This window comes from Cavia porcellus, unplaced genomic scaffold (genome assembly GCF_034190915.1).
Source record: "Cavia porcellus strain 051 isolate PalLab524CR breed Dunkin Hartley unplaced genomic scaffold, mCavPor4.1 scaffold_17, whole genome shotgun sequence".
NCBI lineage: Eukaryota > Metazoa > Chordata > Mammalia > Rodentia > Caviidae > Cavia > Cavia porcellus.
This window is the reverse complement of record NW_026947500.1, coordinates 42,486,419-42,555,333: the sequence shown is the minus strand read 5'-3', so window position 1 is coordinate 42,555,333 and position 68,915 is coordinate 42,486,419. Positions and strand designations below refer to the sequence as shown.

Sequence of the window (68,915 nt, the reverse complement as noted above, 5' to 3'; positions counted from 1 at the left end):
AGCTTTCAGGCTGACTGCTCTCCCAGCTCGGGGATCACTCCTACGATGCCCCTTGCTACGGCCCTCACCATGAGCCCCATCACCAGAAGGAAACCCCGTCCTTCCCAAAGATTCCAAACTCCTTCCGAACCCTCAAAGCCCTGTTCCCTCCCCTGACTGCTCTTGCTCATTTCTTCCCCTGCCAGCCCCTTCACTCCTTGCATCCCTTCCCAAGACTGCAGACCAAGCCAGCCAGACTCAGCGCCCCCGTGCCCCATCTCGGCGCGCAGGATAGTGGGACCCTCACCGCAGCCCCCACCCCGCCCTCAGCCAGGACCCCGCCCCCCGCCCGGGTCCGAGTTCCTGCCCCGGCCCCAGCGCACCTGAGACCGCGGAACCTGCGGGAAGAGGTTGAGCGTGGTGGGCCGCTTGGGCCGGTATGTGTCGCCGCTGCCGGGGCCCTGGCTCTGGATGCGGGGGGCGGGCTCCTGGCCGGACTCGGCCTCTGGCGGTCCCGCTCCCTGCCGCCGCGCCGCGCGCTCCTCGTCGTTGTCATCCTCGTCCTCCTCGGCGCCGGGAGTGTCCCCCGCAGCGTCGATCAGGTCCATCTGCAGCATCTCGGCCTGCAGCCGGCTCCCCGCGCTGCCGCCGCCGCCACCCGCAGACAGCAGCCCAGCGCGCGGGGGCTGCGCGGCGCGGACGGAGCGGCGTCAGGGGGCTGGGCCGCGTCGAGGGGGCGGGGCCAAGGCCTCCAAGCACCGCCCACAAGCGGGCGAGTCCATTCTCATCCAGCGCGAGGTGGGATGAGAGGGACCGAAGGGCGCCTCGGGGAGAGAACAGACTCTCTGCCCACACACAGCGAGGAAGCTGAAACCGCCCCTTCCCCAGGCCAGTAGGCGCCTTGGACAGCCCACAATACTCCTGTCTCCACCCCTGGGCCCCCCTCCGGACTCTTTGCACTCTCTCGTTCCCTTGACTACGGCCAGTGACCTCACCCGGGATGTAAGCCGAGCCCAGAGTGAAATCACTGCTGTTGCCATGGGGACGTAGGGGTCGCCAAGGCGTTCGAGCCCCACAAGGGATGGGGGTGGGGTTACAATTTGTGTTTGAAGGAGAACGTGAGGAAAATAGGGAAAACTGGGTTTCAGCCAAGCGAGGAAGACAGTGGGAGGGACGTAATGGGGACGCGAGAGTTGACAGCGACCAGAAGAAGGACGCGGAGGGACGGGCACTTGGCACCTAGGCCTTGGCATCCTCACCCTTCCCTATGTGCTCGCCTCAGCTCACAGAGATCCTTCCCTCAGCTAACCCAGCCCGTGCTGGTTCCAGCTCTGCCACTAAGTCCCTGGCACCTTGGACAGATCCTCGAACCCTGCCCTCCCCCACCGCTGCTTTTTGATTGGGTACACTGCTGCTTCCCACATTCTCAGAGGTGAGGATACTGCCCTGGCACTGTGATTGTCCCCTGGGCTTGCTTGAGGCGCCATAGAGGCGCATCCCTAGCTAGCACTACCTCAGGGCCTTTCTTGGGGCCTTGCTTGTGCATACCGGGGACAGAAGGTAGCAGAGTTTAGAATAGGTATATGACCTCGAAGAAGCCATGCCAGAGTCCTGAGACCTGAATAAGTGGCCTCGACCTCCATCTCTCCCTGGTCTGGCCAGAGGGTAGATGATTAGGATACTGGAACATTACTGTCAATCTTTGGTTTCTGCTTGCCAGGCAGAGCTTCCAGGAGCTCTGTGTGTAGCAGAAAGTCAACACAGAGCCAGTCCACACCCAACTGTGACCACAGCTCTCCCAACACCACATCTTGCTACCCACCCACTTCCCACTAAACCCTTGCCTCTCCTGGCTGGCTGACTCCTGCTTTTTGCTATGAAGATGCAGTGAGAATCCCCATCTGACCTAGACTCCCCAGCTGCTGAAGACCTCCCATGACAGCATTGTTATCTTCAGAGAAGGGAGGAAGCAAAGCAAAGGGGCCCAAAGCAGCAGCAGTCCTGGGCCAAGCATTCTCCGGGCTCAGAGAGGGCCAGGGCCAGGGAGGCTGCATGGGGTGGGTGGAGTGGCGCAGTGGTGCTGGCAGTGTGGGAGTAATCCAGCAGCGCTTAGCTTTCCTCTTGCCCAGACGGTGCCCTGCACTGCACATTCCAGGGGACCCCACCCTGAGCTGCCTCCAGCCCTCAGCCAGGGCTGCTCTGCCCTTAACTCTGGCACTCCTTGCCACTGTCCTAGACTTCAAGACCTCTGGCACTGTCTGTTTGTGGCTGGCTGACAGAGCTGCCTTCTGCCTTAGCCCCTGGTAAAGAACACAGTTTAAAAGTAAATTCTGATGAAGCACCCAAGAGGCGCCAAGCATTGCACTGGATGTTACCTCCTGTCACTTCACTTCCTGAGGGTGCTGAAAGCTAATTTAATGATGAGACGCCCTTCCTTCTATCCCTGCCCATCCTGCCATCCTACTCAGGCACTCTTGAGAGCTCGCACTTACCCGCAGGGACAGGGTGTCTTTGCACTGCAGGCTGATGCCACACTCATCCGTGATCTCTGAGAGGTCTTCATCCTCGAACTCCTCCAGGCTGATGTCATGGGTGAGCCTGATGGGGACAGAAACCCAGAGCTATAACCCAGGGCCACTGCTAAGTCCACTGGCACCTCCCTATCACCTCTCCCAAGGTGCAGCCTCAGGAAGAGGGGTCGAAAGACCCAAAGAACAGGGTTCTGTTCATTTGCACTGAAAGCGGGCAAAGTATTTGGGGCTCCTGCCAAAGGAGCCCCAGGTCCTCCAGCTCCTCCCAGCTTGGAGCTGTCCCATCCTGCTGCCAACCTGGAGGCAGTGCCTGGAAGGCCCAGCAGTCAGAGCCTCGGGAAATGCCTCCTGCCAAGGCCAGCTTGTCCATGAAGGATGCAGAGCTGAGACCAAAGCATGCCTAAAATTAGGGGGCTCAGTGCAGTTACAGTAACAAAACCCAAAGTGCTGGCATAGGACACAGCAGCCTGGGGAGGGGTGGCTGCCCCATGCGCCCCACCCCACCCGTGAACCCTGGGACTGAGTGAAGGGACATCTGCTGTCACTGTGGGGATGTCCGGCCCATTCCAGGAGAATCCTGTCTCCTGTCATGTTCTTGGTTGCAACCACAAAGTCCTCTTGCCCAGTGACAGGACGGGGAGCAGGACACTGCACAGATGGGGTCAGGAAGGCCCCAGGCTGGGGCTGGAGGAGTCCTAACTGGCCCCAAGAGACCCCAGACCAGGTCTGTGTCCCGACTCAGAGAGAAGGGCCAGGCTGGCCACCAAGGTGCCTGTTGTCCCTGCACCATTCCCCCTAACCCTGACCTCCTTTTCCTGGCCTGATATGAGTGGGACACCAATGAAGTTGGGGAGAACATCAGAGCCTTTTCCCTAAGAACAGGGGACCGAGAGGGGGTAAAGGAAACCCATCGTCCAAGGTCACCCAGGAGAGGCAGTGCCTCTGCTCCCGGGAGGGCCACACCCATCTCTCACCTCAGTCCCCCAAAAAGGGACCGGAGCTCACAGGAGGGCCCCTATCCCTCCCACAGCCCCCAGCCAGCCCCAGCCCCTACCAGTGCTCCCACCGGTCTTCCAACCAGCTGTCATTGTCTGGGCTCGAATCCATCTTCAGCACCACCTGCATGGAGAGCCCAGCCCGGCCTGGGGGCTTCGGGGCCCCAGGGCTGCCCTCTCATGCCCACCAGGGTGGGGGGCCAGGGCTCCAGCGAGGCAGGGCTGTGGCCTCCGGCCTCCACCGCCTGGGCCTGCCTGTCTGCGTCCTGCCTGCTGCAGAAGCCTGGGGAGCTCATTAAAAATGGATGGGCCGGGGAGAGGAGGCAGCAGCTGCCCACCGCCCGGCCCCCAGCGCGGCTGCCCAGCCCTCAGCTGCAGGGCGCTTCCTCCTGCCGCTGCTGCGCTGCCGATTGCTGCCGTCACCTCCCCCGCGGGATCAAGTTACTGCAATCAATGCCACTGGCTCCACCTGCCCTTCCAATGCCCCTGCTGGGGGCTGCAGTGACCCCCCCCCCCAGCCCAGGCTTGCAAGCAGATGGCAGAAATCTGGGCTGTTTCCCCCCAAAGCCAACCCCTGATCAGCTTTAAAGGGCCAGCATCACACTCGAGGTGGCAGACTGAAGAAAAGGGGTGGGCTTGCACAATTCAAGAATGGTACCCTGTTCACACAGCCACACTCAGGCTCAGCCCTCGGCACCACAGCATCAGGGAGACTTCTGTGGGCTCAGGGCAAGAGGAGATGGTGCTGGCTGACAGGGTTGGGTCCAGGTAGCCGCCCTCCCCAGGCAGGGCTCCATCCGTCCTGCATGGCTCAGGAAGGAAGGGCCAATGGATGCAGGAGGCACCAGGGCCAAGGACAAGCCAGGGCTTGGACTCCTCTGAGCAAGACAGGAAGTGCACTGAGTGGTAATACACTTCTTGTCATGTGAAGTGGTTTTCCCAGAGAGTCCCAGCAAGGGAAGGGGCTCCTTAGGCCTCCTCCCACCTGCAGCCAAGGGCCAGGATCTCCCAAAGGTGACAGGAGGGTGTGGTCACCAAAGTGTGGGAATAGCCTCTTTGGTGTGGCCAGAAAAGGTGGCCTCTCAGCTCTGGGACAAGAACTCAGGGCCAGCACTAAGCATGGCATAGACAGGAGGCCAGTGGCACGGGCAGGACCCCTGGGCATCTGACCTAGAGGTGTCCTCAGATGCCCCCTGCTCTGCCCGTGACCCCAGCACACGTGTGTGTCCTCACCACAGAGGCCTGCTGCAGACCTCCCCACTGGCCTGCCCCTGCCTTAGTCTCTCAGGCTGCACCACCCCACCCTACCTCCCTGCAATCAGGGAGAGTGATCACAACCCCATCATCCCTTCTGCCCCCACTCGAAATCCTCCAGAGTTCTCAGCTGAGGGTGGAAGGTTCTTTCTTGTGGTTGGCATTCAAGGCCCCAGCTCCATGTATATATAATCACCTATTTTCTGATCTGTGTCCTCAAGCGTGTCCTGTGTCCTGGGTGCCATGTGTCCCCAGGACCTAACCCAGGGCATGAAGGCAGCATAATGAAACCCAGTCCTCCAGGAAGCCTTCCTCACCCATCCATGTGCCTGGCAACAGAGACCACCTGCCCCCAGCTGCGAAGCAGCATGGTGGAGCCTCCTCCCACTCTGGCCTGACTCCAGGCTAGACTGGATGTGCGGGGCAGAGCTGGGAGGGCACCCCAAGGGCACCAGGTGTTCAGCACGCACCCACCAGATGCAGGCAAAAGGACATTCTCAGCGCCCACCTCCTCTCAATCTGGTTTGGATTGAGGCCCTCAAGGCCTAGCCTGGACCTGGATGGAGGTGTCTCCGCTGTACCAACCTTGGCATTGCTCCTGTGCGGGGACAACAGGAGGATCCCTGTCATCAGGCTGGGAAGAGGAGACCGGGGAGCGAATCCTGAGTCACTTACAAGCCACTGCCCTGCCCTGGCCACTAAACTTGTCACCACATGTCCTCACCAGACCTGGGCAGTTTCCTGTTCCACAGACAAGGAGCACGAGCCGCCTTAGGCCTCAGTTTCCCATTATAAAGAGGGCTGACGGTTCCTGCCCCACCCTCAGGAGGCTGTGGACGGTGACCTGGGGAGAGTGTGGTGCTAAGGACCGCAGGGAACAATGGGTCCAGAAGTCCCCTTGCAAGTCACCCCTGGCCTGAGACCCTGCCCTTTCAGGAGGAGGAAGGCAGAGACGAGGCTAAGAGGAAGGGGCAGCGGGAGGGTCCCTCCTGACCTTGCCTAGTCGCCTTCTTCCCGGAAACCTGAGCCATGCGCAGCCTCCACGGGCTGCGTCTCTCCTGGGGCCCAGACACCTGGCAGCCTCCTTCAGAGCAGCCACTGCCGATCGATCCATCGGCCCTATGGGCTGCTCTGGCCGGACAACCGCCCCTGTTAACATTTGGTGGTTTTGTGCCCGAGTGTGGTCTCTGGAGCCCTCCCCGACCTTTGGAGTCCATCAATACAGCCGGGGCCCCTGCTCCGGCATTAACCTCACCCCCGAGGGTGTAGGGGCTTTGCCACCATCCTGGCCACACCATGGCCCCTGCCTGAATCTCTCAAGCTGGCTCTCCTCAAAAGCAGGACTGAGGACTGGGGATTTAGCTCAACAGTGTAAGTGCACGCCTGACAAGCGCGAGGTCATGTGTTCAATCCCTGGTACAAAAACCAACAAAGCAAACAAAAATCGGGGCTGAGCAGTGACACAAGGCCACCTCAGTGCCAGGGGCTGGGATGCAGGAGCTGAAGGCCAGCGCAGGGCTCTTGGTCCCTGGTGTGGAACTCCATGCACGTCTCTCATGACACAGGGCTCCTGTGGTCCAGGGGTCTCGTCTGTTGCTCTGACACCTATGGTTGGCCCTCTGCTCCCCCACAGGTGGCTGTCCACCAGGTGACAGGACCTGAACCAATGCCTGATGTGTGATTCTGGTCTGTTCCCTCTCCCCAGCTCAGCCCAGCAATGGCTGGCCTGGTCCTCAGATAAAGGGGCAGACGTTCTCCCTGTGGGCCACAGGCTCTCCGGGCCTTGGGTGCCCACTCTGTATCGATCCCCTCACTCCTTAGCCCACTCTCCAGCCTCCTGTCCCCCTGGCCACAGAGGCTCCTTGACCCCTCGGATGGGCTGATCCGCTCCGGGCTCTCTGGGGCCCTCCTGCCAGCTGTGAGATAACTAAGTTTTCAGATGGGTCACATGACCAGTGCCAGTGTCCCTGAGGGGCAGGGAGGCCATCATGGCAGGGTCAAGTCTTTGAGATGGCTGTAAGCGCTCTGCACACAAGTGTGTCTGGCTTTTCCAGTCCTTGGCCATAGAAATCTCACAGTCAGCCCACCTGGCTCAGCTCCAAGTGTGGGACTGGACGTCTGGACCTCCGGGAAGGTGGCACTGGGTAAAAGGTGGGGTGCAGTGAGCCAGGATGGGGTGCTGTCATCCCCAAGCCCTCTGAGTGGACGCTGGGCCAGGCTGGCTTTGTTCCTGAGGTGTGGAATTCCCTTCCCGACCAAGTCCATGTTAGTGGCCTCTCCAGTGAAAACAGTCAAACCCAAGAATCACTGCCCACCTTACCTCCTCTGTAAGTTTCCTGAGGGCAGCAGCTGGTAACAGCACCCAGAGATGTTAAAATTTTTATTACTGTTTTATAATAGCGTGGATGGAACTCAGGGCCTTCCCACTGAGCTACATCCCCAGCCCTCATATTTTGTTTGAAGACTGAGTCTCATTTAAGTCACTAAATTGCCCAGGCTGGGCTCAAATTTGCAATCGTCCTGCCTCAGCCTCCCAGCGTGCTGGCATTACAGGTGTGCAGCTCCACTCCTGGCTTCCTATAGATTTTTGAATGGAGCAGGGCCAGGGTACAAGATGGCATTCTAGGATGGGCGAGACCCCTGAGTAGGTGTGGCAGTAGTGACCCAATTTGCGGACAGTTTTGGGCCCCCAGCTAGAGCTTGCAGCCTGTTCCCAGGAATCTAGAGACCAACCTGAGGGCCTGATGCCAAGCGGAGCTGCCGCCGCCCCGCTGCCCCCCTGGGCTCATCAGAGCCAGGCCAGGGCCACCGCAGCTGTTCTGCTTCTCCAATGCCACCAGAGCATGGGGAGGTGGCTGAACACTGGAAGCTGGTGTTCCTCAGCCAGCCCACCTCCTCTCGCTCTGTCCAGGCTCCCTGGGTGATGAGCTCCCTCTGAGGTGTCAGGGGCCATTTCTCTCCAGCCTAATCCTCCCTCTAAAGCTCCTGACCCCAGCCAACCGCCTGCTTGATTCCTCCAACTGGGTCCCCTGTGGCCATCAATCTGCCATTCAGCAGGTAACCACCCTGCCCGCTGGCCCTCTGCCCCAGTGGACACCTGGGCCCAGGGGCCCTGCCATCTTGGAGTGCTCCGCACCGTCTCAGGCCAGATCCCACCCTAGGGACCACTCCGCCCTTAGATCACCCTCACTTCCCATCCACCCACCTGTCCCTCCCACTCCCACCGGCAGCCTGGCCAGTGACCCTCGTGGAGAACCCATCTGGGCTGTCCCTACCTGCCTGACCCCCTCCTGGCCGCAAGTGCTTGTTGGTGAAGAGGCCACGGCCACTGTGTGATGGTGTGGCTACAAGATCCTGTGCAAGTTTCTCTCCACCTCTGCCACACAAGGGCGTCAGGCACCCTGCCCTCCCTCCTGGTCTCCAGCCTGGTCCTGCTTCTCCTCCTGGTGATTTCTGCTCACCCATAGTCCCGAGCTGAGATGTCTCCTCGTCTGGTGGCGCTGGACCTGCATGACATCATGCTCAGCCTGTCTGATGAGACCCGATCCATCTGTCTTTTCTCTGTGGACAGACTCACAACCTGGCCGCTGGGCAAAGTGTGCAACAGCCAGAGTAGAGATGAGTGACCCCCACAGAGCTTCGCCAGCAGCGCGGGGTGTGGCGACTCAGCTACCCTCGTGACAGCCCGCGCATGCTTTTTTTTTTTTTTAATTTCTTTAAAAATTTTTTCCTTTTATTATTTCTTTCTGTTTTGCAAGACTGGGAGGGAACCCAGGGCCTCACAACACAGGGCTCCAGCACAGAGCTGCACCCCAGCCCTGCTGCACTGACCTTTAAAGTCTCCCTTGGCACTTCTTCACCCCCCAGGGCAGGGTGCTTACTTTATTTCCTATAAACATCCCTTTGTCCTGCTGGGCCTCCCACAGGGGCCACGTGCCCTGTCCCTTCTTCACCCCAAGCATCCAGTGCCAAAGCAGCCATTGTGTACATTTCTTTTTCTTTATTTTCTAAAAATGTTATTTGCTTATTTATTTGAGAGGTCTTGCTATGCAGCTCAGGCTGGCCTTGAACTCACTGCGTACCCCAGCCTGCCCTGGAACTCCTGGCAATCCTCCTGTCTCAGCCTCCTGAGTGCTGGGATTACAAGCATGTGCTACCATGCCTGGCTATCACTGAATACAACTCTCAATTCTCTTTTCTAGTGCTTTCTTTATCATGAACATGTATCCTTCCAAGTTTAAATTTCTTTTTATTTTTTTGTAAGTTACATATACATGCTCATTATAAAAATAAGTCAAAGAATACACGAATACGTAAAAAAATAAGTACAGATCCCTTGACCCAGTCCATACTCTGAGGTAACCACTGGTTGGAACATTTTTACAATCAGAAAAAAATGTGAGTATGTAAACCAATTACCAAAAACCAGACATTCCCACCCTCCGGGGGCCACACTGCGCTGGCCCCTCCACAAAGCTTCCTGCATTTTCCAAGGTGTCTGTCTGTCTGTCTGTCTCTCTCTCTCTTGGAAATCAGACTGTCCAAATCCCAGTTCTGCCACCTACCTAACCTCTCTATACCTCGGTTTCTTCATCTGGAAAGTGTGGACAATAATAATGTTTTGTGGGGCTGGGGATTTAGCTCAGCAGCATAAGTGCCTGCCTTGCAAGCAAGCAGTCCTCCTGAGTTCGATCCCTGGTACCGATAAAAACGAAAAAGACAAAAAGAATAATGTTTTGTTTAGATAATACGAATGATAAACTTTTAAAATTAAAAAAAATTTTAGTTTTATTTTGTTTGTGGTAACGGGGATTGAACCCTGGGTCTTCAACCGAGCTACATACGCAGCTTTTAAAATATATTTTAAATTTTGAGACAGGGTTTTGTTAAGTGGTTAAATTGCCCGGGCTTGACTCAAAATTGTAATCCTCCTGCCTCAGCTTCCTAACACTGTGATTACACGGGATGTCCACATGAGCTGACAAAACTTTTCTTTCTTTTTCTTTTTTTTTTTTTTTTTTGAGACAGGGTTTCACATGCCGTTCAGGCTGGCCTTGAATTCACTTATGTAGACTCAAACTTGAGGCAATTCTCCTGCCTCAGCCCCGTGAGGGCTGGGGTTACAGGTGTCCATCACCATGCCCGGTGACTTTTAGAATTTAGCATCACTGCTGTTACTGTACTGTCTGGGAAAGTAACATTTTGTCCTTAATGACACAGTAAGCCAGTGTGCTGAGAAGCGGGGCTGTTGGTCACCTCCCTGGAGGCCGGTGCAATCCCAGGTTGGGAGCCCACGAGCCCCCTGAGACACTCAGTACGCGTCGTCTGCTGAGTGTTGGGACCACCTTGAGCAGGGGTCAAAGCTGGCTTCTTGAAGAACAAAGGCTCAGAGGGGTTAGGTGACCAGTCTAGGGGCACCCAGCTAAGATGGATCACAGGACAGGACCAAAAGCCAGGCCAGCGGGTGGCCCCACCAAACAGTCACAAAGCATCGTGGCCACGTAGGCTGCAGTGGAGCTGGGCCAGGGGCCTGGAGAGGTGCGTGGGAGAAAGGGCAGCGGGGCTGGGTGCGGCCGGGCTCAGGCCTCACAACTGAGCCCCATTCTTCCCACACACTGCCCTGCTCTCCACAGTGGGTCACAGTGTCCCAGAGGGCCGCCCACGCCCAGCCTTTGGCCTCCTGCCCCCCTCCCCCATGTCCCACCTGCCCAGGGCTGGCAAACACACTTCAGGGCCACAGGCTGCCACCATACTTCCCAGGGAAATGTGTGCCAACCCCTGCTGGGCACAAGGAGCAGCAGGGGGTCACAGGGGACTGAGTACACATAGCCCCAGGCTTGGTCTATCTCAGGGTCCTCAGGCAGCCCCCCACTTCCTTAGCTGTGGGGTGGAACCAGCTCTCACAGTGGGGGCAGGGTGGCTGGCACTTGTTGCATAGTGACCGTCTCCTTTCCAGACAGGAGTCGATATTAATTAGCCCACTTAACAGATGGGACCCAGACAGGACAAAACCCGGTCTGGAGCCTGCAGTGAGGAAGTGGCCAAGCTGGGATGTGAACCCAGATCGTTCCCAGCCAGCCCCTTGTTCTTCCACCGCATAGGCCTCCGGGGTGGGCAGGCAGGCGCACACTCCTGGGGAGCCGGGCTGTCACAAGGCTGCCACCCTGGGCCCCTTCCCTCTGTTGCTCCCCACGGGGCTGAAGGATTCTGCAGAGGTCTCTGGGCCTGACAATGCCATTAGACATTCCCCGGGGTCTCTGCCCACCTGAGTGCCTGGAGCCAGAGACGCCCTGGCCAGAGGAGGGGCTGATGCTGGAACACAGCTGGGGGCTGGCTGGGGCAGAGGTCCCTGGGGAAGGGAAGGTGCCAGCTCCTCAGATGGGAAACAATGGGGCTTGTCACCGTGTCCTCCTCCTGGGCTGAGATGTAACACCCTCCTCCCCAAGGGGAGGAGGGGGGAGTTAGGGGAGGGAGCAGCCATCTCCCCTTCCCCCAACATCGCCCCTCACGTGGCCGAAATCCGTGGCCTTCACAGCCTACTCCTAGCAGATTCCCCTTCCCTGTCCGTCCAGCATCCCCTGGTAGGCTGATCCTTCCACACCTGCCCTGCACACCTGGCCAGGTGGGCAGTGCCCGAGTCCACAGAGGATCCTGCCGGTGCCAGCCTCGCTGTTCGGCCCACCTGCAGAGGGCCCACGACTTCCCGACTGCAGCACAGGGTGTCTGTGACCCCGAGAATCTGGGCCATCTCTAGTCCGGAGCACTGCAGGTGGCAGTCCGGACCTAGCCTTGCCGCAGCGCCGGGAGGGGGCGGCCCGCGAACCCAGTCCCGCTCGAGCCCCCAGAACGTGCAATGGCGGAGCAGAGGCTGGGGTGCCAGGGGGCGCCCCGTCCTGGAGGGACCGGCCGCACGCCGCTGCCCGAGAGGGCAGCCCGGGCCGGCCCAGGGCGGGGCGCGCGGCCGGGACGCTCACCTGAAATTGGGCGGCGACGCGATGTGCAGCCCCAGCAGCGGGGAGGCGGCGGGCGGGGACGCGGCCCCCCCGCCCGGGCCGCCGCTCTCTCGCTCCGCCATTCCCGGGCGCAGCCCTGGCCATCCGGGCGGAGCGGCGAGCGCGGCAGCGCGGCGGCGGCGAGGGAGGCGGGGGCGCGGCGAGGAGGCCGCCGCCGCTGCCGCCGCCGCCGCGGGCTCGGGCTGGGCACCTGCGCAGGCGGGCGCGGCTCGGGGTGGCGCGTGGCTGGGCCCGCGCGAGCGCCCCGCCCGCCCCGCCCGCCCCGCCCGCGCCGCTCTCCGAGGTGCTGAAGGCCCGCCGCGCCGCCCTAGCTCCACCGGGCCGCCCACTTGTGACCCGGATTCCCCCCGCATAGCCCGCACAGCCCCCGGCGCTGCTGTGGCTTGTCCCCGGGTGGACACGCCTGGGATCAGGCAGCTAATGACAAGGCCCTGGCCCCCAAGCCCATCTTTGGCCCCTCACAGCAGACAACATGGGTAGGAAACGAGGGTCACGGAGAAAGGCAGAAAAAGAATGGAGGATGCTGACAGGTTTGGAAGGGGTGTATGACTTCCAAGTGCACAAGCAGTTGGGCCCTGCATTAGTGACGTCACTGCTTCAGGGTCGGTTTTCTCATCTGTGAAATGGGCACAGTGATCCCTCTCGTGGTTGTGGCGAGCAGACATAGAAATGGCGAGGTGAGAGATAGGTGACCCCAGCTCCCATGGACAATGTAGGCCTCACCCCATTCCTGTCTTTTTCCTTGATGATGATCCTCTAAAGGACACTCCCTAATGTGTCCTCAATAAAGATGGCTCGAGACTCCTTTCAGTCCAAGCAGCTGCTAATGCTGAACTGAGTCTTCCTTTCAGCTCTTTAAAACCCCCCCCCCCACCTCCTTCATGGCAGGACTTTCCCAGCATCCTCCTCTTCTCACCTAGCACCTCAACTGCATTTCCTACAGTGCCCTTCATTTGCACCCAGATTCCCCACATCTGGCTTCTCCTTGTTAGGACCTGGGACCTCTTCCCTTGAGCCTGCTAACTTCTTGGAAATCTTTCAATTGTTTTTGTTCCCTCTACAGCTTGGGTTTGACTGTGGTTTTCTCCTGGCCTTTTCTCTCCTGGTTTAGTCTGGCCCTTAGGGCACTGTGTTCCTGGATTAGGTCCTCTCAGGAAAAATGGACTGCCAAGGCCAGCGCTCAGGCTTTGATGGGTCACAGAGCCCCCACCAAATCTGCTTCCTGGCCACCTGAGAGAATGGCAGAGACCCTGCCCTGCATGGGGCAGAAGGGACAGAGTGCATTCCACAGCCTGTGGAGTCCTGTTTGCAAACCCCAACTGCCCACTGGTCACACTGGCCCTTGTCCTATGACGCAGTGCCCAGCAGGAGCTGCAGGCACCTTCACTACAGTAAACAGCACCCCTGCACCAGCCCTGAGACCATACCTAAGCCAAAGGCCTGGGCTGCCTCTGCTTCCTGCCACTGGCACCCGGAGAGGTGGTCGCTCTACCTTTTCTGCTATTTTGGCTCAAGCCCCTTGCATGAGGTGCTCACACTAACCATCTGCGACTGTGGCGCCTGCCTTTTCCTCCCTGGAAGGTACCTTGCTGGTTATCGTGGCTGAGAAACGGAATATTGGCAGGAAAGCAGGTGTGTGTGCGTGCCCAGGACAACCCTTTTTCAGAACCTTTTGCTCCAGAGCAAAGGTATCTTGGCACACAGGGCCATGCCAAAGCTGCACAGAAGCTGGGGGGGAGGCCGGGGGAGGGAGTCCAGGTCTTGCCGGGGAAGCCAGCAGGGGCTTTGGGGCAGAGCCAAGAAAGGAGATGACTTGAGTCCAGCTCCCTTCCCCCACTGTGCAGGGCAGGCTGGTTTTCTTTGGCTGTGCCGGAGTCCCTTCCCCACAGAAAGGCCATGCACACGGCCCTCCAGCCAGATGGCATGAGACACAGCCAACAGTCAGGCCCCTTGTGTGACCGCAACAATCCCAGCCATGTCATCAGAGCCTGAGGCCCACATGCCCTCCTCAGCTTAAGCGCTGCACTGATGTAAAGAATAGGCCGCGGTCTGAGCCCAGGCTTTGGAGGTTTAAGTGCACTGCGAGGCTGGGTCACTGCAGGGTGGCACTCAGGGACCACGTCTGGGGCTAGAGTGCTCTCTCCAGCAGGACCGCATGTGGGCACCTCCTCGCTCCAGGGAGGAGTAAGAGGCTCCTGGCTGCAGCACAACCAAGATCGTTTGACCCAAAGCTTCGTGCAGGCTGAGCCTTACCACGTTATGGTCCCCAGACCTCCCACAGGATAGAAGACAGCACAGCTTTGCACAGACAAGATCAGACATTTATAAAACAAGTGAATATTCACAAACAAACTGTGGGAGAAACACAGCTTCCCAGCAATAGAACATCTCTATAAAGTGCATTTTGCCTGCAACCATCTCTTCCCCATGCTGGTCCTTGGATCAGGGTCTGGGGCACTGCTCTGGGGAAGCCCCCAGGGCCACCTGGGCCAGGAGGGAGGACTGAGTCATCACAGAGCTCCAGGCCACCATGTCCCTTCCTACAGCTCCAGGAACGGACTGCCCCTCTGCACCGGAAGCTTTCCTGGGAATGGGCCAGCCTGCTGGGAATAGCAGAGGGCAGGAGGTCGTGCCAACCTGTACATTAGGGAAGAGAGTCATTGGATAGGCAGGAGGAGGGAATTACCTCACTAGCTGAAGGTGCTGCTAAATAAATACTGAACCGGGCCCTCAGCCTGTGACCTTGCAGGTTCGCCCTGCTCTCCCTCCTCTTTGCGGGGGCCGAGGGAGGGAAAGCCCCACCCAGCTCTCTGGAAACACCACCGCCTATGACATTTCCCCACAGTTACAGGACATTTCTGATGTGGGTGACACACATGACAGTGGGACTGTAGAGGCAGCTCTCGGGCTGAGAAAACCACAGGCCATCTCAGGAAGAAGCCTGTCAGTGTGCTAGACACTGAGGAGACGAGAGCCTGCCCAGGGTTCAGGTCTGAGGACAGAGGACAGTGAGGGTGGGCCGTGGGAGTTCAGAGCTCCACGGCTGGAGAGGTCACAGGGGAGGTAGCGGAAGAGGCCCGGAGGCCAGCTTATTGTTACACGTGAGAATCATAATCCAACAGGAATTCGCCTTTCAGCTTTGCACGTGCACACACACATGCATGCATACACACACGCACACACATTTTGTGGCTCAAGTGCAGGCCATGGGATGGAAGACTTGCTCTAGTCAGCCACACAGTCCTTCTTAGTGCCCCTCTCGCTTCGGGCCTGTGACAGCCTTGGAATGCAGGCCTGGCTGCTTTGGTGCAGGCCCCTGTCTACTGCTTCTGGAAGGGACGATGTGCTGGTTGTGGACACCACGCAGACTTCTGCCAACTCCCTTGGCAGTGCCCATGCCAGTCCCTCTGTCTGAGCTCCCGGGGCCCAGCTACTGGGACAGCTGACATGGCAGCTTGGATGCAGACCAGCCCTGGCAGGCCCTGGAAGCCTACAGAACAATGAGGAGCTGGCTTCCCTGGCTGGCTGTCAGCTGTCCTCACTGAGCACCGTGGGGTGTTGGAGTGTGGCTGCCTGGCCTAGTCTCCCGGTGGAGGGCCCAGCTGGGACCCCATAGCTCCTGTGTAGGCTCTGGTGCTGGTGTTCAGCTTCTGGGAGGGGAACAGTGACAGCCGGGGCTCTGTTCCTCACTTGGGGTCCTGGCCTGAAAGGGCAGACGTGTTGCTTAGGCGATAGCCCCAGTCAGGCATCTGGGTACACTTCGAGCTGAGAGTACAGATTCTTCAGGTCAGTTGCAGCCTCCTCCTCAGCCCCAGATGCTCAAGGAAGCGTCTGGAGGGTCAGTGGCAGAGGAGTCTAAGATAAGGGGCCGGGGATTTAGCTCAGTGGCACAGTGCCTGCTGACAAGTGTGAGGTCATGAGTTCAACTCCCGGTACCCCCACCACCATTAAGAAAAGAAGACAGGGGGCTGGGGATTTAGCTCAGTGGCATAAGTACCTGCCTTGCAAGCAGGCAGTCGTGAGTTCAATCCCTGGTACCGGTAAAAATGAAATGAAAATGAAAAAAGACAGGCCAGGTGACTATATCAAGATGGTGCTCATCAGGATGGAGGAACAGAGCCCTCCATTCCAGCCTGCCCAGCCTCCTGCATTGGATAGTGGGCACTTAGCTGGATTCTGCTGCCTCTAGAATTCTATGCTTCAGACAAGGGCCAGAAATGTGGCCCTTTTGCTCCTCGGTTTAATGAGAAGACAGGGGGTGCCCAGCAGGGTCCTAACACTACATCCTACTCAGACAAAGCCGAGGTCACGGCCATGCCCAATAGCCTTGGTGGGCGGCTCCAGGCACTCCCCCAGCCCAGGCAGCACTCAGGATCATGAAAGTGTAAACATGCATGCACACACACACACACACACACACACACACACACACACGCTTGCTCTGTCTCGGTCGGCCATCAGCTTCTCTGCACGTTGCACTCTGGCCACGCTGGCTGCTTGGACACCCAGGTTTTGCTCATGGAGCGGTGATTCTGCAGCTGGAAGAGAAAAACAAGAGCAAAGGAACATTTAGGAGGCTGCTTGGTTGCTCAGAGACATGAGCTCCTCTGGCTGCTTCCTTGGGGACCTTGAAACTGGAACTGGGAAGCAGTGGCTACAGAGGCCCTGGGGACAGGGCTGGCTGAACACCGCCCCTGCAAAGTGCCAGTGCAGGACAAGCTCTCCCCTGACATCTCCACCCACAGTCAAGGGCAGCAGAGGACACTCTGGCTGCACAACACTCACTTGAAGCCTTGGGTGACACTTCTCAGATATGATAAGAGGGAGCAGCTGCTGGTAAAGATGGAGAATCAGAAAAACAGAGCAGTAACTGAGAAGAGTGAGGCAGGGACTGAGTTTAGAACCAGCAGGCGGGCAGGTTTCCTCATACAGATAAAAGAACCCTGACACAGTGCTGGAGGAACAGGAGAGCGACATGCGATGCCTCACTGGAAAGGTTTCCGACTGCCTGAATCTGGGCAGCGGGAAGACACAGCCTCGTCCTGGACCACAGAGGACAGCGGAGCCCGGCAGTCCTGGGCTGCTGGGTTAAACAGGCCCAGGGTGTCCTAGAGGCCGCAGGGCAGCAGTGTTCCTTGAAGGCCTGCAGACTCGCACGTAACAGTGCTGTGCAGTGTACTGAGCCCGCTGCAGCAGGCGCCACTTGTCTCAACTATCCTCCCTCATGTCTCTGCCCCTGGAGTCCAAGTCCTAACCCCAGTACCCTGGCATGCAACTGCATTTGGAGATAGGGACCTTTTTTTTGATGGTGGTGCTGGGGATTGAATCTAGGGCATTGTGCACTCCAGACAAGTGCTCCAGCACGGAGCTGTTCCCCAGCTATTTTTGTTTTTTATTTTTATTTCATTTATTTATTTTTTTATCGGTACCAGGGATCAAACTCACGACTGTGTGCTTGCAAGGCAGGCACTTATGCCACTGAGCTAAATCCCCAGCAGCTCCCCAGCTATTTTTAAGAAATGATTTTTGAGACAGGGCTGGCTCAGACTTGCAGTCCTCTGGCCTCACCTGCAGCCTCCTGATTATAAGTGAGTGTGAGAGCCTTTAAAGAAGCAATTATGGAAAAATAAGGAGACAAGGTAACCCCTAATCCAATGTGGCTGGTGAGCTTACAGAAGAGGAAATTCAGGCCTAGGAGGATGGAGGGAAAACCACATGTGGTTACAGAGAGAACTTCTCGCCTGGGACTGAGAGAGGGCGTCTTTCGCGGGCCCAGGGGTACCTGGGAAAGGCAGCCCACATAGGCTAGTGCAACTTGCAACCCCATTAACCCTGAAGATGTGGGCCCCGTTTCCACAGGTGAGAAGACTGGACCCAGAGAAGACAAATGACTTGTGTAAGAAGAAAGTGCTCATAAGTGCTACAGCCCCAACAAGCAGCCCAGGGTTTCTAAACCTTGATTTTTAAAGATTCTGTATATAATCTCTATGTTATGATGGCTCTCATTAAGACTTAAGAGGTGTAAAAAGAAAAAATCCAGCTGCATGACAGCACGAAGACTAACAGCTGAGCAACATTAATGGGAGCCAAGATGTTACAGGAAAGGAGAAAATGCTCTTAGTAGTCAAAGACCTCCACAGCCCCCAAATCGGCCTGTCACATGCCACCCTTTAAGGTCACGTGCAAATCTAAAGCAGACCTGTTCTCTGCAAGCTGGGAAACCGATGCAGAAGTAGGAGTGCAAGCTGGGTATAGTGAGGCACGCGCAGGAGCTGAGGCAGCAGGAGCACCCCAACCTGAGGCCAGCCTGGGCTACACAGTGAGACTGTCTCAAAGGGCACACAAAACAAAACAGCAGAAGTGTGCACCTGAACAAGGCAATAGCAAGTGACTTATTCTTTTCTAAATTTCTGTTTTCAAGAGAAACAAAATTTCAAAATAAGATAATAGGAGGGTAACAATGGTTAACACGCTGTGTATTGCTGTCTTTAAATTAGTTTCTCATAGTACAAGATAGAGGCATTTAACTGTCCAAACAGTATTAGCACAACCCTTTCTTTTCAATGAACCGCGAGAGGAAGGGAAAGACAAAAACATATATATATATGTTTCCTTCTTTTCTCTTTTCCCCATCCCAGTTTCTCTTCCCTTCAGAACAGTTTCCTCCCATTTATGTATGGCACATTTTGGATCTTATGTACTCTCTCAGCTTCTCATACGAGGAATGCCTTGTTCTTTAACACAGGTATTATTTTCAACAGTTTTTCTCTCTAGACTTGTGCTGTACCAGCCCAGTCACACTTTTCTCACTATAAACGTAAGTGATAAATGCATCTGTTACCAAGGTGACCGTGTATCTACTGAAACTAGGAGCCTGAGCAGGGAGTCGCAGGTCTCCCTCCCGCCCTGTGCTAAGCCGAAGCGGGGAGAAGCAGTTAGAATCTTCCCGTGCAGGACACCCTCATTCCAGGGCTGGAGGCCAGACCACAGTGCCGGGGCCTGCAGCCAGCACCTCCTTTTTTTGGGTGTTTTCGCTACCTCAGGGCTTAGGGTGGAAGAGAGGTACATGAAGAATCCCTAGGCCAGGGGCTTGTGCTCTAGGGTCTCTGGATACTTTGGGAGCCCTAGCACAGGTGGAGGGGCAATCCATGAAGATACTTTAAGATTCAATTTTTCTGATACATAGACAACACATACTTATGGGCACCATGCAATGCTCCCAGCAGCTCAAACATAGATTTCTTTAAACATAATTTTTTCTTTTTTTTTTGTCTTTTTGAGACAGGGTCTCACTATGAAGTTCAGGCTGGCCTTGAGCTCACTTTGTAGCCCCAGGCTGGTCTCGAACTCCCAAGGATCCCCTGTCTCAGCCTTCCGAGTGCTGGATTACAGTCGTGAGCCACCACGCCCGGCTCTTTAAACATAATTAATTTATTCGTTCATTGATTCACTCATGGCAGGGCTGAGGAGGAAGTGGGGGCCTGCAGCATGGGCAGGGAGTGCTCCACCCTGAGCCCCACCCTGCCGCTCAGCATCGCCTACTTTCTGAGCCAGTACTCCGCTGCTACCTCTGGCACTGGCCGCACAGCAGTGCATGGGAGCAGCTCTGCGTTGCCATCCTCTACCCGCCAGCCAGCCCCTCTCTGTGTCACCCTCTTCTCCAGCTTCCCAGCCTCTGCTCACCACTGCTCTGCTTGCCAGTTCATGCAATCAAGTTTTTCTAAAACACTCCAGCCTGTCACGGTGGCGCATGTCTGTAAACTCAGCACTCAGAAGGCTGAGGCAGGAGGACTGCTGTAAGACTGGGGCCAGCTGGGTTATATAGTGAGTTCAAGCCCAGTCTGAACTATAGTGAGACCTTGTTCTCCAAACAGAACAAAAAAATACACATGAGTGAGACCATTTGGTACTGTCTTTCTGGGCCTGGCTCAGTTCACTGAATATAACGATCTCCAGTTGCATCATCCCTGCTCCAAGTGATAGGATTTCACTCTTTTTTTGGCTAAGTAGCATTCCACTGTGCATAGGGATCATGGGCACAGTTTTTGATGCACACGGGGAGAGGCTGCCTCCAAGGGTGAAGGAGCCTCCACTTGGAAGAGAAATGCAATGATAACAGAGACCCATGCTCACTGAGGGGTGAGTCAGTTTTGGGCAGGCTCAGATAACTTCCGGTCACCCAAGCCCCTTGATGATGAGCTCAAAGCTACCACTCAGAACGCCAGCACATAGGAGAACCAGCTTGTCCTGGCTGGGGAGCAAGCGCAGTGAGCTACTCCAGCTGCACGGTCAGCAGATAACTGCGCTCCCTTCTCCGGCTCAGGCGCATGTCTGCAGAGGAGGGGCCTGGCGAACCAAAGGAGGCCTCGCAGGAAAATGATAACGCGGCACGACAGGAAAGGGAACAACAGGCAGGGGAGAAGCACTGAGGGGAAAATCAACTCGGAGAGCAAGCGCTGCAAAATCACTCACTTGGTTTGTCCACCTTGTTTACTGTCATGTGTATCAGGGACATGGAAGCAGCTGGAACAGAAAGGATGCTAATGACGTCCCCCTCCGGCCTCCTAGGGACCCATGCCCTCCTGGCCTTATCGATTAGATGCTGCCAGGAAACCCCAATCTGTCAGATCCTCTTGCCCGTGATCCCATTCCTGAGGGACAGGTGCATATGTAGGCCCGAGAGAGGGCAGGGATGTCAGAGTCAAGCTGCGCCTACGGGGGCACTTTCCCTGTCCAGCATGCCCTGAGCCTTCCTGCACCCCAGCCTCATGTATGAAGTGGAGGGGCCCCAGCCAGGGAGCGGCCACTTATTAAGTGCAGGGAATGTGAGACACTGGTGTGAATGCCAGGCTGCCTCCACGTCCATTTTACAGACGCCCATGCCTGCCCCATGAGGAGAGAGCACACAACTGAACAGGTGTCAAGCGACAGTGAAGACAGTCCCTGAGCCAGCTTTCACTCCACAAAGCCCCAGGCTTAAGCTGGGAGCCAAGGATCACGTTTTGTCTGCAGCAGTCGAGCTCAGGAGCTCTCGGGGCACCTGTGTGGGGCGGGGGGGGAGGGGGCAGTGCGGGGCGCGCCACTCCCCGGTGCCGAGATAACTGTACCAGCGAGAGCCTGTGCACAGCGCCAGCCTAATGGCATCCTGAGCAGTCAGCAGCTCGGGGATTACAGGAAGAGCCGAAATGAGAGCTACCTATTTGGAAGTTGGCTTGTTTTTGCAGTTTAGTGAACACTGCAAAATAAAACTAGAGGCAGAACGTTCAGCTGGTGGAGGTGAGCATAAACCGACTGATACCAGACATGCTTTCCACAGCAGCAGCTGAAACTGTAAATGACAGCCCATCTGTGCACCGCCACAGCGGGAGGCATGGCAGCTACCAGAGCACCGGAGCTAAAGCCCGTGAACGGCCCTGGGGGAGCCCTCGGGCAGGGTAGGGGACGATCACACGCACCTCACACCTACGGCATCTCACCAAGGCCACCTGTCCAGCCCGACCCGCGGGGCTAAGCATGACCAGAGGGTGAGGGGACAGTCTCCCCCTCAATGCAACTCTGTGCCAACCTGGGCCCAGCAGCTTCCACTCTGGTCAGACAGCAGCGACAGTCAAAGGCACTGAGAGGCCTGTGCAAGTGACACCTGCCCCGTCTGTGCAGTGCATTACGCAGGCTCTGCACATGTGGTCTGGGTGGTCTCCCTTTAACATGGACATGCGGCGAGCAGGGCAGGGGACAGCGGCTGGCAGTCAGTGACATTCTGTTCCTGCCCTGCGCTCTGACCTCCCAGCCCTGCTCTCGTCCTAGGCAGCCTCCCCTGAGCCACTGATTAGGGACACAGGAAAGTGACTAGCAGTCCCTAAGGTCCCAGCAGGCTAACACACAGTCTCCTGGACTACCAGGCAAGAGACCAGCATGCCCACTGCACCCCAAGTGGTCACTTGGTATCACCATCTCACCTCTCAACCGGCTCACTTGCCCGCCCATCCTTCTGTGAGGCCCAGCCGGCGCTCAGCTTCCTGATGCCAGTCTCACCAGCTCTGTCCCGCATGGCTTCTCTGTGCCCAGCGAGTTCCCCATGGGCCCAACCGCCTGATCACTCCCTCCGGGCCTCTGGTTAGGTGAGAAAGATACACACCTACTGGTGTTACTCAAATGGCTGCTTTTGTGTTACAGGCTGAGTATTCCCTTGTCTGAAATACTAGGGACCAAAATTGTTTTAGATGTTGGAATTTTATGAATTTTGGGATATTTGCATAAATATTATTGGTCAAGCATCCCACATCGGAAAATCCAAAATATCTTTTTTTCTTTGTGGTACTGGAGACTAAACCTAGGAACTCTGTTCAGAGCTACATTCCCAGCCTTTTTCTATTGTTTCTGTTTTGAGACAGGTCTTGCTCAGGCTGGGCTTGAACCTGTGATACTTCTGCCTCGGCTTCCCAAAGTACTGGAATTAGAGGCATGAACCACACACTGAGCTCAAAGAATTTTGGATTTCAGAGCACATCGGGGCTTTGGCTTAGGGACGGTCCACTTGCACTAGAGGCTCTCACAGTCCTGACAGGTAAATCCAATCATTTAACCCTCGCTACCACAACCTCACTATAGATAAGGGAACACTCTCACAGTGGCTAAGTAGTTCGCACAAATTCATGTAAGCCTTAACTTATTTTTTGTCCAAAATGCCTCCCTGGCTGCCTGAGTCCAGCTCATTTTTCAGGTCCCAGCACCCACTTGCATGCCGAGTCTTCAGATGACGGCAGCCCATCAGCAGCTCTCCTGGATCTCCTGAAGAGGCCGCACCTGTCTAAGAGTCACAGGCTGTCTGCCTCCATTTTTCTAAGCAGATCGTCACGTCTGCTTAGAAAATCCCGTCACACCACATTGCACATGTTTTGGGCTTTCACTTCCTCACACATCTGCTGGCAACAATTTCATGCTGTACTGGACACTACCATCTTTATGAGCAACTTTACCCAAACACTTATCCTCTCTATTCTTTGAACTTGCTTTGAAACCAGAGCACTAGCTTGCAAGTTGCTGACTTGCAATACAGAATGAATTCTGCTTAGGCTCACTGGGATGAGAGATAACTGGGAGAACCAGTGACCGGGCACTGGTCCTCCCAGAAGTAAGACAGACAGTCTGCTTATCAGCAGTGTCTTGACAGGGCCCAGGGCCCAGAAAGGCAAGGCCAGGCGTGGTGGTGCACGACTGTAATCCTACCACTTGGGGAGATTGAAGCAGGAGGATCCCTGCAAGTTCGAGACCAGCCTGGGCTACAAAGACCAACCTGAAGTACACAGTGAAACCCTGTCTCAAAAAGACAAAAGACAAAAAACAAGAGCAGAAACAAACCGAAAGGCAGCCTGGACCATCACCAACTGCTCACTGTCTCCCTGAGCACACCAACCAGTGGCCAGGTGTGGCCAGAAGTGAGTGTGATCTGGAAAGAACAACCAAACAGCTCCACAGAGAAGCCTCCACTCCACTGGTTCAGAACTGGCACGTAGGGAACAGCCTGGCAGGGTGACTCAGAGAGGACAGCAATTCATCATTCCCCAGAAAAGTGTAAACTGCCTTTCCTGCTTTGGGGGCAGGGGAGACGTTTTACATGACATTCAGGAGGTTTCCAAAAAAGATGTGCGCTGACACAGATGAGCAGTGTGGAGGTGTGGCTGGGAAGGCAAGGGCGACAGTGGGGCCCCTGTCTTCAGTGGGTGGCTCGGCTGCACAGCGGTCCCTTCCTCCAAAGGTCCACGCTGCCCCCCGCTGGCCACCCGCGCAACACAGCAGGTTGGGGCAGCTTCATGCCCCATCTCCTTTCTTTTTGTAGATCTGCGTCACTTTAACAGGTAGAAAATACCCAAAATATTGTTTGTTTCTTCCTTTGCTAGCAAATATAACTAAGGGCTTCAACTTTTAAACGACCTTTCAAATTTCAGAAGGCATAAAAGTCAGGATGGTGGAAATTTTGAGCTGAAATGCTAAACATCGTGCAGTCCCGTGCCAGATCTGTGTCTGGCTGTGGTTTCCACCCTGCACCCCGCTCCCTCCTGCCCTGCCACCTCATGTCCTGCTGCCACTCACTCTCAGGCGTCCTTGCTCGGTGGCTCAGGGGTGGGCAGCTCTGCCACCCTGGCCCGTTTGCTGAGCTCTTCCCCAGGTGGCTCCTCAGCAGCTTCCAGCTTGCGTTTGGGGGATGCTGGGCCACCGGGCAGTGGCCTGGGACCTGCAGGGAAGCACGTTAAGGGGTCGGAGGTGGCACACATGGCCATGATGGCCCGCCCACTGTTGTGCAGCCCTGCTCTTCTGGCCCAGGTCACCTGCAGCCCTGCCATCCCTCTCTCTACCCCTGCAACCTTCTGCCTGGGACTGGCTCCCACCTCCTCCTCTGTGTTCCCACCCCGAAGACCTTGCCCTGCTGCCACAGACCTGCCACTCTACAGTCATATCCTGAGGCCTGCTTTTCTTCTGCATGTCCACATAATGGGGAATGAAGGTGTACTTAGATCGCTGATTGAGGGTGTGCTTAGCTCTGCCCGCCTTGGAAACCAACTTCCCCAAGTGCTTTGGGCCAGGCAGGCCTAGGATTCGGCCTGGCTTTCCTGCAGAATTGACTTTGCCCTGAGGTACTGAGGGCCGGCCAGGCCCATTGGCAGTGGGGTCTACTGGGCCCCCAAGCCTGAGACTGCTGGGCCCGTCCACCGTCCTTGCTCTGAAGGTGAGCTTTCCCCTGAGCAAGCCCACAGTGGCCTACAGAGTGGCAATGAGCAGGTCACACCCTCAGAGCCACCTGGCAGGCAGACTAGAAAGAGCTTCAGACTCCATTCGAGTTTCTCATTACTGTGCTGATCATCCCAGAGCTGCAGAGAGCTTCACGGTGCAGTGCACCTGTTTTTCACTGCCTCTGCCTCCCGCCTGGACACTGCAGCCACCGCCTTCCCACCTTCTTGTCCCCAAGCCTGCCCCACACCACCTACTCCCCACAGTAACGGGGGCTGGGGAAACTCTGTGGGGCTGTAGTGCATGTCAGTGCTCACAAGACCACTGACACGGAGCCTCAGGAGCTGGGCCTGACTTCTCATACTGACACTGCTACATGGCCAACCCGGCCCCTTTCCTGACCAGTGGATGGGATCTGCTCATTGCTGTTTCTGAGTTGTTGTTTTTTTTTTTTTCCCTGTAAATACTTCTGCCTAGAACGTTCTTTTTGCAGTTCTGGGAAAGCCTGGCTCCTGCTTATTATGTAGGGAATAAGCCATTGTTCCAAGAGGTGTTCCCTGAAAGCTCTACTCTAGAATGACCCAAAGGAGCCAGCTATGTGGCCCATGCCTATAATCCTAGCACTTGGGAGGCTGTGGTAGGAGACTGCCACAAGTCCAAGGCCAGCCTGGGATACACAGTGAGACAAGACAAAACAAAACAAGTCCCAAAGGAAGCCCCCTTGCCCGCCCTCTCTACCTAGCTCCTCACTTTTACTGTCCCAAGCACCTGTTACCTGAATTGGGCTTTTTGCTTCCCTTCCCACCTGTCTACCTGGCAAATATAAGCTTCATCAGGCGAGTGCTCATTTTGGCTTCAGCCTGGTGTGATGGAGGTAAAGCCTCCCAGGCTGTGGGAGGCCACAGGAGGCCACAGGCCGGGTGCTGCCACTCACCTGTGCTGGTGCTGCTTCCAGCCTGGCTCAAGCTGGGTTCTGCCACCGGGTGGCTGAGATCTTCCACACAGGAGGGGACAGATGCCAACAGACCTGCGGGAGAGGAAGAAGTAGTCATTTCCCCAGGAGCTGCAGAGTACGAGAAACAGGGAGGGAAAGGACCACGACAGCAAGGTTGAGTCTCCTCCTCTGCCCCTAGATACTCAAGGATGGTCCAGGCCAGTCCAGCCCGCAAACTCCTGTCCCAGGAAGTCAGGTCAACTTCACAGCCAGGCAGAGGGTACTCAGCCCCTCAGCAGACACCTCAAGACCCCCGTCTACCCTCTGGGCCTGCAGGTGCTGTTCGGCCCTCAGGGTGCTAGTAGCCGGAGTGCCGCAGCTCCTTACAGAGTCCCCGGTAGCGTGAGAGCTGCTGGTAAATCTGCTTCATGCGCTCGATGTTGAGCCGGCTGGTCTCGGCATGGTTGACGATGGGCCGTGGGTAGTCCACCCCGATGATGCACTTGGCTGCCTTCTGAATGGACTCTGGGGCGTTCCAGGGCTCATAGATGTACCGGGAGGGGAACCCTTTTAATTTTGGCAGGTATCGCCTAAAACACACACAGGACAATCTGTCAGTGCGCCAGCCCTGCAGCCTAGGAGGAGGCCGCCGCGGGCAGAAGTCAGACAGCCCGGCCTGCACCCTACCTGATGTAGTCCCCGCTGGGGTCCGTGCGGCGGCCGAAGCCGACCGGGCAGTAGCAGTGGAAGAACTGCTGGAAGAAAGCGCTGCAGGACAGCCACATCCAGCTGCCCGCGTTCACGCTGAAGTCCGCATCCAGCAGCAGCTCGTCAAATACCTAGACGGGGAGGGGCCCAATCAGCCTCCTGGGGACCCCTGCCACAGGTCCTCCCAGGTCGCCAGAGCACCCCAAGGAGCCAGGGCCTTCTGCCAAGGGCAGGCCACAGAGAGTTTTGAGAGGGTCTCCGGCACCCAGGGATCCCGTCCCATCCCCGGCCCGGTAGGGGCGGGTCGCCCTTGCTGGGCCCGAGCGGGAAGGACAGGCCAGCTGTTGCTGAGAGAGCACTCACCCGGACCCCGCTCTCCCAGCTGACCCAGAGGTCCCCGCGGGTGAGGAAGCAGGCCACTGCGTGCCGGGCCAGATGGTGGATCCAGCCCTCCTGCCTCAGTTGGGTCATGATGGCGTCAATCCAAGGGAAGCCTGTCTTGCCCTCGGCCCACTTGGCCAGGGCCTCGGGGTTGCGGTCCCAGGGGATCTGGATGCAGATGGGGTTCCCCTCCATGCGGTCAAACCTGGGGTTGTTGGTGGCCGCTGTGTAGAAGAACTCTCGCCACAGGAGTTGCCCAAACAGGGAGAGGGGGGGTGTGCTGTTCCGCTTCACCTGGGGGGGGCAACGCAGCTGTGAAGGCCCGCGAGCTCTTTGCTCTTTGCCCCATGTCACTCAGCTCATCCGAGCCTTCACCCCACCCCACCTCGAGACCAGGAGAGGGACAGTGCCTGCCCTAGAACAAGAGCTATCAGGTGCCTACAAACTCAGCACCCAGGTCCTGCCTGCCAGGCCACTGCTCTGAGCATAAGCAACGGCTACCAGGGGTGCCAGGGAAAGGGACGCTGTCCCTGGAATCCACCACAGGCCCAAACTCCATCAAACTGCTCATGATCCTTGTCCTTGCTCCCCAGTTGGCTCCACTTTCTTTTTTCTTTCTTTCTTTTTTTTTTTTGTCTTTTTCCTTTTTTATCGGTACCAGGGATCAAACCCACGACTGCCTGTTTGCAAGGCAGGCGTTTATGCTGTTGAGCTAAATCCCCAGGCCCTTGGCTCCACTTTCTAGAAAGTCCAGGGGAGTTTTTATCTTGGCATGCACAAAAAACTGCTTAGTCGAGATGTAGCTAAATAAGTGATATAAAATACTCTGCAACTGGGACAATGAGGGAATCAAGAGATCGATCCTCCACACAGGTAACGAGTCCCCACAGTCACAAGACTCCCTGCCAAGCCCGCAAAGCTTCCCCATGCCACAAAGCCCTGCTTTGGCCAAGATGGAGAAATGACATTAAAAGATGCAGGCACCTGAGGAATGGAAAGGCTGGGCATGCTATCTTCTCTTCTGGATGGCTCACCACAGGGCCATCCGCCTCTTGTCCCTGGGCATGGCCAGCACACGGCCCCTCTGGCCACTCCCTTGCTTTCTGCTTGGGGCTGGCTCCAACCTCCCCTTCTGTGTCCCCACCCTGAGGACCTTGCTGTCAACATATCTGCTGCCTGTGTGTTCACACAGCAGGGAAATGAGGGTGTACTTAAATCAGTGATCTGTGGTATGCCTGGCTCTGCCCTCTCTTGGAAACTGATTCTTCCCCAACTCCGCTGGACCAGGCAGGCCTAGGGAAAGGCCTTCTGCTGGGTGACTGAGGGCCCAGTGCGCCTGGCCCACCTGGCCAGAAATGGGAGGGCATGTGGCCCTCTAGCTCACCTTTTTATACAGGTCCCACAGGCGGTAGTAGAAGAGCCGGCAGGAGAGACAGCCGAAGCGCAGGTAGGGGCTGAGGCCTGTGGGGCTGGCCAGCAGGGAGTTGGCGTTCATCCGGGGTCTCTCATAGTTGGCAACCCAGGCCTGCAGGAGAGGGAGAAGATGACCAAAGGAAAGGCCTGAGGCTCCTGGGGGCTAAGGCTTTGGCCAAGGGGCAGCAAACCCCAGGGTCAGGACTTGAACACTGAGACTACCGCTGCTTCATGCTTTGAGCTGATATGGAACCACTAGGTGGACTCGGGGCCCGCGCTCTGGCTTGAGAATCTACTTCATCTGTGGTCTGAGGCCAGGTGTAGTGGTGCGCTCTGGGAGGCTGAGGCAGACAGGACTGCAAGTTCTAACCTAACCCAGGCAATTTAGCAAGACTGCCTCAAGACATTAAAATAAAAAATAAAAAGGGCTGGGCATGAAGCCCAGTGAGAAGAACAGGGCTCAATCCCTAGTACCACCCACTCGCCCCTCAAAAGAAAAGAAATTAGGGCCTGGAGATTTAGCTCAGCAGCATAAGCCCCTGCCTTGCAAGCAAGCAGTTGTGAGTTCGAACCCCAGTACCGATAAAAAGGAAAAAGACCAAAAAAAAAAAAAAAAAAAAAAAAGAAATTGGTTCATGGGAATGAGTTACTCAGTCCCTCAGCTACTTATCTATTAAATAAGGACAAAATTTCCCACCTCGGGGGATTAAATGAGATATGAAAGAATTCTGGAGGCACTGAACAAGCTGTAATTATCTAGAAGGAAGAGACAGCCTCCTGCTTTACAGGATAGAAGCGCTCCTCGCTCTGCTCCTGCTCCGAACGAGGCTGCCGCGGCTGCTCCTCGTTCAAGAAGCAATTTCTCATCATTGTTCGGCCGTGGCCGGGGAAGCAGGGCACTCCCGAGCCATTGCTGGGGACAGACAGAGTCATTTATTCTGGGGCCCTTGGCCAGCTAATGTCACTGATCCTGTTTTCCCATCAGTTGCCCCGCGTTGCGCTCTGCTTTCCTGCCTCGGGTCCCAGGCGCTCTCATCGCCCTCCGCAGCTCCCTGGCTGGGGAAAGGAAGCTCAGGGCTCCCTGGCTCTCCCTGTCGAGGGTGGGCTGCTGACCTGGATTCCAGCCTCTTCCCCCTTCTCACCTCCTGACACCCTGCACACCTTTCACACTCCCAGGCTCCCCTCCACGCTCCCCAGACGCCACCCTTCCCTCTGCTGCGGGCGGGCACAGAGACAGTAGGTGGGGACAGCTGAATCTGCAGCCTCTCCTGCTTCTCCTCCTCCTCCCTCTTCTTCCTCTCACTTGCCCACTGGCCCTCCTTCTCCATAGCTCCCCTCCCAGAACGGTGGAAAGGGGATCTAATTGTTCCTTTTTGCAAACCAAACTAAATGAAACCAAGAACAAAGGACTGCCTGCCGGTATGTGGGCCTCCTTTCCTCCTTCACAGATGCGCCCTCCATCCCCTCCTCCTCCACTTCCTAGCCCCTGGCTCCGGCCTTTGCCAGCTGCTATGTGTTGGTGCTGCCTGGCAGCCCTCATATGTTTCTGTCCTTGCATGTTTGGCTCTCCCAGCAGCACTGCACCGCCTGCCCAGGTCTCGTTTCCTCCGTTCCTTGGCCCTCAGCGATTCCACACTCCCCTGGCTGTCTCCTAGCTGCTGGCTGTTCTGAGCCTTTCATAGCTCAGCTTCCTCTTCCCAACTTTCTTTTTTTTTTTTTTTTTTTTTTTGAGACAGGGTCTCGCTGTGTAGTTCAGATTGGCCTGGCACTCACGACATAATGTAGGCTAGCCTCAACTGGTGGAGATCCTGCTGCCTCAGCCTCCCAAGTGCTGGGATTACAGGTGTGTGCCACCAGAGGCTCTAGCACATTCTCCAGTGTGATCATCGTGGTCCAAGCTAAGCCTGCATGTAGATAATGTGACAGCCCTTGACTGGCCCCCCTGCGTTTAGGCCCCTTCTTCCATGTTCCAGCTGGGACCAAAGTGATCCTGTTGCTCTTAGCACAGAGGCCCAAATCTGGAAACAGCTCACTTAGCTCAGAAAAACCCACTCTCAGCTCTGCCTCTCGCAGCAGCTCCCTCTGCACCCCGCTCTGCTCTGTGCGCCCTGCAGCTGGAGCCTGTCCCGTCCCCCCCCCCCCACCTGGTTTGCTGCGGCTTCCTTCTGGTCCCCACAGAGGCAAAGGCACAGACACTGGGTGTCTGTCAGCACAGCTAGGCTACCCCAACGCCCAACCTCAAATCGTTTCTATCTTTTTATTTTAAATGAAACACAGACAGAAATCCACCCCAACATGAGGCTTAATGAGTTCTTTCAAGGCCAACACCCATGCAACCACCACTAAAGTTCAAGAAATAGGACTTTGCCCAACATTCCAGAACCATCGCCTGCTTCCCTGATCAGTGACTCCCTGGACTTTTACAATGGCTTCTAGACCCACCTGAAATGTTTACATGCAGCCCTATATGCTACACTTTAGTACTGGTATTGAAACAACTTAAAGGTTAAATTTATTTTAATTGTTTAAATGGAGACTGTCCCGAGGGCCTCATGGGCTCACAGGGCTTCTCGAAGGTGCTGGACCAGGGGGCTAAAGCTGACTTGCTGGTGGAGGTGGGGTCCCTGGGGTCTCTTCCTCTCTTCTCCTCCTCTGTCTGCTTCCTGGTGCTACGGCATGAGCGGCTCTTCTCCGTAGGCCCCTCTGCCGAGCTGCCCAAATAAACCTCTCCTCTAAGCCTCTCCTCTAAGTTTGGTGCTATGTCACAGTGACCTGTCTTCTCCTTTGTATTTTTCTGTGGAAAAACCCAGACCAGTGAACTGGAGGAGGTTCCCAGGCTGGACATGCTGACTGGACATTCACGGTGCAGGTCAGTGAGTCCCTCTGTCCTGTGCTGGCCTGCACATAGGTAGTTCATAGCAGAGGCTGGACTGGACGTGGGCCTGACCCTTTGGGAAGCCAACTGGGCACACACAGCCCGCATGTCTCTGTCTGTGATGCCGGTGGTCATTAATGCATAGTGTGCCACCCCTGGGGGCTGCAGTATATAATCCGAAGAGCTTCACGGCAAGGTGCTTGGCCTCATCTACTGTGTGTGACCCAGAGGTAAGGATCCTACAGTTGCCCGCTCCCCCCTGCCCTTTTTGGTAAGAGCGTCTATTTTCCTAAGAAGAACCAACCTGCCTCAGTTGCACTAAGGCCACCCCCAACGTGCCAGGGAAGCAACCGATCCCAGCCACACTGACGAGTCAGGGAAAGTCATACGCCCAGGCCAGGCCAATGGAAACACTACTTGGTGCTTTTCCTGAAGCTTGTGGGAAAGAGGTATGCATCTTCCTCTGGTGTTGCCAGACAGATGAATGACAAGCTTGTGGCCATCTTTGCCACTGCTCAAGGAAAGTCTGTCTGAGAAGGGACTAAGACAGAGGAAAGCGGAGCCGAGAGATGCAGGTGCCTTCCGACAACATTCTTTGGACTCCTGGCCCAGCTACACCTGAAAGCTTCCCTTTAGACCCCAGGTTGTGTGTGTTAAAAAGCTCCCTTTCTCAAAAGCCAGCTGCAGACAAGAACTGACTGCTATGATCCTCTTGCTCCTTTCCTAACCCCAAGGGCATCTATCAGCCACGTTTAACGTCACCATCTCCAGTAGACTCTGGAGATGGATTCCACTCCTGTCACGTTTGGCAGTCTTTGGAGCAGCCAGGATATCCTGGTGTGAGCAGCTGCTCACAGCAGACCTGGAGACTGAAATAGTTAAAACAAACCTAGGCAGGTTCAGCTGTCATCCACCTAGCACCTCTGTTCTCCCGGTGTGCAGGACACAGTATCTCCTCCAGCCACTCCTGGGCCAGAACGGGTCCATGACTTAAGGCCCCATGACAGAAGAGGCTCTCCAGGTGTATGGGCACAATTAACTCCTGACTTGGTGATCTGAGGGGAGTCCTCTATAAAATGCCTTTAAGGTGACAAAAACTACAACCCATGAGGACACAGATCAGCTCTTTTCATTTTTAACCTTTTACTCCGCCATTCCATTTGTCATCTCCACCCTCTGCCCCTCTGCCCCAACTTGTGTTTCCAAACCGAGCCCAGGAATTGCAGGGGAAAGCTCTTGACAAGGGAAAGCTGGGCCTCTCACGGCCCTTGGACTCATGTTTCCAGCCTGGGGGGGCCGCTTCCAGCTCTGCTGTCCTCTGGCTGCCAGGCCAATGCTTTGCCCTCCCAGCAGCAACAGAAGAAACTGTGACTCTAGCGCCAGCTTTTGGGGCAGGGCACTAACAACCAACAGCTCGAGGTCAGCTGCCCCCAGTCACAGGCTGGGAGGCGCCTCCAGGCCAGCACCTCTTTCCTTCTCACACCAAGAGAAGGGGAAATCTGCTCTTTGGGTCCAAGCAAATGGAAGCCAAAGCCCTGGAGGGGACCCAGCAGAAGGTGGGGGGCCCATCAACACAGCATAATTAATTTACAGACTTCTGTGAACAGATACCCTTAGTACGGTGAGTCCACCTACAGATACTGTATAAGGAAGGCAGTCTGGTGGCAGCTTTCCACCCAACAGGCCAGTGCTGCACCCTCCACTTAACAACTATGTGACCTCAGGCTAGTCATTCCACCTTGCTGAGCTTCACTTCCCTAACCTACAAAATGAGGTACCTAACACCTACCTGGCAGGGTTACTGGAACGATTAAAGGCAATAATGCAAGCAGGTGTTTAACCCAGAAATGCACCTCCCCGTGACCAGCAGGAGGGCAGGCCTCTACATGGTAGCTGCTTTTGCTCCTGCTGCTGTGGCTGCTATTTTTACCACTGGGAGGAGTTTTTCACCTTCCAACCAGCTGGCGCTAAGAGGCACCACGGGACACAGCCTGCACCGTACCCCCTGCTGCACAGGCACCAGCGCCTGCAGTTCTAAGGCTCATACCTTCCGTTCCAAGTGCTTATCCAGACGGGCCAGGGCTTCTGTCTCCCCTCCTTGCCAGACAGCAGGGCCAAGTCCTTCAGTGGGGAACCCTATAAGAGGAGGAGCCAGTCATGGGCCTGGAGGTCAGGCCACTTCAGCTCCCTCATAGTGCAGACACACTGACCTTCTCCTTACACTCTGTGAGAATGGAACCACAGTTCCTGTTCTTGGTGCTACTGAAACCAACAGATTTTCTAGGTCATCTCTGTTCTCTCCTAGCTGTCACTATTTTCTCCTGTTTCCCTTGCCCTCCCTCTCCCAGGCCCTCATTATTCCGTGCAGGTGGGAACAATCCAGGACTTCTTGCCCTTTCGGATGAGCAGGCAGTGAGTGTGGTTCCCAGGTCAGAAATGTTAACTCTGTTCAGATCCAGAGACGGCGGGGGATGGGGGACAGAGTCAGTATGCAGAGACAGTGCTGGTCACCCTGTACTGAGAAGCCACTGGTGCCCGATCAGAGAGCACCTGTACAGTCTGAGGGGAGAACACCAAAGTGGCAGGAGCCAAAACAGAAGACTGCACGAGTACGCACAGCAGTAAGACTGGAAAGATACATTCCAAAACTAACGTGGTTATGGGGGTGAGGTGGGAGGACGGGGGTTATTTCCACTCTGTCGCTCTGTAGTTTTCAAACCTATAACATGCACTAATTTGACAGAGAAGGAAACCCGAATAGGGCTTGGGAAGGCGCACGCACCCAGCTCCTCCAGGGAGGGCACGCCGTAGGTGTCGTCGTGGTTCTCCTGGATCTCCGCTCGGCAGCTCTCCATCTGCTGGCTGCTCACCGCGCCCACGGGCTTCTTGGGCAGCTCCATGCGGCTGATGATGGCCTGAAAGCGCTTGTAAGTAAGAGGCGGCTTCTGCCCGTTCAGCTCGATGATCCTGGGGACCCAAAGCACACCTGGCATCACTCCCAAGGCCCTTTGTTCTGAGTCCCTGCCCACCCAAAAGAGCCCCAACTCTGCTCTGAAGGCTTTGGGGGTAGCTCTCCTCGTCCGTTCATAGGTCCCATCCAAGTGGGGAAGAGGGGGATGGGGGCTGCATCTCCACTTTACCAAGGAGGAAAATGAAGCCCAAGGAGCTGGAGCAGGGGCCTGCGTGGAGGCAGGGCCAAAGCAGGGTCCTCAGGAGCCACCTAAAGACAGAGACTGACCGTGTCTCTCCAGCCACAGGAAAGTCCCCCTGGCCTTCTCGGTCTTTGGCCAATCTGACCACATTATGGCCCTCTCTCCCCAGCAAGAGCCTTGGAGAAGTGTGTGGAGAGCTTCGAACGTGTTCCTTTCTAGAAGAGCCACCTGCTGATGGCCCTGCTTGTTAGAATGGGGAGGTTGGCGGGGGGGGGGGGGAACTGCAACAACTGACACCTAAATAGCACTGTGGTCTGCAAAGTGTTTTCCACGAGTGGGTGAACTAACTGGACTCATGCAAGAAGAAAAAGTGGATATGGGAGGTCAGGATGAGAATGGAGGCTGTTCGTACTAGGATAAAGTGGAACAGTTTGCAGCCAGATTCCCGGGCTCCGGCTGGACAAGCAGCAGCTTATGCTAGGCCTGGCTGGCGGGTGCATTGTTCCCTGTCTGCTCTCTGCTGGTCCTCTGTGAGCCAAGGTACTCGGCTGGCGCTGCTCTGCAGTCCCCCACCCAGGCACGTGTCTGGAGGAAGAGCTCTGCACCGCCTCTCCTTCTGAGGCCAGGCTCACGTGCGCAGCTGTGTGACCCGGCTCCTGGCGGGCGGCCCAGTTGCAGAGAGGGGGCAGGGACCAGTGGTGGCTGCCAGCTTGGCAGTAGCAGGAGGAAAAAGGGGAGGAGGCACAGAGGTCTGTCACTGGCAGGCAGTTGCTCTCTCCTTACCAGGTCCCTGCAGAGATCTCTAGAGCCCCAGAGTGACATCGAGATGCATGGCCTGTACACCCAGAGAATGGGTGTGTGTGTGTATGTGTGTGTGCGCGTGCGTGTGGGCCGCAGGGCGCGGGGGCTCACCCTTGGTATAGATGCTAGACCTACAAGACCAGGGATCTGTCTAGGACAGAGGGCAGCACTGACAGCATGACAAAAGTGGGGTGCACAAAGTGCCCCACAGGAGCAGCAGCAGCTGAGTGAGGAGCAGATTTATGAAGATCTTAAGAAGGGTTGGGGCTGGGGATTTAGCTCAGCGGCATAAGTGCTTGCCTTGCAAGCAGGTGGTCGTGAGTTCGATCCCTGGTACCGATAAAAAGGAAAAAGACAAAAAAAAAAAAAAAAAAAGAAGGGTCCCTCAACCTCCCATGCGCTGGTCTAATCAGCCTCCTTGCTGCCCAGTCAGGTTATATGCTCTCGTGACCTGCTCTAGAGGCCCCAGCTTTAGAAAATGCCTTACCCTAGGAGCCAGTGGACCTGTGCCAAACCTGCCGGAGCTCTGCTCATGATGGGTTACCTGACCCACTCCTCACCTGTCCAGGTCGTATAGGGTATGAGAATTCTCGGTCACCACTTCCACACCAGCCTCCTTGGCCATCTTCATGATGGCTGCATCTCGCTCCTTCCCAAAGGGCTCGGAGTCATACTCAAAGGTCAGGCGGGTCACCCCCCATTCCTGCAGGGAGAGACTCTGTCACGGCCAGTGCTGTGTGGGGACGTGGGGCTGCTGGGCAGGACCTCCTTTCTGGGAGCAGACAGAGCCAGCGTCTGGCCCCAGAAGAACGGCTGCGGACACACAAGGGATGCTGATTAAAGTGACGAGCACTGAGGCTGAGGAAGTGTGAGGAAGCAGGCCGCAAGGCGAGTGGCACCGCAGTGATGTCGTCAGGAGAGCGGGGAGCCCTGTGCACCTGCCGTACCCCCAGGGTAGGAGAACACCCCAGGAAGCTATAAATACAGGGCCCCCGGGGGAGCCCGTCATCCAGAAAGAGGCAGGGACTCACAGTGGAGGCAGGAGGGGACAGGACTGCCGCTCCCATCTGCTCGGCAAGCCTTTCCCAGGACTCCTCATAGCCTGCAAACTGGTGGCCTAGTTTTCTTGGCAAACTCATGCTATGTGAAGTGTCTTCACTGTTTCCACAGCAACGCTGCCGAGGCCAGGAGCAAACAGAGCTAACAAGCTCCAGCTCTCTGGCTTGGGATGCAGGAGCGAGCATTAGCCCCAGTTAGGAGAAATTAGAGCAGAGGAGCCGGAAGCTTGAGGGGCGTTCTTCAGTCTTGAGTCACTTCTGGTAGGGATGCCCAGGCCTCACAGCAACACCAGGGAAAGCCGGCCCAGCGAAAGAGTGAAAGGCTACAGGGACACGTCCTGAGAGCCTGACGGGCAGCTAGCAGGGAGACGAACACAGCCCAGTCGTGGTCGCTCAAGGCTCTGACCTAGAGAGCAAGTGTCCCAGGCATGGCCAGGCTGACCTGGTCCTGACACAGCCCTGCTTAGGGGGAGTGGGTCCTCAGCAGGCGAACAATCCCCCACCCACGGAAGGAAGCACTACACGTTTACCAAGCTCTTCCTGCAGCCCAGGTACTACGCTTACAGGACCATGTAGACTATACCACTACGTACATGCCCCTGTGAGTATTAATACCCTCATTCCTTCTTTCGATTCTCCTGAGCCACGTCCTGTTTCCAACAGAGCATGTATCATAGGGCATTGAGGTTGCCCATTACCTGCCTGGTTTCCATCACTGTGGGAACCCAGAGCAGAAACCATGCTGCATCACTCATCATCACTATCTGCTACCTGGTATGGGGCCTAGCACATAGTAGAAGCTCAATAAATACCCACTGGCTGGCTGACTGAGTGAGTGGTCTGCTATCTTAGCTGTAACTGGGTTGGCTTCTGAGGTGCTAGGGAAGAGAGGAGCAATGCAGAGGGATAAGAAAGTCCATATTTTCCCCCTTTTGTGCTGAAGATCAATCCCAGGTAGAGGGCTGCCAGGCAAGCAATCTGCCACTGAGCTACACCCCAGCCCAGTGAATATCTTCTGTGGTAAGGTGGGTGAGGACACAGCTCTGCATCAGTGACTTACGAGCTTTATGACCATAACTGTTCCTCACCCATAAAACAGGGGGAGCCGTGCTGCCGCCCAGAACTGCTGCTGGGTGGGTGAGTGCATGTGAGCTCTGGACTCATAGTGCTGGCCCAGTCCCCGGTGGGTGAGGGTGGTTATTAGTTATTGAGTGGTTTGTCTGTGCATGGATAACCGTGGGGATGGGGAAGAGAAGTGAATGATTACATCAGGCTTCTTCTGCCTCTGCCTATGAGTACTTGTTTCTCTTTGGCCTCAAAACATGCTTTTGAAAGGACTGGGAACGAATGGGCTGCCATTCCCAAAGGACACACAGAAGTCTATATGGCATCCTGGTGAAGATTTTATCACTGGGAAGAAATAGGGAGGCTCCCTTGGAAAGGTGACTTTTACCCCTGGAAGCCATGAAAAGTAAGACAGGAAATAGCCCTGACTAGACAGGAAACCCCACCCTGCAAGTCCTGGCATCGCGGGAGCCCTATTACATCTTAGTGGCCTGAGCTAAGAAAACATTTCAGGAAGCCATCTAAGGAAAACATCTAAAGGGCTCCCGAGTGGAATGAATGACTGCATCGCGTGTCTGGACTGAGCTGGGAGCTCTCCAACAAGACGCTGGCCTTGCACAAGTTTTTCCCTAACACACTTTCCACCCTGCCTGCGAGCTCATGGGCCGCCTCTGCTTCCCACTTCCCTAGCATCTGATGGCCCCAGCAGCCCTGCCATTTCCATGTCCTCAGTGACAGCAGCATCTCACTGCGCCTGCAGGCAAACCCAGGAGCAGCGGCTCCCCATCTTCGCGGCCCGCACACTGACCTTGAATAGCCTTGGGAACACATCCGCTGGCTGTCCCCGGACCACAAACAGGCGGGAGTTAAGTTTCCTTAAACTCGTGTCCAGGTCCTCCAGAGATTGCAGCAGAAACCTGCAGGGTCCACACAGGCCTTATGAGTGGTCGTATAACACAGGCAACTGGCCCACTTTGTGCTAAGCAGGGCGCCTAGGTCCCAGCCAGGAGGGACGAAACAGTGGGTCAGCGTGGCCTGGAGGGAATCCTGGCCTTGCTGCCTCCTGGTCACGTGACTGGGGTAGTGCCTGCACCACTGTGGCCTGTTTTCTCCTCTGCAGTAAGGAATTATGCCACGACCTACAAAGATGCTGACACGTTAGTACTCAGAACTGCTATGAGAAGAACATCAAGTAACGTGAGAAAAACGTTCAGCCCAGTGTGGCACAAAGAACTAGGGGGAGAAACAGGAGCCGCCCTTCCTGCTCTGCTTCCGAGTGAGTGATCAGACACAAGCGTCCTCTGGGCTCTCGGCCTCTTGGGAGGTATGCAACCATCTGCCTTAGTGTGAAAACAAGATGAGAAAATGGATGAGAAAGCCACCTTCAAAAAGTCTGTGACATCATGCCGTGGAAAAAATCAGGTGCCATCCGTAGAGGAACAGAACCAAAGTCCTGCCTGCCTGGGCTGGAGACTCCCTTGCCTGTCTGCATTCAGGCTTTTTGGGCTGCGCGTTCCAACACTACAGTGACACACGGCCTGGGCTAGGGCCTCAGGCCCAGGGCTCTGTTCGGCAGGAGACTCACTGCTGAGTTCTCATCAAGGAGGGACAAGGGACTTAGTACCAAACATGCTGGGTTTGGGGTGGGAGGACATGATGGATATTCAGGAGCCCCTGCAGGAGAGCGGGATCACCAGGAGAAAGGACAGGAAATTAACCTTTGCTGAGTACCTCCGGTAGATATTTTTAAATTAACATTTTAACCAGGTAACTATTCATGTGTTTCAAAACCCCAAGGACAAAAGTGTGGTGCACAGTAAGAAGTGTCTTCCTCTGCTTCTCTCCTCAGATTATCAATCTGATTACATCTGTCATGCTGTTTAAGTGCATTTCCTCATTTAATTCCTAAATGCAGTTTGAAGCAAACTGTACTTTCCCCATTGTATAGATGAGGAAACTGAGAAAGTCCGGGGTTATTGATCTAAGATCACAGCTTTATTAAGTGTCAGAGTCCGTACCAGGTCGGTCGGACTCTGTGTTTCCTTCTCTGTGCTGCATTTTTAGACTTCCAGTGCCACGCCGGTGCACTCCAGAGTGAGACTTGCAGCCCTGAGCTTGGGATCCAGTGCCATGATGGATGCAAGCCTCACATGCTGACATTCTGCTGCTCTTCCTCAGGGCTATGTCTTGACAGGGCACCCTGCCTTGTCACGGGTCCTCTGAGGAGCCTGCTATCTAGCTTGGCCTCTCCCCAGCATCCTTCAACTCTGTCAACAACAAGAGTCATCTGATTTTATTTCCAGTGCAACGAAACCCTGTACCTCCTCTGCAGCACATCATAGTCCCTGACCCCTGGTGGCTTTTCGAGCAGTGACAGTGCCCAGGCTGTAACCAGAACCAGCCACGGCCGCTGCCCCTGACGTGTGCAATAAGGCACAATCCCATGACCAAAGTGGCAGGCCCACATTCCAGCATGAGCTGAGCCCTGGACTGGGGTCAAAGCATCACTTTTTTTTTTTTTTTTTTGTCTTTTTCATTTTTATCGGTACCAAGGATCGAACTCACGACCGCCTGCTTGCCAAGGCAGGTGCTTATGCCGCTGAGCTAAATCCCCAGCCCGGGTCAAAGCATCATGTTAGCCATACACAGCAAGCAGGGTGAATGATGGGAGACTGACAGGTGAATGTGTCTGTGTGCAAACTGGAAGCTCCGCCTCTGTGAATTCCTCCTTTGAGAACTTGACACCCACTGAATGCTAACCATTTATGTGACAGCGATGCTAACCATTTATGTGACACTGCCTTTTTCTAGGTCTTATTACTCCTCCCAGAAGGACAATAAGAGGCCCATGAAAAGTCTGTCACCTGAAACCAGCATCAGGTAGAAGCCTAGGGACAAGTGGTGATCTGAATTCCACAACTTTTGGGCAGATTCCTGCAGCTGAGCCTCCCTAAAATGTCCTGTCATGCAGTCCAGCAGGCTGCACCAGACTCTGATTTGAAGCCATAAGTAAGGCTCAAATGCACACGAAATCTAGGTTCTGGAACATGCTGCAATCTGCCTCCAAGGAGCTTTATTTTTAGGCCTTATTTAGCTTCTCTGCTCTTCTCTTAGTACACATAAGAGAGGCCTTGTCACTCTGACAGAGATGTCTACAGCTAGGACAGGAAGGATCAAAGGCCCAGTTCCGAACCCAGCAATTCAATACTGGCAACAGCATTTAATAAGCATTCAAAGTACAACAGGCACCATTCTGCGTACGTTCTTGTTCAGTTCTCAAACAGCACTGTAAAGTGGTACTATTTTTATTCCCACTTTACAGATGAGCTAACTGATGCACAGAGAGAGTAAACAACTTGCACATCACCAGACTTTGTCCCCAGGTGATCTGTCTGGGTCAGTGGGGTTTTTTGGTTGTTGTTGTTTTTGAGACAGGGTCTTGCTATGTAGTTCAGGCTGGCCAGGAACCCATGGTGATACTCCAGCCTCAGCTTCCTGAGTGCAGGGATTAAGACATGCACTACCACACCTAGCCAGTGTGTTCATTCTTGGGCACCAGGATCCACTGTCTCTGTGCAGGCAGCAAGGAGCCATGCTATCCAGGGCTCACCCATTAGGGAGCAGCACAGCCAACCCAAAGGCCAGTGTGGTCCCCGCAGTGTGGTCTGAGGCTCGAAGCTGGCTGTGAACACAGAACCTCAGGTTCCATCCCAGACCTTGAGCCTGCATTTACAAGATCACCTGGTGATTCATTTGTACATTTCTGAAATGGACTTTGCTTCTGGCTTTTGTCCTTGCTTCACATGTTTCTACTGTGCACTCTCTTGCTTGCTTTTTCTCTCTCCTCTCTCTGAGATCCTGGTTTTCTGCCTCTTGCCCTAGGGAAATGCTCTGTGATTTTCAACTACCCTGGCATAAGCCCTGGGAAGAGAGGGCTCTGCCGGGCTCCCAGGAAGAAAGCAACAAGCAGGAGACAGAGCGGCTCCTGGCGGCCCACTATCCCACGACTTTTCAGGTCTGCCAGGTGACAGTCAGAGGGACTGGAGCAGGGCAGCTACTGGGCAAAGCTTTCCAGGAGCAGGGGTGCACATTCTTTCACTCAGCCGCGCTGTGCCTCAGAGCCCTCCTCCTCTATACACGCTGGCTTCTGTCTGTTCCAGTCGGGGGATGTCCAAAGGACATGGGCACTGGAGGCATGGTGCTGAGGTCTGGCACCTCACCCCTGACAATTCTAAGCTGAGCTCACATGGCCCCAATTCCGAGCGCACGGTCCTGTGGGAGCAGTCCAAGCTCACCCTCTGGATCAGACAACACGTGCAACCGAATTACATTATGTAAGTCTCCGGGAGCCAGAGGCAGCCAGACTGGAGAAAACCAAACTGGGATTTCCAAAAATACAGACGACTCTGAATTCAGGGACTCCAGCCGGCTAGCCCTTTGGAATAAAACAGGCAGATCCTCTGGTTCAGTACTTTACCAGGGAACACCGCTGTGTAGATGGTGGATTTCTGAGACAGACTTTATTTGCTGTTAATGGGGGGAGGGAGGACAATAAACAGTGAGTTCTTCTGTGGGGTCTAGACCGTCTCTGACCAAGTCCCTCCGCTTCCAGCCGAGGTTATCTAACCATAATATACCGCTGCCTGGCACAGCCTGGTTACATTGGATAAACGGATAAATTAACTTCCGCTAAATCATCAAGAGAACATTAGCCTCATGGAAAGGAAAATTAAAACCCAATTCATGGCACAGACTAAATTCTAAATACTATTCAGAATATATCCTCTCCTCAACTCAGACAAAGATGGAGGTTTCATCCCTCCTGGGCAAACAGACACATGTCCTTGGTAGTAGAACAGTAAAGCACTATTCCTGGATACCAGATAAATGCTTCCAAGAAATAGAATCTCCCCAGCAGGAGACTACTGTCCTCAATTTCTCGCTGCCCAAGTTCCAGGGAAGACCCACCCCCTTCAACAGCCCAGTGCTGGGAGTTTAACTCCCAGCATTTGGGAAGAGACAGGCTCATTCTCACCAGGCATCTGAAGAGTTCCCAGTTTACCTCATTTACAAATTCTGGGAGACACGGGCTGAGACAGCACATTTTATTTCTACAGCTCCCTCTTTCTCAGGAGCTCTTGCAAGACATGCAGCATAAAGCCAGGGACAAAATGATTTTAATACAGTGTGAGGAGAATCGCTGCCAACATCTGTCCTGGTTACAATTGGGGAAAAGGTAATTAAAATCTGTAAAGGTCTATTTTGAGAACCCATTTTAGAATCCAGAAGCTCCTCATATCCTTTTGTTTCTGCTCGCTCTTGCTATAGAGCCTCTTTGCAGAGGCAGCAAATGTGAGAAAGGTGGGGGTGGAGAAAAGGGTGAAGGGCTCATCAGTGCGTGGAGAACATTCCTAATTCCAATGAGCTCACAGATTTCCTACCACAACTACTGCTGGCCCCTCCAACCCAGTGAATGTGCATTCCTCTCAGCTGCTTTTCTCTGTCCTCCTTTAGAGGGCCACCCATGGTTATTTTCATTTAATTCCATCTGCAGAAAAATGCTGTGTGGGAGTTAGGAAATGCAGGAGGGTAACAAAGACAGATCTGGATTCCCTGCACTTCTTACAGAGGGACCCCCACCTTCCCTGGAGGTGCTTTTCAGGCAGAGCACCTCAAGCAGTTGAGAGCTAGGATGTTACGCAGCACAGTTCTCCTAGACCACTCCCTGGATCCAGAAAGAGCCCACGGAAGATTACACATACCATAATTATGCAGAGGTACAGTCAGCTGGCACCAGCGCGCCTCCCTACTGCCAACCCTGGGCACAAAACAGAAGGCCGCCCTGCCTTCAATCCATTTGGGAGCAAGAATGGCGGGGCTGGTAGTGGTGTATCTGTTGCCAGGCCCACGCGTGGTTACCAAACTCGATCTGTTTCCTGTTTTTTCACCTCTTTCTCCGGGATGCCAGCACTAATTAGACTTCCTGCCAAGGCGCTGCAGCAACATACTTCCCGGGTTGCCTGGCGAGGTCTGTGCTTCTCAGGCTTTGTTGTAATGAGTTCATTAGAAACCCGAATGTCAAGGCCAGAACAAGTCAGTAAGGACAGGGGTGGGGGACTTGCCACCTTTAAAGACCCTTAGGGGACTCCCAAGCCAACACTGACTGCCATTGCTCTAGTCCTTCTCCCTGTTTCATTGTTCACAACACTTAGTTCTACTAAATTATGGTTATTTAGATGTCTTTCTCTATTAAAAAAAAAGGCTCTGGTAATTTTGGGAACACAGACATACACCTCCTCCTTTACAGCACCTTAGCACTGTCTGGCAGGTATTAGGAACTTATTAAATAGTCACTAGATTAATGTGTGCATTCCTGCACGGCCCTGACTTGGAATTTAACTCAGGCACCAGGGCTGCTACATTCCTTGTCTCCTTCACTTCCCGAAAAGCACAACCACAAAAAGGTGACCCGCAAAAATTCGATAAACACAATTCCTAGTAAAATTGGAGTTTAATCAGCAACAGAGTTTTTGTTGTTGCTTTTTAATCTCCACTGCCACAAAGGAGTAGGCAGTTCTCTGTAGTGTCCCAAAACCCAGTAAAAGAAATGTAGCATTCACAACAGTGAGACAAACAGAAAGCTGGATTTTATTTAGGCTGGCTGTGGTTGGCACACTGCCAAACAGAGGGGGACAAAGTCTGAGACCTGGTTTAATGTCTACACTAGAGATGCTAATTTGAGGTTGTCAACCCAACAACCTCCTATCTATAGAAACTGGAGCAGGTCAGAGCAATAGAGCAGACTGAAAACAGTGTGGGCAAGCTCTCCACAGGACTATCTTTAGTTGTTCCCTCTGTAGAAGTGGGGCAGGAGAGGGCATTTAATAGACATACTGCTAGGAGCACTCAAGTCTCTTAGCAGGGCACATACCTTGGAGAAAAAAGAATGGAGGCCTGAGAGCCACTGTTTCCTGGGGGAAAAAATCCTGCCTCTCTGGGCAACAAGACCATGTGCAAACACCTCTCACTATAGTACAAACAAACCAAGCCACTGCTGTAGGGTCGTAAATACTCATGGGTACACTATGTATCAAAACTCTGTTTTGAATACAGTTATAGAGAAAATGTACCAGCTACCTGTTAATCCTTTCCGCAGTCCTGGAAAAGGATTTCACCTCTTGATAGCCACCAAAGAGATCCTTGATACCTGGCTTTCCTCCTCCTAACCCTTATCACATCAATTCATAAAATTAATCTATAAAGACTCAGTTGTCTTCTAAAATCAGCTCATGAGAGGAAGCAGAAGACAGTAACATTTAGGTTCCTTTTAAAATTTTTTTCTAGTAAGATCATAGTGGCTGAAGGGATTCTCTAAAATGAGTTAAGTAGTGCTCTGGCACTCAGGATAAAAAGTGCCTCTAGCTGAAGATGCCCTTGGGATCTTTACCTATAAAACAGGGAGAAGGCCTTAGTAATGGCTAAGCAGGGTCTCTAGACATCTCCAGAGGCCCAACTCAGGGTGGAGGAAGCCAGGATGGGTGAAAGGATCAAATAAACCAGTGGTTTATGGATGACCTCCAGGAGCCCAGCAATGAACTCCTCTTTTAAAGAAGGCTAGCAGAGTGGGCTGGGGATTTAGCTCAGCGGCATAAGCGCCTGCCTGGCTAGCAGAAACCTTTTCCTGCTGTCAAACCAAAAAACGACTCTCCCTGTGCAAGTTCCTTAGAACCCACCCCAGGAAGTCCCCGCTGGGCCACTCATTGGCTGCCGGTCTCTGAGCAGGTCCACTCTGCGCCTGCGGGACTCAGGGGTCCCATCTGTACGGTGGGGACCACGTCTCTGTTCTCTTCATCCTAGGCATGTCGTGGGGCCCAAGGGTGACAATGCAGAAAGCGCTGTGTCACAGGTGGCGCCTTGGCCCAAGGAGGGCACGAGGTTGAATTACTACCCAGGCACCCCGCCCGTTTCATCAGCGGAAGGGACTGACTCGACCTTCCGCCCGACAGCAGCCGGCTCCTCACCTCCAGCGGTTGATCCCCACGGAGGACGAAGCCGCGAACCACGGGTCGAGGATGTACACGCAGCGCACACAGCGCGCCCCGCGCACGGCTGCCAGCAACGCTGGATTGTCGTGGAGCCTCAGCCCTTTGCGGAACCAGTGCACTGAGCAGGCGCCCTCCGCGCCGGTCACTGGCGTCGGGGCAGCGGCTGTCCCAGTTCCCACAGCAGCCGCCATCTCTGCGCAGACTGCTCCAGCTCCCGCCGCTCCGCCCCAGTCGGTGCCGTGAGACACGCCCATAACCCGCCCAGTGACCTATGACGCCACAGCTCCTCAGCGAAGCCCCGCCTCCAGAGCATCATGCAATTCTGTCATTGGCTGCATGTCTCCCGACCGGCGATTGGCCCAGAGGCGCTGGTCAGACCCCACCCCCTCACGTTCCCACCATGTGTCTTCCCGCCAGAGAGGAGCGGGTCTTCCAGCCAGTGACGCAGGCGGGCTCCTCTCCAAGGACAGCGTGAGGGCCTGTCTCGAGGGACTGCGGATCCTTTACTCGCGTCCTCCCCGGGAATAAGCTGCCTCGGCTGAAGGAGGTTGCTGCAACTCTGACCAGTGATTTACAGAACTGCAGCCAGCTTTTTCTTATAGTATCATCATGAATGTGGTTCCACTTCACCTGCCATTTCTAAAAGAGGCGCGTATCTTACATGCCAAGCTAGACAATAATCCGTTTACACAAACTGGGCTGTCAACCCGACCCAGTTACATTCATTCAACAAAGCCCAACTAAAGAGCTGCGCTTAGTCTCACTCTAGAGATAAAACAACGGAGAGTCCAGCGACAGGCTCTATGTTATAAGGCGAGTAAGAAGATTCCCTCAGATTATGCTGATCTCAGAGCTTCTGCTTTTTACTCACGAAGCTATGCTTCTGTCTGTGCTGAGACGCTTGACATTTCCCAGTGGCAGGTCTAGAATGAGGGAAACTAACTGCCTTTCCAGGAAGCAGTAGAGGGTTTGGAGGAGGGATGAAGAGCATATGGGCTGATGGGGCTGGGGATTTAGCTGAGCAGCATAAGCGCCTGCCTTGCAAGTGTGTGGTCGTGAGTTCATCCCTGGTACCAATGAAAAAAAAAAGACAAAAAAAGAAAAGAAAGAGTATATGGGCTGAGACAGAATGTTGTCATATGAATTTATTATTCTTTTAGTGGTCCCAGTGGTACCCTGTGGCACAGACTGAATTCCATGTAGGATTCAGCGATGTGGCTGGCGCTGTCCTTTGACCTGGGGTCAGGTAGAGCCTTCTGATTCTTCTGGAGTCTGGCAGAGGGTTTACTGATTGATTGGCCAACTGGCTGAATGGCAAGAGAAGCTGTAAATACCAGCAGCAGTGTCAAGGGTAGACTAAGTGACCTAGTTAAGGCTGGAGCTCTTGGGTTATTGGGTGGAGAATGATCTGTTTCAGTTTGATCGTCTACTGAACCCATGCTTTTAGAGCCTCTCCTGATCTCAGGAATGAGCAGTGGAGGAATTTGGTAACTTGGTCAACAATGTAGTGGTGTTAATTGGATCCAGTCTATAAAGTCAAACCAGTGCAACCATAGCTGTGTCTCATGTCTAGGGCAATGCAGGAGCTATTCTCTCAGCACAGCTCACTTGCCCCACCCTACACATTAACTCCTGTTGACCCTGGATCATTGATCAGAACAGATGCCATTTTCTCGCTGTCTCCTCCCTGCATAGTGCCCCACTGCACTCTGACCTGGGCACGTGTGCTGGGATGTCTCGCTTTGTTGACTGTCTGACTCATTAGACCAGAAACTCCTGGAGGGCAAGGCCATGACTTGTATTTCCAAGGTCTAGCTTCACATGTAGCACTCGAAGATTATTTGAGTAAGGAGAACTAGAGTCTTTGTTTGACGAGGACCTTCAAGGCTTTTCCCAGTCCTGGCTTGACTCTGTCCTTAATTTTGTTTAATTAAAAAAAATTTTGAGACAGGGTTTAGCTACATAGTTCAGGCTGGCGTTGAACTCACTATGTAACCTGGGATGGCCTCAAATTCTTGGGTATCCTCTTGCCTCAGCCTCCTAAGTGCTAGGATTATAGGTGTGTGCCACCATGCCTGGCTCTGTCTTTAGTTTTTAATCCCCTCTTCAAGTGCTTACTGGATGACTCAGTGGCACTTCTCTTTTGTTTTTCTGTTTCCCTCCTCTTCTATCCCTCTTTCTGACTAGACTGATGCTTTGCTAGCAAGGGAATATATACTGTAAGGAAGTAGTTCTTTCCTACACAGTTTCAAAAGTGCTTCTGCACTTCATAATGCTATAACTGTAGACTCCGTGGGGACAGAGGCCATGCTACTAAGCAGTGCATTCCTAGCATGTAATACTTGCTCAATAAATATTTGCTGAGTGATTAAGTCACTTATCTCTACCTCACTAGGCTACCTTGAGAGACAGCGTAGTGTGATGGTTATGGCATAGTTCTTACACACTGGAGTAGCTGAGCTCGAACTCCTGATTCTGCTTTCGAACTCCTGATTCTGCTTTTATTTCCTGTGACCATGGATAAGCTAGTTAACCTCTTTGTTCCCACTTTCTTTCTCACTAGAGTACAGATGATAGTGTTCTAGGATGTGGTAAGCACATTTACTATGTCTGCAACTATTACTCTGAACAGTAGGGTCTGTAGCTAATTTTGCCTTTCTTTAACACTCAGCCCTGTGTTTGTTTGTTTACTTGTTTGTTTTGTGGTACTGGGAATTAAATCCGACTTGTGATTCACTCGCTTTAGCTTCTCAAAGTGCTGGAATTACAGGCATGTATTACCATGCTGAGTGCTGAGTCTTACATGTGATATGTGCTCCATAAATGTCTGAGTGAATACAAAATTTTACTCACTGGTTAAAGTTCTCTCTCTCTCTCTATTTTTTTTTTTTGTACCAGGATCAAACTCACAACCTCACATTTGCCAGTCAGGTATTTATGCCACTGAGCTAAATGTCCAGCCCTTAAAGTTCTCATAATCATACCAATAATAAAAAATAAGTAATTGATGTCCCAAACCTAACAAATCAGTTGTTTCTTATCTTCCTGTTGCCACCTAGATTTTGTTTATCTAAGTTTAGCACTTTTTAGGGAGGTCTTTTTCGAGACAGGGTCTCACTATGCAGTTCAAGTTGGCCTTGAGCTCACTTTGTAATCCAGACTGGTCTCGAACTCAGAACCATCCTCCTGCCTCAGCCTCCAGAGTGCTGAGATTACAGGTATGTGCCACCACGCCCTAAACTTAGTAGTTTTAATGAAAGCAGAAGTGCAATGTTGCTTTGTGTTTTCAAATTTAAAACATCAAGCATATTCTATATTGCTGTGTTGTCTTTGTTCTGCACCATTTGTGTTATCGTCAAGTTGATAGAGATGAATTATTATGCCAAGTGATATCCAAACTTGTTGCTTGGATATATTAACAGTAACATCCAACAACTAGGAAATAAACCTAACATTGGATAAGTTACTGGAGGCAAAATCTTGAGGGACACCGAGAAACTGCAGAGAAATCAAAGAAGCCTGTATGACACTAAAGAAGCAAAAACAGGTAACTGGTTAGCTCAGAGCTTTGCGGCTTGTTCTTTAAAAGCACCTCTGAACCGTGGTTGCTATGACGATGCCGAACACCTGCCCTTTGCTTCCAAGAACCAGAGAACAAAAGAACCTGGGTTACACTAGGGGACGAGATTTAACGGGACCTCTTACAAGTGCCCAGGGACGACACACACACATTTGCCAGGAAGTGGGAGGTGTCTCTTTTCCCCGAAGATATTTAAGAAGAAAGATCCGTCTTGTTTTGTCTCTTTTTGTCAAAGTCCTGCACAAAGACTGATTTACTCAACTTTGTACATTCTTTTTGAACTGCCTGGCGTAGACCTAAGATGATTGGTTGATGGTCCAGGACATCGGGCTGCGCCCTCTAGTGGTGAGACTTAGTATTTGACGGCTCTATGTGTGTTTGTGCGGGGGTGGGGTGGGGGACCTCGGTTACCTGTACATGCGCAGTGTGGAGCAGCTGCTTTTCCTTTTTCGAAGACTACATGCAAACCCACTTGCAGGTAGTGGGGGAAGAAAGGTTGGTTCTTTGAACTGTTCAGTTTGAGAAGCCTCGAGGATTTATGAAAGTGCATAAAGCCAAGGTCTCGAGTTCCGTTTTCACTAGGAAGCTGCATACTAACATGGGCCAGCTCTTTGATGGCTCTGTGCCTCAGTTTCCTCATTTATGAAGTGGAGATTACGATGATGATATGATACAGTGCAGTATGGGTTTACAACACGAGTAAGACAAATGGCTCAGAATCGGGAGTCCAGAAGCATCTTCACAGCAGTCCAAAGATTTTATTCACGGTGAAGATAACTTTGTAAAGAAGCAGGGAAAAGATGGTTTATTTCATCTTGGTCACGGACCAATCGCATATCCCAGTGTAAAAGATGAAACTTGACTGCATCTTATGTCATATGCGCAGCTCAGTTGCAGGTAGATTAGATGCATAATATGAAAGACAGATCATTATGTCACTGTTGGGAATGTAAATTGATTCAACCAGTTTAGAAAAAATACCCTAGAAGGGTAGATAATATACCCCATGACCTAGCAGTTTCACGCCTAGTGCATACCTAACAGGAATCTGTGTAGAGGTACAACAAAAGACGTGTACAGGGGTGTTCATAGGAGTCTTACTATGCATGGTGCCAAACCTGAAGCAACTCAGATGTTCATAAGGAATACAATGGCCATCCAAATAAGGAATACTATACAGCAGTAAAAAGGAACAATCTGTAGCCATAGGTACATCATGGATGAGCCTCACAAACATGCACAAAAAACATTTATACATTCACTGAATAAATTACAGCCAGGCAAAGCTAATGTGTGTTCATAGCCAAACGAGAAACTACTCAAATGTCCACCATTCAATGGGTTATAAATAAAATACGGCCTATCCATACAACAGAAAGTCATTTACCAACAAAAAAGGAAGTATTATTGACATATACAGGACTGGATCTTCAAACCTGTTTACTAAAGCTGTCGTATTTTGTAGAATTCCTTTTATAAGAAACATCCAGAGCACTGTTCTGTAATTCCAGCAGTCAGGAGCCAGAGGCAGGAGGATGGCTCCCGCTTGGAAACCAGCCTGGGCTAGATAGTGAGTTCAAGACTAGCCTGAACTGCACATCGAGACCCTGCATCAAAAAGAACAAGACTAACATAAGCAAACAAATGTTTAGAACAGGCAAATCCAGAGACAGAACATGGTTTTTTAGGGCTGAGAGGGCTGGGGATGAAAGGGGAAATACAAATACTCCAGAATTGATTGTGATGATGGTTCCCCAACTCTATGACTATGCTAGAAATCACTGAAGTGTACGCTACATCAGTGGGTGAATTTTTTGTGGAATTGAATTATATCTCAGCGAAGCTGTTACCAGAAAAATTATAGGGCATTGTAAATAAAAAGTAAAATAAGCTTCAGTGGCAGAACATAGCTTTTAAAAGACAAGCAGTCCACCTGGAAATTCTAAAATCTAAGAGCACTGTTTTTATCAGATTTGGAAATTGCTGGTAGGGGTTATTTACCTGAATTATGAGCATTTGTTCATTGCGTGCAAAGTTTGGAATAAAAAAATGTTAGAGTTCATGTTAAAAAGACCTTAAACTCCTGAGTTAAAAAACAACAACCAAACTCACCTATGCAGTTAGTTAGCCATCAGCACAGAGGTCTGTTGACTAGGAGGGTCAGGATGGCAGGGAGGGGGCCCCTAGGGGAGATTCCGCTGGATAATGAGCTCTTTCCTGACCTGGGCTGAACTGCGCATACTTTACTGTGTCTCTGGGATGTCACTTGCATGACTCATCTCTTTGTTCCTAATGGTGCTGCAATTGCATTTGGAAGTTGAAGAAGAGAGAGTGGTGGCTCTGGTGAACTCACAGTCCCCTCCATTTGTCCTGTTTCTGCGGAAGCGTGGCCTCTACTGGTGTCTGTGCAGTGCCTGCTCAGATTCTATGGACTTGAGACACCCCTGGGGGCCCAGCTCCTGCAAAAAAACCCCAAATAAATAAAAATTTAAAAATTAAAAAAAGAAAAGAAAAAAAATGGAATTTTCCTGGGCGTTTCTTAAACAGGCTTTGACGACTGTTTTGCAGATCATCAGAGTTGGGGAGCTGTGAGACCTGAGTTCTTAAAGACACTAGGATTTTCATCCAAGACAGGCAGTAATCAGTAGCGTCTTATGTCAAGCCTCCTGGGGGTGGGGGTGGGGTGGGCCATTTGCGGGGAAGGGACTGAGGCCGGATTATGTTGCTACATTGTGTAAGGTACTTTGTCCAGTGCCCTGCATAGTGAGCGCCCTTGGTGAAGGGTGGCTAGTCCTGTATCATCATCATCATCCTCATTCTCCTTCTCACTATCATTATTATTATTATTATCGTTATTATTGGCCCAGGCACATGGTTTTCTCAATCGTGGTGTTTTGGGGCAGACAGTTCTCTGTTGTATGTGTGGGGGGTGCATCTTGAGCTTTGCATGATTGTCAGCAGCATCTCCAGCCCCTGCCCCCCCCCCCAGGCCATAGTAGGGCTCATTTTAGATGGCTTGAGGAGTCACCCCTGCATGTCACAGCGGAGTCTGACGTGCCCACTTCTTCCCATTCAGCACGTATCCGTTGCGTGCTCAGTGTGTAGAGACCCCGTATAGACAGCAATTCCCGTGCTCTCCTGCAGGCCCCCTCTCTGGGCTCTGAGCACTATCCCAGCCCTGGGCTCCCTGGCCAGGAGCTGTGAGGAATCTGCCCATTTGTCTCCATTCATGAGGCAGGGCCTGGCCTGAGCCGCCCTTGTGTCCTTGTTCTTTGGCCCTTATCATGTTTTTTGGGCTTTCTGTGCACCACCCTAGTGCAGCCCACCCCTGTTTCTTTGTCTTTTTTTCTTTTTCTTTTTCTTCTGTTTTTTGAGACAGGGTCTTCCTATGTAGTTCAGGCTAGCCCTGAGTTCACTACATAGCTCAGGTTGGCCTCAAACTCTTGATGCTTCTCCTGCCTCAGCCTCTCAAGTGCTGGGATAATGGGCACGGGCCACCACACCTGGCCCCATTGCATTTTCTTTTCTTTCTTTTTTGAGTTTTTTTTTTTTTTTTTCAGTTGTGGTAAAAACAGAATAGTGGCACATGGCTGTAATTCCAGCACTTGGAAGGCTGAGACAGGAGGATTTTTGCAAGTTCAAAATCAGCCTAGGTTTGGGGGAGCTCAAGGCCAGCCTGAACTGCATAATGAGATCCTGTATCAAAAAGACCCAAAAAAATTTGTGGTAAAGCTTATATACCATAAAATTGACCACTTTAAACTTTCTTTTTTGTTGCCGTTGTTGTACAGAGAATAAATCCAAGGCCTCATGAATGCTAGGTAAGTGCTTTACTGCTGAGCTACATGCTCAGCCCCATTTAAATCTTTTTACGTCTTTTTTTTTTTTGTCAGTACTTGTGGATCACTCTGTGGCTGAATCTGCAGTCCCGTGCCATAGAAGGTCCACACCAGACTTAAGTGTCTGCAGTGACGGTTTTGTAAACAAACTTCCTGCATTGCAAACCTGATACAGTGACAGCATGATTGCCTATCGTGGCGCATGGTTTGCTGATTGCTATAATTTTTACTGTTATTTTAGAATGCATTCCTCCTTACTAAGAAGACAAGTTTGCTGTTTTTGTGAGTCTGGCAGCAGCCCCAAGTATCGTGTGCCTGCCAAGATTCTCTCTCTGTCTATCTGTGTCTGTCTGTCTGTCTCTCTCTGTCTTGTGGTTTTTTGAGACAGGGTCTCACTATGCAGTTCAGGCTGGCCTTGAACTCACTTTGTAGCCCAGGCTGGTCTTGAACTCGCAAACAATCCTCCTGCCTCAGTCTCCCAAGTGCTGGGATTACAGGCATGAGCCACCATGCCCAACTCTCTCATTTTTTAAAAATGTTTATTATTGCAGATTGCAGTATGCAATGATTATATACATCATAGGGATTGGCACCTGTATATAACAGATCTTAATTCTTTTTCTGCCTCTTTCCCTAGCCTCTCTCCATCTCTTGGTCCCCCCATTGAGGCCACACTCAGGGAGTGACCCACACCATCAGTGTTAAGTGCACGCCGATGCTTGCATAGTGATGAGGTCACTTAGCCATGCGTTTCTCACAGTGTGCCCCTGTCATTTAGTGACACAGGACCATGTTTTGTTTCCCATTCATCTGCTGACAGTCACTTGGGTGATTTCCACCTCTTCGTTGTTGTGAACAGTGCTGCTGGGAACATGGTGTACCTTTCTTTTTAAACAGCTTTACTGAGACATAATACTATTATTCTTTTGGGGGAGGAGGGACAGAGTCAGCTATACAGCATCTCATTCTGTAGCCCAGGCTGGCCTCGAACTTGTGGCAATCCTCCTGTCCAGTCACTAGAGTACTGGAATTACAGGCAAGCAGTTCCATGCTGGCTCTTGAGAAATAACTTTTATAACCAAAATGCACCCATTTTATTCAGTGCTTTTTATTATAAAGTTATGTAACTGTTCCACTATCTAATTTTAGAGATCTTCCTTCATCTCCCACCCTCAGGCTACAGCAACCACCCATTTCTTCTGTCTCTAGAGATATGCCAATTCGGGACCTCTCTTATGGATGGACTTATATACCCATGACTTGTTTTTTACCTGCTGTCTTCACTTAGCATACTGTGTGTCAAGGTTCATCTGTCACCAACCGTTTTGTAAATAAAGTTTTATTAGCACATGCTGCTGCTCATTAGTTTACATATGGTTCTGTGGCTGCTTTAGAGCCACAGGCAGAGTTGTAGCGTAGGAGCCTCATGGCCCCAAAGCCAACAACAGTCACCTGGACGTAAAAGGCTACTGACTGCTGATTCAGGCCATTTGAGTTGTCACCACTCCCAGAATCGAAACTAATAATGGCACCAAGAACTAATGAACAAAAATAGGAGCAATGAACAAAAACAGGATGGCAGAACCTTATGTGAAAAAAAGCCAGCATGCTTGGAACTGAGAAATCAGCAGACACAGGAACGCCCACCGCATCCCTGAGAGCCGGGTACAGATTCACTGGTCCAACGGGTGAAGCAGCTTTGTCTACCTGGCCTTGACCCCTCGAGGCACCTCCAGAAAGTGCAAGGGAGCAGTGAGAACACTGTTAGGGGAAGGGGGTTCCAAGTGCTGCAAAGGGACGCCCCGGTCAACTGGCAGTCAAAAGATCTGTTCTCTTAGCAAATCACAAGTGTACTATAGAGTCCAATCGGCACACAGCCGTCTTTCTTTCTAATTGAAGTCCCTTCCTATCAGAATCTGAACTAGTTAATTATTATTATTGTTGTTATTATTATTTTGAAGGTAGTAAAATACAACAGAACAAGACAGAACAAAGCCAGTCGAGACAATGCAGTGAAACTGGTAAAGAACTTCACAGCAGGTTACCAGTATAACAGTAATAGGTATCATAGTATATCCGTTATCTTCACAGTAGTTGTCCTTTCAATCAGGTATAGCAAAATCAAGCTAAATACAGAACATCATAAAATCTATCAAAACAGAGTATTGAATAGAGCAATACAGTTAATCAGGACAAAGCAAAACAGTGATCACAATATTTGCCTTCAAAGGGATGGTAAAAGGAAATCCCCCACATTTGCTATATTACATACAGTCATCCTCCCAAGGGATGTTCAGACCTCTGGCTCCCATTTGGTAACGGGGAGTGGGGCTGAGGGTGGGGGTGGGATGTTTGATTCTCAGCCTGCGGGTCAATAGGCTCACAGCTGCTTACCAGGGAGGCTAGCGGGTTTCTTTGTTGCTCAGCACCTTAAGTTCTGAACTTGTTTTTTTTGGGGCAGTGTTTGATCTGAAGGGGCAAAAGATGGCACTCGTAGTAAGAAGGGAGGAATAGCCTTACAGGTCGAAGGAACAGCATGTATGAAGGTCCTGAGGTGGTGGAGGGGGGTATTGAGCACTTGAGAAACTAGAGAGGACTTCGGGATGATGAGTGAAATGAGCCCAGATCAAGCTCCCAGCTTTCCTCTGCTCACCTGTCCGCAGGTGCTGGCTGCTACAGCACTGCTCTGCACCCTACCAAGCCCTTCCTCCTACAGCTTCCTACGAGAGGAGAATCTTCCGGGACGCCCTTGGTTACACCTCCCCTCTGCTCTCATTGGCCAGGATTACACACACGCCTTCACTTTGGCCAATGTGTAGAGAGGACAGAGATGATTTAGACCAATCCCAATTCACCTGGGGTTGGGGCAGGGCTTGCCTCAAGCAGAGCTGATTGGCTTGGAAGCGGAGTTGTCCATAAATGAGTGGCAATGGCTGCGCACTGCTGGTTCCAACTGGTTGTGCCTTTTGCACCTGGCATCAGACGATTTCAAGCATCAAGCAGTTTTGGGAGGAAATTGATGCAACGGCATTCACTCTTTCATGCTCTCCAAATAAACAAATAAACTGTGAAGTACTCTGCAGATATTCTGTATAACAACAGAAGGCCTTGATCATTGGTCTGGTACTATTATTATCAACAATACCCAAAGCAGCCACAGAACTCCCTAGGTTTTCTCTGGCATTCCTGCCTGTAGCAAGAACACAGCTCATCTGGGAATAGACCGTTTCATGCTCAAGGACTAGCAGTTGCTGATTAATTGCTACTGGAGGATGGTGCAAGTGGCAGACCGATCTCTTCTGGGAAACTCGGCTTCTGTGAGGGTGGAGAGAGAAGGGTGCAGTGTTAAGGGACGGTACCATTAGCTCTGGCTCGCAGAGATGCTGCCTCTGTGCCCGTGGGTCCTATGTCTTACTCAACTTCTTGCAGATCTGATAAGCTTCTTGGGAATTTACATATTAGGAAAGAAGTCATGACATAGTGGCCCGAGGCCACAGTTCGCCCTTATATGTGTCACCAAGCCCACGGAGCATTTTATAAATTGGAGCCTTGCTTAAAAATTGGGATATTTAGAGAAAGATCAGGATTTCAGGGTTTCAGAGTTCTGAAAAACTGGAAGTTCCAGCAGCACAGGTATGCTTTGGTTTGTGTCCTGGATGCTTGGTCCCCAGTGAATGATACTGAAAAGTGATGGGACATTTGAGTGGCTCATGGCTACTCTGGTAACGGGATCAGTGCTGGTCCCGTGGAGTGGGTTGGGTCTCCGGGAAGTGGGTTAGTTCTTGTGAGAGTGATGGGTTTTGCAACAGTGCCTTGCCCTTCCCTATCTCTTGCTTTCTCCCTTGCCGTGTGACCTCTTGTACACTGCCATTCTTGCATGTGACCTCACCAATCATGTGGTGACAGAACAGGGAGGCTCTTGACAAATACTAGCTGTTTGGATTTTTAACCCACCAGATTCATGAGACAAATGAACTTCTTTTCTTTATGCATTTTCCAGCATCAGGTACTTTGTTATAGCAACACAAAAAGGAAAAAGACAAGGCCACTTGACCAAATGGCAACAGTGTTGGGAGTCAAGTGGTGGCTCCTTGTCCTCTTCACTGCCAGTCTTCACCTGACTCTCCTCATTTATACAACTGGTTGTCCCAGCAGTGCTGTCACTAGGAATTCGCTCCCATGATAAATGAATATCATCTTCCCTGAGATTGGCTAATATCCTAGAACCTCAGAGAAACAAGGAGGCCCAGTGAGACAAGGTCTCATATATAGCCCAGGATGGCCTCGAATTCATGGTGATCCTCCTGCCTCAGCCTCCCAGAGTGCTAGGACTATAGGTGTGTGCCACTATGCCAGGTTATAATGTAGATGCATTTAGCAGAGGACGGCAGCAAGAATGAATGTAGCAGAAGTACCCAGGCATCTCCAGCTCCTGCTAGTGAGGCTTCTCTCATGCAGCAGACTAAAAGCTGCCCTGAAGGGCCCAGAGCTGATCCACCAGACCATGAGGCAGAAGGACAGGGTCTCACCATTCCTTCTGCTGTGAACTTCCACCCAATGACCTACTGCTTGTGGACCAGACAGTGTGCCAGGCATGCGAGCAGCATTAGCTCATCTAGTGATGGCACTGCCCTGTGAAATAGCAGTGATCACCATCCTCACTACAGACTAGGCAACTAGGACTAGAGATGTCAAGTCACTTTCTGTGGGCATGCAGTTTGGAAGTAGCTGGGAAACTGAGGCTTAGGTAGTATGATTTTGCTCCTGCAAATTTACTCGGTCCACAGAGCTGAGATTCTGTTACAGTGTGAACCTTAAATGTCTCCCGGAGGCCCATGTATTGGAGGTGTCATTGGGAGTGGTGGAGCCTAAAAGGGGCGGGGCCTAGTGGGAGGCCTTTGGGTCATGGAGGGGTGTGGCCTTGAAGGGGATTGTGGGATCACAGTTCCTCCTTTCTCTTTTCCTTCCTGTCCTTGAGGTTTTGCCCACCATAATGTGCTGCCTGGCCACAGGTCCAAAAACAACTAGGGCAATAGATCATGGACTGAAATCTCCAAAACTGTAAGCCAAAATAATCTGAACTTTCCAAAACAGTAAGCCCTTTGTCAGTTAATTATTTTTTATTGTGGTAGAAATCTGACTAGCACAGATTCCAAGTGAGGGCCAGTAGACTCCAAAACCTGAGGTTGAAATGCAAAACCAGACGTACAGATTGGGCCAGGCTCAGCAGGGTTTGGAAGATTTGGAAATTTGGGCCTTTGGTTGGGTTCTCTGGCCTTTATTTGCTACCCAAATGGGAACTTACAGAGGCCATGCTTGTACAGCAAGAGATTTAGCCACTGTCACTTACCTGGGAGCCAGCAGAGACTGAGCAGGAAGTGGAGTTTGGGGTGCTGCTATGGGAGAGTTGGCACAGGGAGCTCACTAGATACAGATGTAGGCTGGAAGTGGTGATGCAGGTGATGCAGGGTAGGAATTTTCTAGTCATTGCCCAAGTTCTGGCTCTTCTGGGTCAATGCAGCAGAGGCAGGGTGGCCCCTAGGCCTGTGTGTTGCAAAAGTTTTGGGCCAGAGATCTGTTGTCCCTGATGGCCTGGTTGCCATTTAGTGTACTCAGGTTCCCACTGTGCGGGGAGGGAGCCCACTTTGTGTGCCAGAGCCATTCTCCTGCCTCAGCCTCTCCAGGGGTGGGATTCTTTAATATATTATTAATTCTTTAATATATTATTATCATTGCTCTGCTCAGTGGAGAGGGTGCTGGCCTGGGAGGAGGTTCTGGGTGATTCTAGTCCTGGTTCTGCCCCATCACCCTGTCACCTTGGCTCTGTGAGGCTCCACTGAGGCTCAGGCTGGCGATGTGTCTGGGGTGGAGTGTGGCTTCCTGGGTCCGCGATGCCCCACTTGCTGTCAGGGCCAGGCTGCCGGCGACCCCTGTGTCCCTCATTCCCCTCCCTCCTCACACCCACGCACAGCCTCCTAAGCCTGCGGCACCCCTGGGCCAGCTGCTTCTGCACCACAAGCTCTGTGTCCCCATTTCAGGTCCCATTTAGGATTCAGCTCCTAAATTTAGTCCTTTCACAGAAGCCAAGGTGTGCGGTGAGGGCTGCGTGGGGAACGACAGCGGGCTTGTCTGTGGCTGCTGTTGTGGCAAAATAACCTAGGCTGATTCGGAAAGGGCGGAGGCTTCTTCCTTACAGTTCTCAAGGCTTGGAGTTCAAGGTCAAGGGCCAGCGGGGGCGAGGGCCAGAGGTGCAGGGAGCGGGCATAAGTGGAGCCTGAATTTGCTTTTGTACGAAACCTACCCCCATAGCCTGTCATCTCAGCACTCTGGGAGGCTGGGGCAGGAGATGGTGAGTTTGAGCCCAGCCTGGGTCATCTAGTGACTTAGCGAGAACTTCACAGAAAATACTTTTAATCTAAAAAAATTTTTTTAGAAAGGGTTGAGATGTAGCTTAGTGTGAAGACCCTGGGTTCAATCCTCAGGACCACACACACACACACACACACACACACAAGTCTATTTCCAAAAATAGTGGACAAACCCCTACGATAATGACATAACCCTTTAATGAGTGTGGGACCCTTGTGACTGGAACTGTTCCTACTTCCTAGCATTGCTGTATGGGGGATGAAGTTTGCCATGCGTGAATTTTGGGGGACACATTCAAGCCACAACAGGCAGCTTTTCTACCCATACAGTATTGTGGGAAACAAATTAGACAGATGAATACTGTCTTGTTGTTAATGTATTAGGCAAGTCATGGGGTTCTTTGGGGACACGGTTTTCTAAGTTTCAAGTGTGTTGACTCATTAAGAGGTTACATGCTTTGGGTCTGGATCTTTTGATTCTAATCTTAGGCTTTTTTTTTAAGACAGAATTTTACTATATAGTTCAGGATAGCTTCAAACTCACAGCAATCTTCCTGCCTCAGCCTCCCAAGTAGCGGGATTACAGGTGTGTACCACCTGAAGCCCAGCTCATTTCATCTCTAGATATTCTCACCTTTGCTTACGTTGTGGGATTATTATGATAACAGAAAAGTAATCAATTTGTATCACAGGGAAGCAACATGGTCTTATGGTGGAAAGACAGATTAACTGGGTTTGACTTCTAGTTTTGTTACTTTGGACCAGCTGTGTGACCTTGGACAAATTATTCAGTCTTTCTGTGCCTCAGTTTCTCATCTGTGATCTGGGGGATGGTAAAGTACTCATATATGCTAGTTATGAGCATTGAATGAAATAATATTTGCAAAAGACTTTCCACAGTGCCTAACAGCTGGTAAAGTTTGTGGTTGCTTAATTAAAATAATAATTTTAACAGCTAATCAGCTCCATGACCTTAAACAAGCAGAGAGCATCTTAGATTAGGATCAGAAGACACACATTCCACTGTAGGCTCAGCCACTAATTTGCTCTGTGACCTCCTTTAGCTTTGCTGGGCCTTTGCTTTTTCAATTGCAAAATAAGGGCCCTAGACAAGTTTGATGACAAACAGCATTTTTTGAGTATGTTACCCCAAAATTTAGAGGCTTGGAACAAGTTGCAGTCTCTGCAGCTTTTGTAGATTGGCTGGGAGGTTCTGCTGGCCTTACCTGAGGACACTTGTGTGGCTTCATTTATCCCTATAGTCACCTGTCGTGAGTCTCCTCCTCGTGGCCTCTTCCTGTGGCTGTCTCATGCTTTCCAGATGGCTCATGGGAGAAGCAGAAGCTCTGGAATGGCCACTTCTGTTTGCATTCCATTGGTCAGACAAGTCCTGAGGTCAGCCTGGACTCCAGGATCCCGAAGACAGGGGTTTGTATTAATATAGCCCCTGGCTCGCAGGTGCTCAAAGGAATGCTGGGTCTTGGGAAGGGCGCTGTGGAAGACGGAGACCTCTGAGTTCTGTTGTTCCTTCCTGAGTCACCTTTTATAAAATGAGTGACCAGTGGCAGCCCTCCCTCAAGCTGCATGGGAGGCTGTGACAAACTAGTACATTCAGCACTCAGCATCATCCAGTCCCAGGCAAGCACCTGGTAGGTAGCAGCTGGTACTGAAATGAAACCAGAAGTCTGGCCGCCTGCCCCAGGAAACAGCCCTGGATTTGATGGATCAGGTGTCCCCAGAGACTCCAGCTCACGGGCAGGCAGGCTCTCTCCATGTTCCCACCTGGAGAGACCCCCAGCTTCTCCCTGGAAACACTTTCCGGCCCTGCGACCCTTCACTCAGTCCACACACACAGGATGTCTTCCTCTTTTTATTTCCTCTGGCTTTTTATTAAATCACACACAGCATGGGGCATCAGGCCCCAGTGACTTCACTGAAATCGCCTGGGATTGTGGGGAGCAGAAGATCCACTCTCCCCAGTTTTTACTACAAGGACTAAAAACATCAGAAACCATCCCAGATGGGAGGCACAAAGCGTCTGACAGAAGGGACAGTGGAGTGAAAGCCGCCCTGAGGCACAGAGGCTGACAGAGGAGTGCTGTGGCCTGAATGTTTGTGTCGCCCCACTTTGGAGTCCTCGCCCTCGAGAAAGTGGGGCCTTTGGAGGTGCCTGGGTGACAGAGGGGAAGCCTCATGGAGTTTGTGCTGATTTGGAAGAGACCTGAGGGAGGTGTCTGTGCTTCTACCACTGAGGACTCAGAGAAGACTCTGCCCAGTGCCCTGGGCCTTGATTTTGGATTTGCAGCCTTCAGGGATGTGAGAACCCAGCTTCTGCCTCGTCACACCCGTGTCTGGTATTTCGCTACAGGAGCCTAGGGGACTAAGGCTTGGGACAAGTAGTTTCTTTCAGCCCCAATCTCACTGAGGAAGGGAAATGTGTTTATTACTTCATCATGGAAGAGGCTCAGAACCAGAAGTGAGGGGCTGAGCACCTGAGACAGAGGCTCTGGGGGAGGCAGAGTGGGGAGAACCAGCTCCCAAGCTCTGCTTCCAGAGGGTGGCACCTGAGCCAGGTGGCTGCGTCAGGTCCTAGAGACCCAAGGGGCTGTGGCAAGGTCACTGGGTTGGGGAAGGGGTTCAGGACTCTACTTAGCCTGTAAAAGATGTAGCTCCCCCGTTTTAAAACCACAAACATAGGGTGCAGAGGAAGGGTACTTTGATCTACTTCCTTCCCAGTGGGTGCGACGGTCAGTCATGGGTACAAGTGATTCTAATCCACTTGTCAGGGCAGAGGAGAGGGGACACTGGTGTGTCTCCTCAGTCAGCCCGAATTTTCCCCCCAGTGCAGCAGGCTGGGGTCAAAGCCATGCTGTCTGCCCAGGGCCAGGGGTGTCTCAGTCCCCTTCGGTTGGCTGTGATGGGGTCACACCCCATGTCCCCTGAGAATAAGCGAAGGCTTCACTTCACCAATGCTGCCTGGTCCAAACTCGGAGGTGAAGTGGAGGTAGACAGGCCTTGGGAGGGGCGGGAGGGGGTGCTCTGCACGGTGGGGTGTTCCAGAAACAGGTCTGGGACAGAGACAGGTTTGGCAACTTCCTGACATTGCTTTCAAACATCGGCTCCCCCTCCTGCCACAGCGTTTCCATCAGGTCTGTAAACAATGCCCACTCTGACCCATGCCACCCTCTGGCCACAGGGACAGCCTTCTGTGCCGCTGCAGCGCCACCTGGGACTTCTCCCTGGGCTCCCACAGGCACTCACACCCCCACGGTGCTCTTCTCGTCCTCTCTGGGGCTGGGGTCCTCCTGAACCTTCTTCATCTCCCAGCCCCGGACCCAGGTGTACGCGGAGGAGCCGCCCAGCACCATCAGGTTGCTGGTCCACCAGAGGAAGCTCTTGGTCTCCTCGTAGTATAGGACGGCCAGCACCGTCTGGAAGCAGGCCTTGGCTGTGCCCGACACGTTGTGGGTCAGCGGGCTGGTGAATTTGATCTGCAGTCCTGTCACATAGCCGATGGCGAAGCCAAACAGGCCGCCCAGTGTCATCATCCCCCAGAAGTGGGCACTGCCAAGGTGGGCAAAGCTCCAGAGCGTCCGGAGCTCCCCGAGCAGCAGGAGCAGCGGCAGAAAGAGGACGCAGGCGTTGATGTTGTTGTAGAAGGTCAGGCGCCAGATGCTGTTGTCCACGGCCGGGAGCACCTTCTTGGTATAGATGGCATTGAGCGACACACAGAGGCTAGCCAGTACCCCGAAGACAGTGCCCAGCAGAGACAGAGTACCCTCAGCCCCTTCCTGGTCCACACCCAGCCAGAAGCCACCTGCAGCAGGGAGAAGGGGAGGAGAGAGACAAAAGTGATACCAAAGCTCACAGCTAGTGCACTGCGACCCTCACCATCCTGTCCAGCCTCTGCCCTCGCCGAGGGAAGACGCCCAGCCAAGCCACTTCCCGACCCTTCTTTCATTACAGCTGCAGTCACTGTGATGAGCACCGTGGAACAGCATGGGGTGCTGGGCTGGCCTGGGGCGTCTGGGAAGTGACTGTATTCTGCAGGACGTGTGACAGTTGCGGTGAAGACCACGCTGGGCAAGTGACATGGTCTCTAAGCCTTGGCTTCTTCTCCCATAGATTTCATCACACCAGGTTAGACTCTCTTGTGGCCTTGGAACCTACTCTTAGTTCATGTTCTGCTCAAGGAGCCCCCACGGTTCCCCACTGCCTGCTGCCAATTTGCATTCCGGCTGTGCCCAGCACGCTGGCTTCCTGCACCCTTGCGGCCCTTTGTTCTGTGATCACCCCGAGTCACCCTCCACTTCCCCTCCTTTTTGGGGGCAGGATCTTGCTACATAGTTCTGGTTGAACTTGGGCTCACTATAGCTCAAACTGACCTTGAACTTTCTGTGATCCTCCTGACTCAGCCTCTCCCCCAGTGCTGGGATTATAATCATGTGCCACCATGCCCTGCGAATCTCCCCGATTCTCACCCTGGGGCTGTGTCCTTCTTTATATCTACAACAAGAAACATCTGTCTCCTTCCCAGGAAGTTTTTACTCATGCTTCAAGGTCAAAGCTGACTTCTCGGGGGTGGGGAGTTTCTTTCCCAGTAATCCTAGTGCCCAGACCTTCTCGGACTCTCACTGCCTGTGCTTCCACGGAACTCCTCGCCAGCCTTGGCCTGCGAGGCTCCTGTGCACAGTGACAGCCTGGTGTCCCAGAAGGCAGGAGCTGAGTTTTATCCATTACACCTCCTGTCATAGGTCCAGCAATATGGGATAGCGGGAATATGGGAAAAGCTTTGCTGTTAGATGTGGTCTCCAGTCAAGCTGAGTGGCCTAAGAGGAATTACATAACCTCTCTGAGCTCCAATTTCCTTTATCTGTAAAAAACTGAGCTACTTTCTTAATCTGCACACCAGCCAATCTACTTCACACCTTGCAACCAACTGCTCTTCCTCCTGGCTTCTACCCTATTGAAGAGTCTCACGAGGCTCCTCACTGCCTTAGGGAAAATTGGGCCCATTCCACTGGGCTGTCCCAGTCCCTCTGTGTGGAGGACACTGTGCGGCCTGACCGTGAGGCTTGCTGTGGCCCAGCACACTGCGTGTGCCCTTCCTTTTGCCAGAACATCCTCATCCTCGCCTCGCCCCCTACACCCACATGGCACCCACTCCAGAAAGGCTGCCTAGATTGCCCACCACAGTGTCACGTACTTCCCTCAGGGATGACTGCAAGCTTGATGACACTGGTACCACCCTCGTGAGAGTTCCCTGTACATAAACCATGATTTCACTAGGGGTGGGTCCTCCTCTCCCACCCACTAAAACCCACTAAAGCTAAGACTATAGATTATGGATCAACGTTAATGACGTCATCAGTGTACACTTGCTATTTTGTGACTAAGCCACTATACTTGTAGTAACCTCTGGCTTGATCATGACTTTGGACCCAACTCTTGATTTTGTCTCTATAAACCCCCTTGGTAAGTGGAGTGCACGGCAACCCACTCTCTGGGTCCCTTCCTGTCTGTCGGGAGCTGTCTCTCCCTGGCAAATCTCCTGCCCTTAACCTCCGTTGCTCCTCCGCATTCACTCCCCAAGCTGGGGGACAGGAGCTTGTGTACTGGATACCTAGCAGGTTGGAGGTGACATTCACTTCCCCTGTATCACCTCCCGTGTTCTCCCAGCGCCTTCTGTGCCCCGTCACAGCCCTTCCCCTTAAGTGTAACTGTCACTGCCACCACACTCCATTCCCTGCCCTCCAGGGCTGTATCCTTTCCAAGCTTGTGTCCCCAGGCACAGGGCCTGGCAAGCACTTAGCCTCCGATGAAGTGCTGGTGAATGAATGAATGAATGAGTGATTTTCTGGAGGTGGCTGAAATAATACAGGAAACAGGAAGCCAGACACAGTGGTATATACCTGTAGTATCAACTGCTCTGGAGGATGAGGCAGGAGGAGTTCAGGCCAACCCAGGCAGCATGGTGAGGCCCTGCCTCAGAAGCGGACAAGGTATCTACTGCACTGGTGGCACTCAGCAAGCAGCCATTCCCTGAGTCCTGGCAGGGTCCCTGTACACCCTACTGAGCCAGGGCACCCAGCCCAGCTGCCAGCCGCCCTCTGACTCCAGAAAGGACCTTAAGCTCAAGGTGCCACACCTTAGAGGGCCTCTCAGCCAGAGGGAGCCCTGAACAGTAGCACACGACATGGCAGACAAGAAGGGAGGCCAGGAGCAGTAGCTTGAGGCCCACCTTCACCACAAGGAGGAAGGAAGGGGACCCGGCACAGATAGGGGCCTGGTCATGGAGCAACAGAAGCTATCTTCTTCATCTGCTACTTGGCTTATTTCTGGACTTGGGCTCAGTTTCCCTAGTGGCTTCCCATCCTTGGATGCAAATCCTCCCACCAGGACTGAAATAGAGATCCTGGGATCTCCAGGGAAGGCAGAGAGGAGGTGAGGTGACCAGCTCCCTAGCGAACAGGGGAGCACCAGCTCCTTGCACTCTGTTCTGGCCCTCTTTTTGCTCCCTGTTGGGTCAAAGACTGAGCAGCTGCTCAAGAGGGCAAATGTTTTTTAGAACAGATGGCATGGATGGGCCCTTCTCCCTTAACTGTGCACCTATCCTGGGACTCAGAGATACCAGGCAGAATGTGTAGGCCACCTAAGACAAACTTCACAGTACTGAGCAAGCTGAGCGGGTACAAAGAGAGATCACCTTCCTCGGGCCAGGGCCAGGAGGATGGAGGGAAGCACCCAGCACCTGAGCTGCCCTGCGTGCCTTCCAGTGATAGACAGGTCCAGAACCTGTGCTGAGCACCTGAAATGTGGCAGCAAAATCAAGTTATCACACTTGCAGCTAAGGAACTCTGCCCTTAAAACTGCATTTAATTGTAATTAATTTACATATGCATATGATCAGTGTACTGGACAGTGGGACTCTACACAGTGGTTAGAGGTCAGGTTCTGGAGTCTGGCCAATCTGGTCTTAGATATGTGGCCGTGGGTAAGTAAATTCATCACTCTGAGCCTCAGTTTATTTGGGGATGACCACAGGGCTGCTGCTACCTGCAGGACTTCTGGAGCAAGATGTTCTATATGAGGTGATTAGCACAATGTCCTTCTCAATAATTCTTATTTTCTGATGAATAAGTCTGATGACAGCTAAGGCCATGGTCTCAGGTTTTCCCCTGAGCCAGCAAGGCCAGAGGGTGATGGTGGGTTTACTGAAGGATGTACTGTCCTCTACAAAGAGAACTGGACAGGCAGCCAGGGCACTTGAGCTCTTGGGAAGCAACATGATACAGTGGCCAAGTCAGCGACGTATGGGGTAAGACTGCTTGAATTCAGATTCCAGCTCAGCTAGTGATGAGCTCTGTGCTCTTAGACAGGTAACTCAATTTTGCAGGCCTTGGTTTTCACTTTGTAAACTATAGATGGTGACTCCACTTTCTTATGAGAATTATTTGCATTAATATGAGTCACGATATGGGTGCCTAGCTCATTTAAAATAATGTCAGCATCTTAGGCTGTAGCTGTTGCTATTATGATTATTACTATTATGATTATTACTGGCTGGGTTCCTAACCTGCTGGCTGACCAGAAGCAGGTTATCTAGTCTCTCTGGGCCCAGGCTCTTCTTTGAATGACTGTTGAGCCAAGGAAGATGGGCCAGATGACATCCAAAGATGCCTGGAAGGGTTGTCCTTAGGATTGCAACTCCCATGTCTGCCCTGTCCCCACAGTCACTCACCGATTATGATGCCACAGGTGAGTAGGGCGTAGAGGGAGGTGGTCTGCTTGAGCAGCAGGTAGGACAGCAGCACGTTGAAGACGGTGGTGAGCGAGCGGCCCACGTTGTAGAAGGCCACACCGACATACTTGAGGCAGAGGTTATTGAAGGTGATCATGCCAATAAAGACCACGGACAGAGGCAGGACGCTGCGGGCCACCCTGAGGTCCAGGCGCAGGGCAGGGAAGTCTACGGTGCCTGGGCAGCAGGTGGCCAGAGCGCTGAGGCCCTTGCATAGCACCACAGTCACCACGCACTGATAGAAGGTGACAAAGATGGGGGCGTCCAGCTGCAGGGAGGGGCTGTCCAGCAGGTACTTGTTGAGGAACACCATAGAGATGGAAGTGACCCAGTATAGAGAGACCACCAGCGCGATCTGCAGGGCCCGCAGCAGGAAGGGCTTCTCCCCGCTGTCTGCTTCAGCCTCTCCAGAGGGGTCAGAGGCTCCCGTCAGCGCCATGTGCAGGATCCTGGACCGCTTGAGGGGTGCCCTGTTCATGGCAGCAGAGGAGCTGGGTCACACCACGACCAGAACACTCCCTGGGACACAGGGCAGGTGCAGCCCTCAGGGGTCAACAGGGTTGGCTTAAGTGCCCTTCTTCCTCTGGGATGAAGTTCTGCTTTGGATGAGCCCAGGAGGGCTGCTCCACAGCCAGCTTGGTCCCAAAAGGAAGGCGCGCAAGAGAGCAGCGCAGGAGGAGGAGGCGGGCTCCGGGTGGGGCCGGGGCGGAGGTGACCCGGAGGGGACTAGGGGCTGGGGCCTAGTAGGGAGGAGGGGCAGGGAGAAAGGAGGGGAGTGGACGGGGAGGGGCGAGAAAAGGGACAGCACAGGGTGGGGGGCGCGTGGGGAGAAGAGGGGTCGCAGGGCGGTCAGAGGGGCTGGGGCGGGGTCGGGGGCGCGGCAGGGGCGGGAGGCGAGGCCAGCAGCCGGGCTCTGCCCGCAGCCTCCGAACGCCGGAGAAAGCCTCCCGGGCGGGGCGGGGCCATGGCTCACTTCCTGACACGCCCCCGGCCCCGTCTTAAAGGGCCCGCGCGCCCGAAAGCGTCCTTAAAGCCAAGCCCTAGGGCTCCGCGTGCCCGTAGTCTGTCTGCACTGGTGCTCCCCGCCCAGGGCGTGCTCTGCTGCCGGCTAGAGGTCAGGTGCGCTTGGCAGCCCTGGGTGATCTTTGTGGGTGCACCAACCTCCTGGCTTTGTGGAGGCGCTCCCTCCCCTCCCCCGCCCATCCTAGCTGGCGGCTCCGGAGGCTCCTCCTCGCCCCCGGCTCCGCTCTAGTCCGTCTTCCCGAACGCGGAACGTGGAGTGCGTCCCCGAGGCTCGGCGCTACCTCCACTGTCCTCTTCCTCGAGACTCCCTTCCAGCCCAGCATTTCTCCACCAGCCAAATCACTCTTCCAGGGATTGTCTCAGGCTTCGCCTCGGAGCCAGCGATTTCCACCGCTCCCTCGCCGAGCTCCACGCGGCGCTCCCAGGGGCCGGAGGTCACGCCCCCGCCGCCCCCAGATCCCACTCCCCGCGTTCCAGACCTGCGACGACCCGGACCCGAACTCTCGATGCAGTCCTGTTCTGGGTCTCCTCCTCTTCCAGAAAATACTGTCTTCCCGCAGGGAGCGGCGCGGGTACCCGAGTCTACACTCACCTCTCCCGGTGCCCGGGACGCCACCCCGCTGCACCTGCTGCATCCCGAGCGGCTTCCTGCTCCCGATCCCGCGCCTGCCAGGCAGGGTTTCTCCACACCCCAGGGCCATCTCCGCCCTTGTTTCCCTCCTCGCGGTATGCTGCAGGCAACTGCCTGGAACCTGGCGTGCTGCGTACTTGGCGTACTGCGCTCCCAGAAGTGCCGCGCTAGCCTCCGGATTGGGCCTCTCCCCGCCCCCTCCCAGGTCCAGGGCTGGGGAAGGTGGCCAGGCCAGGGTCCCAGACTCACTAGGCAGCCGGGAGGACAGATTGCTTTCTGGTTCGTGTTCTGGCTCCAGCGTTGGGCAGGCCGGTTCGCTTCACTGTCAGTACAGGTGGTGTCCTAGACCAGGGTGTCTCCACCTGCTGGCTCAAAACTGTAGCTTGTGTGGTTGAACTCCAGGACTGTCGTGTGTGTGATAATCCAAATGCTGTTTAGTAGCATTTGTCAAGACAGAGCGACAGATGTGGAGTTACAGCTCTAATTGGCTTTTCATAAATTGTGGCAGTTTACAGTCCACAAAATAGAACGAGAGCCCCTACCTGTGAAAGGTAGACCAGCCGGTTTTGTAAAGCAGGAACAAGGAAACGGAACAATAGAATACAAGTGGATTGGCTAGCATCAGGTTACTTTATTTTTCTTTTGGTGAGAGGTTAAGCAGAGGGACCTTTTTGTTATTCTGACAAGTAAACTAGTAATCTGTTTTCAAGAAAATCTGGTCTGTTTTGCGATCTGTCTACTTA

General features: G+C 53.3%; 3 protein-coding genes across 8 annotated transcripts in view; all 3 read right to left on the bottom strand.

Moving 5' to 3' along the window:
• The window catches only part of Mapk8ip1 (mitogen-activated protein kinase 8 interacting protein 1), a 16,811-nt gene extending 4,918 nt beyond the window's left edge, over positions 1-11,893 (bottom strand). Inside the window, exons 1-3 of one of the 2 annotated variants that reach the window (XM_003465142.4) lie at positions 11,734-11,893; positions 2,472-2,577; positions 363-665 (exon numbers count right to left, since the gene is read on the bottom strand). In XM_003465142.4, the coding sequence (XP_003465190.3) occupies positions 363-665; positions 2,472-2,577; positions 11,734-11,834 (510 nt within the window). In that variant the 5' untranslated portion in view covers positions 11,835-11,893. Of the gene's footprint in view, positions 1-362; positions 666-2,471; positions 2,578-3,564; positions 3,955-11,733 lie in introns of those variants that run through there. The other variant, XM_063227822.1, reaches the window with a different exon arrangement.
• Positions 11,894-14,071: 2,178 nt separating this feature from the next.
• Positions 14,072-45,157, bottom strand: Cry2 (cryptochrome circadian regulator 2). Its single transcript, XM_003465141.5, has 12 exons — positions 44,907-45,157; positions 37,694-37,802; positions 35,323-35,465; positions 33,592-33,776; positions 32,857-32,945; positions 27,906-28,046; positions 26,504-26,815; positions 26,120-26,271; positions 25,820-26,022; positions 25,433-25,525; positions 23,863-24,004; positions 14,072-16,310 (listed from the first exon to the last, which is right to left on the bottom strand). Exons 1-11 carry the CDS (start codon positions 45,119-45,121, stop codon positions 23,865-23,867), a joined length of 1,782 nt encoding a protein of 593 aa, XP_003465189.1. The 5' UTR covers positions 45,122-45,157; the 3' UTR covers positions 14,072-16,310; positions 23,863-23,864.
• Positions 45,158-60,574: 15,417 nt separating this feature from the next.
• Positions 60,575-68,559, bottom strand: Slc35c1 (solute carrier family 35 member C1). Of its 5 annotated transcripts, none has more exons than XM_063227820.1 (4): positions 68,422-68,559; positions 66,459-66,988; positions 65,424-65,525; positions 60,575-62,534 (listed from the first exon to the last, which is right to left on the bottom strand). In XM_063227820.1, the coding sequence occupies exons 2-4, from the start codon at positions 66,955-66,957 to the stop codon at positions 61,975-61,977; spliced, it is 1,161 nt and encodes a 386-aa protein (XP_063083890.1). In that variant the 5' UTR covers positions 66,958-66,988; positions 68,422-68,559; the 3' UTR covers positions 60,575-61,974. The 5 variants fall into 5 exon arrangements, with proteins under 5 accessions (XP_063083890.1, XP_063083891.1, XP_063083889.1 ...); XM_063227821.1 differs by lacking the exon at positions 68,422-68,559 and adding an exon at positions 68,134-68,261; XM_063227819.1 differs by lacking the exon at positions 68,422-68,559 and adding an exon at positions 67,823-67,944.
• Positions 68,560-68,915: the final 356 nt, after the last annotated feature.

Coding starts and splice junctions, on each gene's coding strand:
- Cry2 (XM_003465141.5), bottom strand. CDS start 45,121: ATGGCGGCTGCTGTGGGAACTGGGACAGCCGCTGCCCCGACGCCAGTG. Junction 25,526..25,819: donor CTCACGCTACCGGGGACTCT/GTAAGGAGCTGC, acceptor CCTCTCCCGCAG/GTCTGTTGGCATCTGTCCCC. Junction 24,005..25,432: donor TGGAAGCAGCACCAGCACAG/GTGAGTGGCAGC, acceptor GCTTCCCTGCAG/GTCCCAGGCCACTGCCCGGT.
- Slc35c1 (XM_063227818.1), bottom strand. CDS start 66,996: ATGAACAGGGCACCCCTCAAGCGGTCCAGGATCCTGCACATGGCGCTG. Junction 65,526..66,458: donor CACCTGTGGCATCATAATCG/GTGAGTGACTGT, acceptor GCCACATTTCAG/GTGCTCAGCACAGGTTCTGG. Junction 62,535..65,423: donor CTGGCCCTGGCCCGAGGAAG/GTGATCTCTCTT, acceptor TCCCTGCTGCAG/GTGGCTTCTGGCTGGGTGTG.